The sequence below is a fragment of the Panicum hallii genome, chromosome 4 (assembly GCF_002211085.1).
Source record: "Panicum hallii strain FIL2 chromosome 4, PHallii_v3.1, whole genome shotgun sequence".
NCBI lineage: Eukaryota > Viridiplantae > Streptophyta > Magnoliopsida > Poales > Poaceae > Panicum > Panicum hallii.
In genome coordinates this window covers 49,266,925-49,332,283 of record NC_038045.1, presented here as the reverse complement: position 1 = coordinate 49,332,283, position 65,359 = coordinate 49,266,925, and the positions used below count along the sequence as shown (strand labels likewise).

At 49.6% G+C, this 65,359-nt stretch overlaps 14 protein-coding genes across 16 annotated transcripts in view; 4 read left to right on the top strand and 10 right to left on the bottom strand.

Annotated features, from left to right (window-relative positions):
- Window positions 1-2,030, top strand: part of LOC112891165 (pyrophosphate-energized vacuolar membrane proton pump) — a 4,772-nt gene extending 2,742 nt beyond the window's left edge. The window contains exons 3-8 of the mRNA XM_025958099.1: window positions 1-69; window positions 145-231; window positions 318-648; window positions 752-1,162; window positions 1,249-1,308; window positions 1,403-2,030. The exon at window positions 1-69 is cut by the window's left edge and continues 311 nt beyond it. Coding sequence (XP_025813884.1) covers window positions 1-69; window positions 145-231; window positions 318-648; window positions 752-1,162; window positions 1,249-1,308; window positions 1,403-1,609 — 1,165 coding nt within the window. The 3' untranslated portion in view covers window positions 1,610-2,030. The remainder of the gene's footprint in view (window positions 70-144; window positions 232-317; window positions 649-751; window positions 1,163-1,248; window positions 1,309-1,402) is intronic.
- A 376-nt stretch (window positions 2,031-2,406) lies between these two features.
- Window positions 2,407-5,601, bottom strand: LOC112891166 (heparanase-like protein 3). The gene is made up of 9 exons (XM_025958100.1): window positions 5,368-5,601; window positions 5,202-5,238; window positions 4,920-5,103; window positions 4,690-4,838; window positions 4,065-4,298; window positions 3,798-3,987; window positions 3,586-3,711; window positions 3,175-3,274; window positions 2,407-3,064 (listed from the first exon to the last, which is right to left on the bottom strand). The coding sequence occupies exons 1-9, from the start codon at window positions 5,599-5,601 to the stop codon at window positions 2,609-2,611; spliced, it is 1,710 nt and encodes a 569-aa protein (XP_025813885.1). The 3' UTR covers window positions 2,407-2,608.
- A 3,524-nt stretch (window positions 5,602-9,125) lies between these two features.
- Window positions 9,126-9,921, top strand: LOC112889935. Its single transcript, XM_025956739.1, has one exon. The coding sequence runs from the start codon at window positions 9,139-9,141 to the stop codon at window positions 9,862-9,864; it is 726 nt and encodes a 241-aa protein (XP_025812524.1). The 5' UTR covers window positions 9,126-9,138; the 3' UTR covers window positions 9,865-9,921.
- A 746-nt stretch (window positions 9,922-10,667) lies between these two features.
- On the bottom strand, window positions 10,668-13,960 carry LOC112889934 (protein NUCLEAR FUSION DEFECTIVE 4-like). The gene is made up of 3 exons (XM_025956738.1): window positions 13,411-13,960; window positions 11,974-12,827; window positions 10,668-11,452 (listed from the first exon to the last, which is right to left on the bottom strand). The coding sequence occupies exons 1-3, from the start codon at window positions 13,744-13,746 to the stop codon at window positions 10,972-10,974; spliced, it is 1,671 nt and encodes a 556-aa protein (XP_025812523.1). The 5' UTR covers window positions 13,747-13,960; the 3' UTR covers window positions 10,668-10,971.
- A 2,074-nt stretch (window positions 13,961-16,034) lies between these two features.
- LOC112890608 lies at window positions 16,035-17,229 on the bottom strand. Its single transcript, XM_025957471.1, has one exon. The coding sequence runs from the start codon at window positions 16,913-16,915 to the stop codon at window positions 16,262-16,264; it is 654 nt and encodes a 217-aa protein (XP_025813256.1). The 5' UTR covers window positions 16,916-17,229; the 3' UTR covers window positions 16,035-16,261.
- An 876-nt stretch (window positions 17,230-18,105) lies between these two features.
- On the bottom strand, window positions 18,106-20,386 carry LOC112889804 (putative UPF0481 protein At3g02645). The gene has a single exon (XM_025956574.1). The coding sequence runs from the start codon at window positions 20,089-20,091 to the stop codon at window positions 18,358-18,360; it is 1,734 nt and encodes a 577-aa protein (XP_025812359.1). The 5' UTR covers window positions 20,092-20,386; the 3' UTR covers window positions 18,106-18,357.
- A 3,002-nt stretch (window positions 20,387-23,388) lies between these two features.
- Window positions 23,389-25,954, bottom strand: LOC112890607. Its single transcript, XM_025957470.1, has 3 exons — window positions 25,424-25,954; window positions 24,335-24,650; window positions 23,389-23,448 (listed from the first exon to the last, which is right to left on the bottom strand). The coding sequence occupies exons 1-3, from the start codon at window positions 25,952-25,954 to the stop codon at window positions 23,402-23,404; spliced, it is 894 nt and encodes a 297-aa protein (XP_025813255.1). The 3' UTR covers window positions 23,389-23,401.
- A 3,027-nt stretch (window positions 25,955-28,981) lies between these two features.
- Window positions 28,982-31,710, bottom strand: LOC112889555 (THO complex subunit 4B-like). Of its 3 annotated transcripts, none has more exons than XM_025956261.1 (5): window positions 31,401-31,710; window positions 31,177-31,308; window positions 30,915-30,983; window positions 30,639-30,823; window positions 28,982-29,525 (listed from the first exon to the last, which is right to left on the bottom strand). In XM_025956261.1, exons 1-5 carry the CDS (start codon window positions 31,584-31,586, stop codon window positions 29,345-29,347), a joined length of 753 nt encoding a protein of 250 aa, XP_025812046.1. In that variant the 5' UTR covers window positions 31,587-31,710; the 3' UTR covers window positions 28,982-29,344. The 3 variants fall into 3 exon arrangements, with proteins under 3 accessions (XP_025812046.1, XP_025812047.1, XP_025812048.1); XM_025956262.1 differs by having other exon boundaries at window positions 28,982-29,522; XM_025956263.1 differs by having other exon boundaries at window positions 31,177-31,302.
- A 140-nt stretch (window positions 31,711-31,850) lies between these two features.
- LOC112889556 (autophagy-related protein 8D-like) lies at window positions 31,851-33,789 on the top strand. The gene is made up of 5 exons (XM_025956264.1): window positions 31,851-32,035; window positions 32,126-32,181; window positions 32,839-32,891; window positions 33,061-33,179; window positions 33,465-33,789. The coding sequence occupies exons 1-5, from the start codon at window positions 32,005-32,007 to the stop codon at window positions 33,566-33,568; spliced, it is 363 nt and encodes a 120-aa protein (XP_025812049.1). The 5' UTR covers window positions 31,851-32,004; the 3' UTR covers window positions 33,569-33,789.
- A 1,207-nt stretch (window positions 33,790-34,996) lies between these two features.
- On the top strand, window positions 34,997-37,069 carry LOC112889554 (putative UPF0481 protein At3g02645). Its single transcript, XM_025956260.1, has one exon. It carries the CDS (start codon window positions 35,074-35,076, stop codon window positions 36,841-36,843), a length of 1,770 nt encoding a protein of 589 aa, XP_025812045.1. The 5' UTR covers window positions 34,997-35,073; the 3' UTR covers window positions 36,844-37,069.
- A 2,278-nt stretch (window positions 37,070-39,347) lies between these two features.
- On the bottom strand, window positions 39,348-39,860 carry LOC112888494. The gene is made up of 2 exons (XM_025954714.1): window positions 39,652-39,860; window positions 39,348-39,573 (listed from the first exon to the last, which is right to left on the bottom strand). Exons 1-2 carry the CDS (start codon window positions 39,769-39,771, stop codon window positions 39,415-39,417), a joined length of 279 nt encoding a protein of 92 aa, XP_025810499.1. The 5' UTR covers window positions 39,772-39,860; the 3' UTR covers window positions 39,348-39,414.
- Window positions 39,861-40,601: 741 nt separating this feature from the next.
- On the bottom strand, window positions 40,602-44,722 carry LOC112889960 (probable protein phosphatase 2C 54). Its single transcript, XM_025956767.1, has 4 exons — window positions 44,238-44,722; window positions 42,649-42,849; window positions 42,311-42,522; window positions 40,602-41,394 (listed from the first exon to the last, which is right to left on the bottom strand). Exons 1-4 carry the CDS (start codon window positions 44,322-44,324, stop codon window positions 40,827-40,829), a joined length of 1,068 nt encoding a protein of 355 aa, XP_025812552.1. The 5' UTR covers window positions 44,325-44,722; the 3' UTR covers window positions 40,602-40,826.
- Window positions 44,723-50,653: 5,931 nt separating this feature from the next.
- On the bottom strand, window positions 50,654-53,244 carry LOC112891118 (putative glycerol-3-phosphate transporter 5). Its single transcript, XM_025958049.1, has 2 exons — window positions 52,074-53,244; window positions 50,654-51,344 (listed from the first exon to the last, which is right to left on the bottom strand). The coding sequence occupies exons 1-2, from the start codon at window positions 53,014-53,016 to the stop codon at window positions 50,827-50,829; spliced, it is 1,461 nt and encodes a 486-aa protein (XP_025813834.1). The 5' UTR covers window positions 53,017-53,244; the 3' UTR covers window positions 50,654-50,826.
- Window positions 53,245-53,371: 127 nt separating this feature from the next.
- Window positions 53,372-57,028, bottom strand: LOC112891119 (hydroxyproline O-arabinosyltransferase 1-like). Its single transcript, XM_025958050.1, has 8 exons — window positions 56,546-57,028; window positions 55,377-55,444; window positions 55,090-55,291; window positions 54,911-55,008; window positions 54,685-54,754; window positions 54,495-54,566; window positions 54,284-54,409; window positions 53,372-53,758 (listed from the first exon to the last, which is right to left on the bottom strand). Exons 1-8 carry the CDS (start codon window positions 56,945-56,947, stop codon window positions 53,687-53,689), a joined length of 1,110 nt encoding a protein of 369 aa, XP_025813835.1. The 5' UTR covers window positions 56,948-57,028; the 3' UTR covers window positions 53,372-53,686.
- Window positions 57,029-65,359: the final 8,331 nt, after the last annotated feature.

The following is a 65,359-nucleotide window of genomic DNA, read 5'->3' as shown; positions in this document are numbered from 1 at the left end:
CAGCTGGTTGGCCCTTCCAGCGAAGTTCACCATCTTCAACTTCGGCACCCAGAAGGAAGTATCCAACTGGTATGTTATTGTCAACCTTGCTGTTTGTTTGTGGAATGTTCTCTCTTCTGACTGAAGCGTCATGTGTCTTTGTAGGGGCTTGTTCTTCTGTGTTGCAATTGGTCTGTGGGCTGGTCTTATTATTGGTTTTGTCACAGAATACTACACTAGCAATGCATACAGGTAAGAATCCTGCCAGTCTTTAATTAGGTATTTGTTTCATCATTTCTGTGATACTGTTTGAAACTGATTATTTTTCTATATGGCAGTCCTGTGCAAGATGTTGCGGATTCCTGCAGAACTGGTGCTGCCACCAATGTCATTTTTGGTCTTGCTCTAGGATACAAGTCAGTTATCATCCCAATTTTCGCTATTGCCGTCAGCATCTATGTCAGTTTCTCTATTGCCGCAATGTACGGCATTGCCGTTGCTGCTCTTGGTATGCTAAGCACAATCGCAACTGGCCTTGCTATTGATGCTTATGGTCCCATTAGTGACAATGCTGGTGGCATTGCTGAGATGGCTGGAATGAGCCACAGAATCCGTGAGAGAACTGATGCTCTTGATGCTGCTGGTAACACAACTGCTGCTATTGGAAAGGTAAAGTTATTATATGTGTTGGACCAAATTAATTGTATTAGATGGTTAGCAAGGAAACTATTGTGCTGGTCTGGTAACTTATTTCATCTGTATCCTTCTGCAGGGATTTGCCATTGGATCAGCTGCTCTTGTCTCCCTGGCCCTTTTTGGTGCCTTCGTCAGCAGAGCTGGAGTGAAGGTGGTTGATGTCCTCTCCCCCAAGGTCTTCATTGGCTTGATTGTCGGAGCCATGCTTCCGTACTGGTTCTCTGCCATGACCATGAAGAGTGTTGGAAGTGCTGCTCTGAAGATGGTTGAGGAGGTCCGCAGGCAGTTCAACACCATTCCTGGGCTGATGGAGGGAACTGGCAAGCCTGACTATGCTACCTGTGTCAAGATCTCCACCGATGCTTCCATCAAGGAGATGATCCCCCCGGGTGCTCTGGTCATGCTCACTCCCCTCATTGTTGGAACCCTCTTTGGTGTGGAGACCCTCTCTGGCGTTCTTGCTGGTGCCCTGGTTTCTGGAGTGCAGGTGCGTGTGACTTCCTAATACTCTCTGTGTGTGTACTTCTGTGAGTTCACTGGTTCAATGGTTTCTGACATTAAAATCTCCGACAGATTGCCATCTCTGCTTCCAACACTGGTGGTGCATGGGACAATGCCAAGAAGTACATTGAGGTAAGCACTCTGATTAAGTCCTGGATGAACAGTATGAGTCAGTATCAAAGGTCAGTGAATAACTTTGTCCTCGACATTATCTTGTTTGTTTCAGGCTGGTGCCAGCGAGCACGCAAGGACCCTGGGCCCTAAGGGATCAGACTGCCACAAGGCTGCTGTGATCGGCGACACCATCGGTGACCCCCTGAAGGACACCTCTGGCCCATCCCTCAACATCCTCATCAAGCTCATGGCTGTGGAGTCTCTCGTGTTCGCCCCCTTCTTTGCCACCCACGGTGGCCTGCTCTTCAAGTACCTGTAAGAGCCACACCAAGCGCAGCAGAAGTATACAATCAATCGATCCATGGGCATCTTGAATAACTCCTGCCAGATCACCAGTTCGTGTGTCGCCCGCTGCATAGCGTCCGCTGTTTTTTTGGTCTCATTGTTTCAGGATTGCTGCTACTTTTGGTCTTTCTCCTTGGGCCTCCTGGAGGCATTACCGTTAGCCTTACTCTTACTGCTTGTAGCTCCACGTAGAAGAGAAGAGATGTCCTGCGTCTGGCAAATTTTCCCAGTCCCTTGATGATGGCGATGATGTTGAAATCTTTGAACAATGATACATGATTGTTGCAGTGTACTGGTAGTGAATCATATGGTCTGTTAGTGGTTACCTGCTATCCCATCATTCCAATGTTCATGCTAAGTGCTATCGCGTGTAGTGTAATGCAAGCAATTGATTCCTTGCTGTTTGCATGCACTGTTCAATTTCACTGCTGTTGCCAACAAATCTGGTCATAACAAACCGATTTGCTTACGGAACAGAATGAAGCATCTTCAGTTCTTTAGGAGCATCTTCAAGTACCTTTTTTTTCAAAATCAGTTTCTGATTCTTCAGTACACCACAATATCCTGGAATTTGGCTCGTTTGCTGCATATTAACTTATGATCTTCCACGAGATATAAAAAAATCCCTTATGATCTTACATTACACAATAAAACAAAATCTGTAAAGTACTTTCTTAGGAACTCTTAACAAATTTCTTAATACTACCCTTAAACTCATTTTTATTTTTCCCGCCCTTTTATAATTCTGCTTCATCCAAACAAGGAACTTGATGACACTGGAAAATAGCTTTTCCCCTTTTCCATTGTTGATCATCATAACTCCTTCAACCTTCTACAATTCTAAGAATAGAGATGCAAATAATTATACCCTTGCATCCCACTTCATCTTCCAGATGGAAAGCTTCGCTGTCCATCCATCATCACCAACCACCCCAAACCCCATTATTATGATCTAGCCCATCTACTCCTAGTCCTAACTACATGCCGGGGCATGGAAATGTGAAATCCGAACGAACACGATGGAGTAGGGCGCCACGGCAATGGGCTGCGCCGCGTCCACCTTCACCGGCTCCAGCCTGGGGATGCTCCCGTCCGCGCCGGTGGCCAGCGCCCTGCCGTTCAGCAGCATCACTTGGCTCCGCAGGTCGCCGCCCTTGGGCGTGAGGTGGTACTCGTCTCTCGTGGCGCCGTCGGCCGCCGCCGCGAAGCCGGGGGCGGGGGCGTGCCCGAACTTCCTGCCGTGCCTCCTCCCGCCGTGCTTGTGCTCACCGGCGGCGGCGGCTTGGTTTGTCACTGAGACTTGGGCCGTGGTGTAGCCCGTCCTTGCGCCGTGCTTGTGCGCACCTGCGGCGGGGGCGGCTTGAGCTGTCACCGAGACTTCGGTCTTGGTGTTGCCGCTGAGGTTGATCAGCAGTAGAGTGATTCCTGGCTGAACGATGAGCATGCAGGGGAGACAGTGAGCACGAATTCTCTAGGAGACGAAAGCTTTTATCTTTTTTTTTCGTGATGTTGCTGATGAAAAGGAGCCGAATTCCTTACCGAATCTCTAGCGCAGTGGGCGTAAGCGCGGATCTTGTTGGTACCATTGAATGTTGTTGCTAGAACTTTGGTTCCCATGAGGCGATGCCACAGTAAAGCACTGCAGGGAAAAAAAAACTCAGGAGAAAAAACATGGAAAAAAAATTTGTCATTGAAGTGCCAAACTGGCAATTTTGTTTGCTTTGCAATGCCAATTCTTAGCTTGGACGTGAAGTAGCTGTTGGGTTTTTGATCGGCTGGGATAGCTCTACGCATTTAGGACAAAAGGATTAGCTTGTTCGATGCATCCAATCTTGTTAGTATTCCAGCACAAGACAATTTCTTTTTGTCGGTATACAAGGCAAGTTTTTCTTCAAGTGCTTGAGCCGATTACTTATTATATAATCCTTGATGAACATGATGCATTTTTACCTGTAATAGTCAGGGTTCGGTTGAAATGTTGTGGTGTTCAGCAGGCCGTAGTTGCCGCCAATCAAACTCTGTCTGCAGTAGCTCTTTGTGTCATACTTTGCTGACATCCCAAGCTGATCCAAAAACCTTGAAAAATCACCCGAAAAGATCTCAATGAAAACATCTTCAAGAACAGCATCGTAATTCAACACCTGCAAACTTGTTTGCTTTACCAGAAGCTGAACACAAATGCGTCAGTGACAAGGTGGTGGCCACTGTTGTAAGCCCCTCCAGCTTCCCCTACCCATGCGACTGTCGATGTCCCTGTTGATTTCAGTATCCCCTGAAGATTGCTGAATATGCTTACCATTCCGTCGAGGACCGACGGATTGAGGATCTTTTCAATCAGATTTGTATCCCTTCCTGCGGTATCCACCACATTTTACTTTCAGTTTCTGTGTGCCTGAATCAAATTTATCCAGGAATAGCTGTGAGCATACCTGCTCCTAAGTTGTAGATGTGGTGGGTGATCACATTCAATAGATTTGGCTTGGTTTTGACGATAAGTTCAGTAAACCAGCCTGGGTCGAAAAATCCTCCAGGAGCAAGCACCAGTGGCTTTGATGGATTGCTTCGATATATGTCGTCGACTATTGTTTTTAGGGTGATCACATCTGCGGCATATTGGCCAGCTCTGATTCGGGTTCCAACTCCATTACCACTAAGTTCATTTCCTGCAAGGAGAGCACACGAGTTTCTGAATTCATGATTGAAATTGTATTTACTATTCAGAATTGCAGGCTCAAAGTGTTATTTATTTTGGTATAAAAGCTGTGGATAATTGGGAAATTGGAATTAGGCATCCTAACCACACATGCTACTGTCCTACAGATTGGACATGCCACATGTCGACATCAATGTTTTCTGAAATAATTTCAGAGAACTAGAGAACATTGAAAGATGTAAGGACAGCAACTGTAGCCCTTCTCTGAAAATAGGCGCATCAAAAAAGAGCTTTTCAAAAACAAGTTATGCATTAAATTCTTCCTCTTTCATGCGAAACAGTACCACCAAACGATGCATTTCGAAACAACTAGTACAAAAATGCACACTAGAACAACATACCAAGCTCCCATCCATGAATGTGGTAGCCCTTGTATGCAGTATACTGAATCAGCGATGCTGCATTGGTGTAATCCCATGGCCCTCCCATAGATCCATCCGGCAACAGGACCCGGCCATTCATGGCGTTCAGCCCGAACACAATCTTGGCACTGTAATTGTGCAAAATTCATAGAATTTTCAGCACTGATGTGACTCAAAAGGAAAAGAGTAGGCTGAATCGTTGAACTCACCCGGATTTGTGAAAAAATGCGTTGAGCTCGTCCCACCTGCGCAGAGGCAGGCATCCGTGAGTGAAGCCGAACATCTCCGATTCGTTCTTAACGAACGGCGTGCACGGCCGCCGGAGGACGGCGGTGCCGTACAGCACCTTGTCTTGCAGCGAGCCTCCCAGCCGGAGCTTCAGCGGCGAGAACGCTGAAACAAAATTCACCGCCGCATTGACAAAGGAAACGGGATATACTAATAGAGCTTCAACCTCAACGGAGCGGCGGCGGAAGCCGCCCGTCGCCTACCTCTGACGGCATTGAGCAAGACCTTGTTGGAGAGATCCTGCAGGAGAGGACGGAAACAAACTGCGTGTCAACACTTCGCCGCGTCCTTGGACCACCAAGAATTCCGGACAGGAATGGAGGAAGGAGGAGAGGTACCTCGGCGGCCGGTCCCCGGCTCGCCACTCACCAGATTGAGCAGGCCGGCGCGGCCCCAGGCGCAGGTGCCGTAGTCGCACTTGTCCGGCGGCCACCAGTCCAGTGTCGCGCACACGAAGTCCTCCCCCGTCGCCGCGATGGCGCGCCGGCCGTCCACAGCTGCCACCGCCGCCTGCCCGGCGGCCGCCGCTGCGGCGCCCAGCCGCAGCAGCAGCGCCGCGAAGAGCCACACGGCTCCAAGAAGCCGCAACCCCGCCGCGGCCATGCCTAAGCCTAGTCCCCCCGGTGGGGCAAGGAAGGAGGACAGAGCACGCGGGAGGAGGACGCTGCCGCCTGCCTGCCGCCCACCCGCACCCCCCGGCTAAATAGTAAATGCTAGCGGCCAAGAGGCCAAGGCATGGAGGCAGGCGGCAGAGGCATGCCAGGTCGGGCGATAGGGCGCGTCGGAGCCTGACAGCGCGGGGGGCACGGGCACCGCGCGACGCGGCCGCCACTCCGAGCTCTCGCTGGCTGGCTCCTGCCCCAGGCGCACGGCGCGTGACGCGGTAAGCCCGGCGGCCGGGCCGGCGGTTTCCGTTTTTCCGTTAGCGTTTAGCCTGGCTAGCGCGCGGTCAGACAGAAATCGCGACCCGCGAGCCAGGTCACAGGCTCACAGCTCAGGTTTTGACTGGGGATCGAGGCCACTGGGTGGTTCTCTGCGGCGAGCCGGAGCCACTGCTTGCTGCCGCGCTGGAACGCCGTGGCGCGGCGCGGCGGTGAGGGCAGGCGGCCGGAGTAATAAAAGATGCTGGCGGATTCATCCGCCGTGATGTCTTGTTGCTGCAGCGTGCAGGCGGCGCCGCACGGCATGGTTCCGTGTTTGGTTTCGTCCTGCCGCCGCCGGCCGACGCCAATCTGCGAGAGCTGTAGAGTTCTTTGGCGTACGAGGGGGAGTCGACAAGGGGGGGAGTTTGCCGCTTTGTTCGCATTCTTCTTGAGATGCGTGGCGTGTGACCTGCATCGCGAAACGGGCGTTTGGATTGTTCTTCAGATGAGATTAGAGTTTGGCATGATCTGCTATTGAAACACGTTTATTTCAAGCCCTTAATATGATGCGAGGTTAGAGCCTGTCTAATGATAGAGGTAACTTATTGCCATATCTACGTGACTACGTATAACCAATCTAGTAGCTAGCTCATACAAAGGTAATGAAACGCTGGCTCATAACTAGAGCTAATAAAAAAACTAACTAGTTAAAAACTGGCTCAAAACTAGAGCTAATAATAACTAAAATTGGCTCATAATTAGAGCTAATAAAAAGCTGAATAATTAAGATATACAGCTAATAAAAACCTGGCTCATAGCTAGGGCTAATAAAATGCTGAATAATTTAAATCTGGGAGCTAATAAATTGTTTAGACTTTTCTAAATATATTAGAAAAATCAAAATGATCTATAATTTCAAGCAGAGAGAGTATTATGGTGGCAGCTCATGAAGGTAATTGTCTATTAAATCCTCACTGTCACTCTAACTTTCTCGTAGCAAACTTAAATGGCATTGCTGCGTAATTTGGAGTTCATGCCTAGGGCATTCTAATCTTTGTGCAATCCAGTAGATAAAAATAGCTAAGTGTATCTTATCTAGCAAGCTGGATAGTTACTGTCTGAGAGCTTAGAAATAGCTGGATTTGTTTAGATCAACTAGAGCTAATATTAGCCGACTCCTAACTTGAGCAGATCCAAACATAGCAAGGCACACCAGTTTCAGTACGTGCTTGGATACAGGATACGGCTACTGCACAAAGCGCAATGGGCAAGCTTGGACAGAGAAAAGGGTGTTGAACAAGAGTCAATTCAGCCTGAGCCTGCGCTCTGCCACTGCCCTTCATCAAAGACAGGATTAAAAGAAAAAAGAAAGGAACTTGGACAGAGCTGGGGAAGGCTGCGTGTGGTGGTGCACCATTTCCACTGGTCCTCTGCTCTGCACATGCTACTTGCCATCTCCCTCCCCCAGTTGGGGTTGCCCATCCATCCCAGAGCGACCCTACACCGCGCGCGGATGGCCCGTCGCGGCTTCGGTTTCTTTGTGCGCGCGAGATGGCTAGTAACGGCCATGTGACAGCGGCTCGGCTGGTGTCTGCATGCATGGACTAAATCAGGACCACATGGATATTTAGATATTAATTAGGGAACTAAATATGAGTTGATTGTAAAAGTAACTGTATAAGCTAGGGCTAATTCACGAGATGAATCTATTAAGCCTAATTAATCTATCATTAGCACATGTTTACTGTAGCACAACATGATCAAATTATGGACTAATTAGGCTTAAAGATTCGTCTCGCGAATTAGCCTCCATTATGCAGTGGATTTTGTAATTAAGCTATATTTAATACTTCTAATTGGTGTTAAATATCCGATATTTAAATCTGAGGAACCAAACATGCCCTTTGGATGCGTCTAACGGTTCTTGGCTCGGAGAATATTTTGATGGAATCCCAAGATCTGGACGAGCATGATTTTCGCGCGAGTTGTGACCTGTAGGGCAGCCGCTTGATCCACTGTAAACTTGCTATTCCTGTGAAAATGTTTGACATGAAGGTATGCACATGTGTTGTCTATTCCCCTTATCGGTCAAGGCAATGGCAATCTCCCAAACAAACATGCAGGTTTTGGTCCGATGTGCATGGATCAGATTGGTGGAAGTACAGGAAAGATAGTGTTTTGCGTTGCCTGGCGGTCCTAGTTTCTATCGAGCAGTGGGCATGCTATCTGCAGTTACTGGAACGTAGCTTCCAAGAGGCAAGAGGAAACCAGCAGTGGCATGCAGTGCTAAGCTAGTACTTGCTAATTGATCGGTTCTACAGCTTTGTTTCAGTTCACAGGTTGGCAAAGTTTGGCCGTAGCTGGATATGGACAGCATTTTGTTGTACTCTACTTGTGGTCAAGTTCAGAAAGTCCCGCCTGGTTAGAAATGGGAAGGCCAAAAATGAACAGGCTGTTTCACTTTTTCCTCTCTTTTTTTCCCATTTCATTTGACTACATGTTCTTCACTTCTGAATACGTCCAGCAGTCCAACCAAAAAAAATCAAACAAAGTATTTGGATGACACTCTCTACGCGTAAAGCAATAGTATGTACAACCGTACAACACAACTGCAGACAATAGGCATTCCAAACTGCATATACAACATACAATTTTTTTACACACTAACGCGCATCTGTTATCCGTTGTCTTGTTTGATCCGGTGAAAGTGAAACGAAACACAACATTGCCCAGCATTTACGCGTACAAATGTGACATTCCGTTTCTGAAAACTAGCATCGCTACCATGCAAAATTCTCACAACATTTGTTTTTGTTTTTTTAGGGGTACCGCAAGAGTTTTCTCGCTTGTAAGGTTCCTGAGGGTTCAGGACTTCTTGTCGTGAGGACGGCGGGCCTGGGGGTCGAGCCCGTGGGCTGGGGCGAGACCCACCAGAATTTGGGCCGGCCCAAGGCCTCAATTCGCGGACGCGCAGTGCTGCTGACGCAACCCGGCGCTTGTGCCAGCGGCGCGCGCGCGCGCGCCCCGCAGCCCGCAGATCGGCTTGTTTGCCCACACACAAATCCGATCCGCCGTCAGATCCCCACGAAACGGTGGGCCACGCGCACGCCTCTTCCGTGGGTGGGCGGCCCACCAGTCCATCCACCAGACTCCAACAACAACCTCTCTCGCCCGCCCGTTTTAATGCCGCTCCCCGGCCCACGTGACGCCGCTCCACCGGATCGCGCGCCCGCTCGCCGCCGCTGCCTCGCCGCGCGCGCTCCGCCGAGCCGAGGGGATGGACTGGTACGCGTGGCTGTGCCGGGCGGGGCTGCACCCGGACGTGGCGCTCGACTACGCGCTCCTCTTCGCGCGCAACGAGCTCGGCGCCGACGACGTGCGCCACCTCGACCACGAGGTCCTCACCTCCATGGGCGTCGCCGTCGCCAAGCACCGCATCGAGATCCTCAAGCTCGCCAGGAAGGAGTCCTCCTCCCGCGCCGCCGTCACCGCCCTTCCGTGGCGCGCCACCCGGCTGCTCGCCGCGGCCGTGCGCCGCTCCGCGCGGTCCGCGCTTGGCCGGCTCCGCGCCTCCGTGTCGTCTGCGGCGTCCCGCGGCCTGGACCGAGCGCGGGGGAGCGGCAGGGACCGGGCCGCCGCTGCCGTCCACGCCCTCGCCACGCCGGGCCGGGCGCCGCTCCCCGCGCGGCACCGCGGCGGGAGGGCCGCGCGCGGCTGGGGCTGGGGCGCGATCGTCGCGTCGCCCGTGGCGGCGGCGCGCGGCGGGAAGCCGCCGCTGCCGCTGCCGATGGTGCTGGCGCAGGTCAGCAGGCCCGTCGTGCTCACCAGCAGCTGCGCGGCGACGGTCAAGGCGCTGCCCGCGCCGCCCGGCCCCGTCGCGTCCGTCGTCGCAGCCGACGACGGGCACGGCGAGGAGGAGTCCGACGGCGACGGGGAGGGGGAGATGGACGGCGGCGAGGAGATGCGGTGGGAGTCCATGTTCCAGGATCTCAAGCCCACTTAGTCGAGCCACGCGTGCCAAGTTCGCCCCGCACCTGTGTGAGTCTGCGACCCGCCTGTCGGCCGGTGACTCTACCTGCCGCCGTCCTGCCGTGTACGTGCAGCGAGCGACGACGACGAGGCGCCAATTCTCCGGTGCACGGTGGCCAGTGACAGCGTTCACTGGTTCACTACCCACCAATTCTCCGGTGCTCTGCTCTGTGTGTTGCAACCGTGTAAATGTCAGTGTGAAAAAGATCAAGAAAATCCATGTCCGCAGAATTTTCATCTCGGAATCGATCCATGTTCACGCACGCACGGGCGCTGTAGCATTTTGTTCCTTGCGCTGTTCGTTGATCGCCATGGTTGCGAGTACCTGCAGGATCTTGTATTTTTGTTCCTGCTGCCAGGTATTTTTAAGGGCAATCTGTCAGTCGTCGTCAGTGCAGCTTTGTAGAGCCGTGGCAACGGGACGGAATGGAGGCCAGGCACGCAACCCAAACAAAACAAGGGTGGCGCCAAAACGAGCCGGGGGTTTCGGATCTGAAGAGGCAGTGTGAGGCTGTACTGACAGGCAGTCCACTCGAGAGATTCAAACTGGGGACACGGCGTCTGGATGCACGGATATAGATCTGTCGTCTTCAGTTCAGCTGGCTGCTGGCCAACCCTGGTCAGATCTGAACTACTTCCAGTTCAAAAATTTCAGTGCTGATGTTGGCCAGGCCAACCACTGCCCTAAATCTAGGCCATGAGATGAGAGTAAGCCAAATGCTGCACACGGTTTGATTGAGACAGATTGTTCTCGAAACCATGAAATACGCCAAGATGTCGCATAAACATGTCATGTATAAGCATCATTATTCTGCATAAGCAGGAATTTCAATTATTATACACCCTAGGATTCTGGCCTCAGCGCGTTAACTTGGAACAGCAGCACGAGCATCTGGTACAAGAATCTGCACATAACCATCTCTCCTTCCTCATCTTACACCAAACTAGACCCAAAATTACAAGGCAGCGCAAATATAGGGTGTGTGCTCATGAATTACAATAGATCATTAATGAAGCTATTCAGAACTCATACTGGATTTAAGGTATATGCAGAAAACACTACAGCTCATATCGCCTTCGTTCAATGTCCAGAGTTCCTCGGCTGGCTAAAGGATCCACCTGCGTAGAGCATCTGGTACACTGGCCGGACCCTCACGGTAAGAACCGTGCTCAGCAATGTGCCCAAGCAAGCCGCGCCAGCGAGGACATAAAATGTGAGTCTGAAGCAATTAGGGCCATGGCACGCGATATCTGTGTCTACCATTCCAGCTTTCTGTCTCTCCACTTCGAGATCGTAGACATACCCTGTAAGGGTGTTGAACAGGAACGCACCAACTGGATTTGCCAGCGCGATGAAGTTGTATATCTTTCCAAAGTGCTTCAGTCCGAACAGTTCCGATGAGGTTGAGATTATCACGGAGAATTGGACACCGTAGCATATGCCGAGTAAGGCGATGGAGACGTAAAGGGTGGCAAGGTGACCCAGAGCGAAGAGCAGGTATGTGATTATCATTACTACTTGGGTGCATACAATCAGTACACTCCGTGGAAGTGTCCTTGCCCTGTGAAAAAAAAAGGTTGTAAGTAAACTAAGGAAGCACTGCCATAAGTTGGATCATCAAAGGTATAAGATATTAACTATATATGTCTGCATATGGGGTTCAGGATTTTCCCTACTGTTTCACTTCGGAAATGAAAATGTTGCTAATTTGTTACACTTTCCTGCTCTCTGTTCGTTGGGCTTTCTTGTTCTCTATTCACAAGCTACTGCATAACATGAGGGAGCATGTGCGAGTTTTGGAGAGACAGCATATGCAGTTCACGAAGACATAAAACAAGCATAAGGCTGCTTTGGAATTTTTCCTCAGGACAGAAATTCAAAACTTAAGACTGCAATATGGTCTTCTAAAAATTAAGAAAAAAAAGAAGACAATGGTGATGAATATGATAAAGAAACCTTGGCAGTGGAAGCTAAAGAAGTTGTGGAACTGACAGAGCTATTAAAGCCACAAAATGTTCATAATACGAAATCAAGCATTTCAAAGAATAAATTTAGCAGAGTAAATAAAGGATATTTTGTTACCTGACAAGATACTCAGAAACAGCACCACCTCCCAAACGTCCAAAAAAATTGCAGAAGCTGAAGACGGAGAGTAAGATGGTTGTGTCGACAGCACCTGCTGCAATTCCTATTTGTGCTAGATTATTAAGCACAGTGATTCCAGATCCAACACCAACAAAATATATTGCAAAGAGAAGCCAGAAATCTGCCTTCAGAATGGCTTCACGAAACCTGAAATCTTCTCCTCTTCTTGGTCTCCTTCTCTTCGGCTTTATAGCCCCTTCACCCTCAGCTAATAGAATGTCGATATCCATTGAATCTTCGTCTTCAAAATTAAGGTTTGATTCAGAGGAAGAAGGCAAAAGTGATTCTGTATGACCATTATCAGTTGCTGGATTTTTTCTCCTTGGGAATAATGTCATCTTCAATGGTATTGCCAGGGGAGCAAAAATGAGAAGAACCATAATGGCAAGCAGAGAATAGTTTATAACTTCATTGAGAGTAACCACATGATCCAATATTGTAGCCCCAACCAGATAAATCCCAAGAAGAACACTCGCCATTTGCACAAACATAAAATGGACTTGTTCTGCGTTGGTCTCTACCAGAGAGGGTTCGCAAGGACGAACGAAGTACATTGTCAGAAGGCATATAGCAGGAATTCCCAGAGTGAGAAAGAGCAAAAGGTTGTTGGGTGAATCACGAAGCACTCCTGTGTATATTTCAGTGTAGACAGCAGCACTTAAACCAGAGTACCCTTTAAGAATGCCAGCAACAGCACCTCTGCTGAGTGGGAAGTTTCTCATGTTGGTCACTAGAACAGCAGTCCCCAACCATGCACCACCGTTCGCAGCAAGAGCTAAGGCAAACCATATCTGGAAGAAATCCATTATTCAAATTACATTATGCCCCCAAATGAAAGATAGCAAAGTAAGGTTACCCTTACTTTTGAGAAGGAACGAAAAAAAAGTAAAGCTAATCACAGAGCACCAGCACCTATCACCATCAAGATCTGTCCTGTAAAAATCCTAAATACGTGCACATTGCTGGTAAACTAAGTCCAATGATGGCCTTTATTTACTGAAGCGCAATCAAAACTGTTCTAGTGTCTGCTTTCGGTGTTTCCAGTTGTTTGTGGAATCTCAGAAAGAGACATTTGTTTTTTCCAGAACAATTTCTACTCCAAATTTTACACCAGAAGACCTACGTTGCACAGCGCAAAAGCATGAAAGCAACAGGTTGGCGCAAACTATGAGTCTGACTTTCCTCTAAGCTTAGACGGCAGCACAGTGGAGAAACTCAACCCCCATTGCACAACCTAGAGTACAAAATTACCACAAATACTAATGCGTATGGAGTCGTAATAATTTTGAAGTAAAACACAAAGGGATCTCAGCACATCGATCCTAGAATTAGCTGATCGAGGAAGAAGGGCGAGGGGGAGAGACGGCGGTTCACCAGCCAGTACGGCAGCGCGGGCGCGGCGCCGGAGACGAGGAGCCAGGCGGCGCCGTACCCGAGCAGGCACGCGCCTGCACCGACGAGGAGCAGCAGCGCCGGGTGGAGGCGGTTGCAGAGCACCCCGGGGAGCAGGCCCAGGTTCTCGCCGACGTCGCAGGCGACCCCGAGCAGCGCGAGGCGGCGCTGGTCGGCGCCGAGCGCGACCTTGAGCGCGTGCGAGTAGAGCGCGAACGTGGAGCTGGCGCCGCCGGCCACCTGCAGCCACACCGCCGCCCCCAGGCCCAGCCACGGCGGCCGGCTCCCCGCCTTCACCGCCGCCGCGCCGCCCCGCATCTCGCTCGCCGAGGCGCGGAAGTGGAGCGGAGTGGGGAGGGGGTGGGGGCGACGGGTTTGTTTGGCGGTCCTCCTCGGGATCGCGGGCTGGTGCGGGGTTTTAACGGGGGTTTGGGCAGTACGGCCGGCCGGCCGGCCGGCCGCGGGTGCCGCGCCGGGGCGGTGGGCTGGCTGGTTGGCTTGGCTTGGCTTGGGGGGTGGCCGGTTTGGGGCCGTGTGCGCCGGGGACGCGTGGAGGTGGGAAGAAATGCGGGGAAAGTGGGTGTCAAAAGGGGAAGCGGATCGGCAATCGATTGCGATCCAGGTGGAGACGGCCGGGCAGGCGGCCGAGATCTCAGGGTAGCGGTGATTGGTGATGGGTCGCGGCAGATTCGCTGGGCCGGGCCGTTGCAGCGAATGGAGGCAGGCCACAATGGGCCGGGGTGTGGGCTGGAAAGTTCTCGTCTCGAATTTCAATACTGCAGGTGCTCTCCTTGTTCGTTCACGGGCAGGGAATTTCTTTTTCAAATAGCGCAATGATTTTCTGCAGAAAAAAAATACAATCCAGAGGATAAAACAACTTGCTACCCGGCACCACCCGTGCAGGGTCGGCGTAAACAAAATTCATATCACAAGACCTTGGGCCTCGACACGGGAGGACACTTCTATTCCAATCATCTAAATCGTGCACCGCGACATCGAAATATTTATGTATGCGATCGCAGTGCTACTGACTCCGTGATTGCCCGACACGAGAGTTATCCCGACAACTTACAGCTGGTGTGACGCAGTGCTACCTTATCAATTCAGGGAGCAATTCTGCAATTGGTAGTACAAATAAAAAAAAGATAAATCCGAGTAAAATCATCTGGTGACATCTTTCGATAAAATAAAGTAAATGTTTACTTCCTAACTAATTTACCTTGCACAAGTACATGTACATAATTATGTAAACGCCCCCAGGCCCCAGGCCTGCCACTCCACCTATTTGCGAGGCCTACGCCCTCTCTTGCTACTGCCCTGGTGCAATATGGTTCTTTCACTTGATATTTTTCCTAATGTCTTGATTTTTTTATGTATAGCCTTCTAGTCTTAGAATAATCGTGAATACAGTATCAATATGCGCGAAGTCACAGATAGGATGGCAGTGGGTACCCGAAACTCGATAGATATTTACTCCATTAGGGTACGGGTTTGGATCAACTTTTAGACCCGTGGGTTCGCTAATGAGTAAGAAGTTATACCCGTTGGGTTTATGGGCACTAGTTTGTTCCTATAGTATTCAAACCCGTAAATCTGTAGATTTTTTAAACCCGACGCAATCTAGTACATACTACCATTTTATTGTGAACTTATAACAAATTTGATATTAATTCTATTATTTTATTATGAACTTTTATAACAAAATTAATTCTAATACCACCATTTTACCATGAACTTATAATAAACTTGTTAATACCATTGCCACTTGAAGTACTAAACTTGTGTTACGTGTAATTTTATTCCCTCTAGTATCTTTATATAATACTTATTGCTCATTTTATATTTATGCAAACTATATAATTGTTGCTTAGATAAATGTATTGTCTCTCTTAGTTATTTAGATTGAACATAGTTGATAATAACGAGAATATGAATATGCACGTATTGATCATTGATAAGCTTCTATTATGGCAAAGATGCAACCAATGCGTAAAGAAATGTTCTTGGTCACAGATGACCGTAGGCGACCCGTGGATACCGTTAACACGACAGGTTTGGGTTTAGGCAAAATTTTATACCCATCATGGGTATGAATTTTTTAATAAGTTTAAATAATTTCGCGGACATGAATTTGGAATAGCAAAACCTAAGGAATTTATACCCGTTACGATCCCTAGTCACAAACCCTGTTGTTGGGCAGCACGAGAGCTGTGGAGACAGCTCACTGTAGGTGGTGCGACACATTGCTACCTTATCAACATAGGGTACAATTGACAAACAAAGTTAAAAAAAAAGTTCCATAAAATCCATCTGGTAACATCTTCCGATAGACTATACTCAAATTTGTATCTATTTGCACGATCAGAGGGTCGTGCACTTGTGAACTGAGCGTAGCTCGGCTAGTAGAACGTATGCACTTAGATTCGAGTTTTCGACTCGGTGCTGGTGCTTGTATTTTTCTAGATTTATTGTGCAATTTAACCGGTGTTATTCTTTCAGCAGTAGGCAATGTATCCGTCGATAGCGAGAGATCTACAGTGATTTGTTAATTTTTGAACGTCCGCATTTGTGTTTCGGAGGGTGGAGGAGGGCACTACTCTAGGTGGCGCGAGACTGTAGATCTCTATACGCGCCACCGCTATTTTCCAAAGATATTGCTAACTGGGCTTAGTCACCAACTTCCATACGAGCTTGCATTGCAGGCATTAAACTTTGTGCCTAAAACGTGACAGGAATTCGAGATTAACTACTCTAGGTACACACTTGTATTGTAACCATTTGCTCAAAGCAGCCTGCATACCTTCTGCCGAGCCATTGCATTCCAAAGGACAAATCAACTCGCTCGTCGACTCCACATCTGTAGCGTCGGCGTAAACCAGATTGGTATCACAAAGCCATCGTCGTCCTCGTCCCGATCCGCGGTGGACACCTTGATCTGCCGGCAGCTCCCGTCCCCCAAATCGTGCGCGACCACGTCGAAGTCCTCGTCCGGGTACCCGAACAGCGCGGCCGGCGTAACGTAAACGCAGTTGGGCTGGACAACCTGCCCCGGCGGTCCGCGGGTCACGGTCGCCCAGAGCGGCCAGTTGGCGCCGAGGAACAGGGCGCGGCCGCCAAGGCTGGTGACTCGGCGCCAGCGCCGCCCGTCACCGCCGGCAGCGTCGCCTACGTCCAGCTCGTGCAGGCGGACGCCGTCGCCGTGGAACCGGTTGACGGTTCTGGTGGAGACGTTGCGGCCGCGCTTCTCATGGTTGGCGTACCTGCCGTGCGTGCAGGCGAGGATGAGGCGGCGGCCGTCCGCCGATTCCGCCAGGTTCCACTGGTACATCGACTCGCCGTTGGACGTGGCTCCGGGCGCCGCCACGCGCTGCGGGTCCGGTCGCGAGCCGGCGGCGCGCGGCAGGTCCCAGGCGAACACGCTGCCCGCTACGTCGACGGCGAAGACCCTGCCCTTGTGCACGACGGCGTCGTCGTAGCCGGCCAGCATGTCACGGTGGTTCTTCAGCGTCGTCCAGCTCCGGTCGCCGCCTCGCGCGACGGCCAGGATCAGGGTCGTGACAATCGCGACTGCCAAGTAGGCTCCGGCGCCCGACGCCGACGGCGTGTCGCACACCACGATCTTGCGGAACGTGTACGTGTACGTGTCCTACCGCGTCACGTGACGGACCTTGCAGTGGTAGCCGCTGGGCTCGACGCCGGGGATGGTAGACACGGCCGGGAGGCCGACCCGGCCGCCGGTGTAGAGGTTGAGGAGCTTCGCGTTGCAGTCCTCGTCGACGGCGGCGAGCCAGGCGCCCCTGCCGCCGACCCAGAACCGGTCGCGGAAGGCTTCGATCACGGCGGGCGCCCGCGGCGCACAGGTCGAGCGAGTCGAAGGTGTAGTCGTTGTACTCGTCGTCGCTGTCGTTGTACTCGTGCGACGCCAGCAGGCACGGCCCCGAAGGGCAGGTAGGGCTTCGCGGCGCGCGGACGGCGGCGAGCCGCGCCGCGCTGAAGACGTCGAGCTCGAGGCGGTAGACCACGGCGTCCACCAGCTCCGTCGGGAGGTCCGCCCACGGCCGGGATCGTTTACCCGGCGGCATCCGCGTGGCCATGCTCATGGTCAGCTCGTTGTACTCGTCGTCTCTGTCAGGTAACTCCTTGTGTACGTTTTTAATATGTTTTGGAAAGTACTAACCAAACAATTTGATAGTGTCGATACTGAATTCTCATATCCCATGGGAGTTTTGAAGCCCACTTACAGAGTGGACCATCTGGTGAGAGCATCAGCTCGCCTCCAACATATATGCAATGTGGAGCATGCCGGAGCTATGTTTACTTCCTGTGGGCCAGAAGGTGATAGCTTTGCTGACACTTTTCTACGATCTTCATCAAATGTCCATGTCATCATGATGACCGTTAGCCGGCGAAGCAAACCTTATCCGACTGGGTGACACCGATTTGTTTTTGTACCATTATTAGGTGGTCATGACTTCGCTGTATCTACTGGTACCGGACATTTTGAAGCGTTGAACTAGGTTGAGGGCAGAGGGTATTTAGAAACTCAGCGTGCTTCACGCTGGCTTCAACACAATTAATACCTTTAATCACACTTGACATCTAAACTTTCCTTAGATTCCCTCAAGTCTAGGTCACTTTGATTAAATTAGACCGGTTGTTGATTAGACACTCTTCAAGTATAAAATCTAAGCGATGTTATTCATCTAACCACGTCCCATTGCAAAATCACCACAAATACAAATGTAAAATTCGATCTCCCTCTTCATTCACAACCAATTACTATGGACATCATATCGAAACAACAACGAATTGCCAACCCACACCACCCAAAACAAAACTGAATTACCACGTCGTCGACCCATACCAAACCCCCGTGCAAATCATGTCGCGCGTCCCGATCCAGAAAGTCTCCCGGCGAGACCAACGCGATCACCCGGCCTTGGCGATGGTGACGGCGCCGAACCACCGCGAGCAGGTGTAGACGGAGCAGAAGGCCTGGAGCGTGGTGAGGAGCAGCATCAAGACGGCGGCGAGGAAGGTGAGCACCTGCCACGAGCTGAACACGTACTTGCGCATGAACCGCTTCGCCTTCACGCGCCACCGCGAGTTGTAGTAGCGGTTCGCCTCCTCGACGGCCCTGTCCATGGGCGCCACCTTGGTGAGCCGCACCGACCGCGTCATCCCGTTCCACAGCTTGGCGGCCTCGCCGTCGCTCTTCATCCGGTTCAGCACCACCCCGCGCCGCCGCAGCAGGGCCACGTCCTCGTCCGTGTCGATGATGCCGTTCATCAGCTCCGTGTACCGCGCCAGCACCAGCGGGCCCGACGCCGCCGCCGCCTCGTAGGCGACCAGGTTCCGGAGCACCACCTCCGTGTTGCAGTCCAGGGTCACCACGGGCAGGCTGAAGGTCGCCGCCTTGGCGTCGAAGGCGACGGTCGACAGGTCGCCGGTGGTCGGTAGGAACTTGACGCCGGCGTTGACCAGCTCGGACACCGAGGGAATCATGATCTCCTCGATCAGCGGCGGCCGGGTCAGGTACCCCGCGGAGGAGCTCGGGTCGCGGGGGTTGGCGCTCCCGTCGCCAGCTGACATGAAGGACCCCACTCCCGGCACGACGGCGAGCATCTTCCACGGCGCCTTGATGGCGAACTCGATCGGCTTCGTCACGTAGCGCATGGGCCCGGCCTTGTTATTGAGCCCCGACACGATGCCCCACACGGCGAGGAAGAGCTGCTTCACGTACTCGCAGCCGCCGGCGGCCGGCTTCTGCTGCTCCTCCGCGCCCCCGCCGTCCGCGGCCTGCTCCTCGATGTCGTAGCCGTCGTCGTGGAAGTTGCCGTTTGCGTCGGCCTCCGCCGTGGAGTCATCGGCCGGCTTCGGCAGGAGTATGTGGTAGAGCACCTCCAGCAGGTGCGCGTGCTTGCCGACGTCGACCGCCGGGAAGCTGTCCATCATCTTGAACGGGCAGAGCTCCTTCATGAGCCCGGTGACCATCCGCGCGAGCAGCCCGGCGGCCTCGTCGGCCGACGCGCACTGCGGCTCGAGGATCTTGCGGAGCAGGAAGAGCGGGACCTGGTTCTCGAGCATGAGCATGTCGCGGAGGATGAGGTTGTGCGCCGACTTCCTCCCGGCGAAGTCGACGAGGTGCGCCATCCTCGAAGACACCCGCCGCAGCGCCCTGCCGTCTCCCTCGTCGGCGGCGTAGATCTGCAGGAACTCGAGCAGGAACGCGCCGTCGACGACCATGGTCCACGCCAGCGTCTCGCCGCTGAAGTCGAGGTACCGGTGGTAGTGGGCGCGGACCTTGCGCTCCAGCCGCGCGAACTGCTGGACGAGGCCCTCGAGCTTGAGCCCCGCGCAGAGCCGCCGCTGCGCGCGCCGCGCCGCGGCGAGCTTGTAGCGCTCCATCTCGTACAGCTCGGGGCGCCAGTGGTGGTAGGGGCCGAGCGCGATGAACTGAGGGGTGTAGGCCTCCGGCTTGTGCACCCGCAGCTGCTTGGGGACGTTGAACACGGACACCGGAATGCCGTTGTCGTCATCGTCGTCGCCGCCGGCGCCGTCCTCCTGGAGGGAGTGCCGGATCTGGACCACCCACCGGACCTCGTCGAACACCAGCGGCGTCGTGCCGTGCCGGCCGGCGTCTTGTTGATCGGACGCGGCCATTGTTAGCCCCTCCTGATTTCTGCTGCCTCTCACGGTCGGTCAGTGACAAGGAAAGTCACCCCAGCTAACCAGAAATGGTGGTCGTTGCTTGTTAATCTTACTATATTTCTTTTGTTATATATATAGGGAAAGTACTTGGTGCAAACCTAACCCTCTGTAAATAGGATACTTACTACATGTTCTTCTTTAAAAAAAATTCGAAAATGTAGATGGGGCGGCGACATTAATTGTACTTATTACTATATACTAATTTATAATGAGGAATGCTAAAATCTAGTGGGGGTGCTTACTTCCATCTCCAGTGATAAAAGCTTATGGAGAAGGCTGGCTATGCTATCCTTCAACGATGACACTGACAGTTGAGATGAGATTAGTTTCAAAAAAAGAAAAAAAACAGTTGAGATGATGAGAGGCGGGGACAGAGGCATGGACGTGAAGGCAATGGAGGAGAAGAAAGTAAATGGAGATCGATCAGAACCGTTGAAATTTGGTCCGATATAGCCGATAACTCGGCCCCTTTTACAATCCAGATTGTACGATTTTTTTTTTTGAAACGAGATTGTACGAATTGAATTGCTAAAGTTTAGTTGGTCGCAGATCCTTTCAATCTTGGAATGCCGAAAACTCCTCTTTCATATGTCTCGCTCGTAGTCGCGTGTCCTTCATCGTCACCATGTCCCAGCATTCATTTTCTTCTGCAGGGGGATGCCATCAGGGCTGCAGAGGCGGACCAGCTCTCCAGCTCGCCCTTTCACTTTGCTGTCTCTCCCTGTCCAGCCTCCAGCGTTCTGTAACTGTGGTACCTGCTCAAAGGAAATTTGGAAGAATCACGATGAACAGAGGCATAACTCACTGATTGGCTGGTTGCTGACATTCTGGCAACACCACGATTCCATGAACTGAGACACACTTCATTAATCATTATTGAGTAAACCCCCTCAAACTTTGCCGATCTCCAATGAAACTCGACCAAATTTAAAAACAAAAAAAGGCCCAGCTATATAAACAGAGTGGGAACAAGATGGAGGATCGAATGGTAAATGAACATCCGCATCCTGCCTGGAACACATGTACCAGACTGGAAAGAACAGTGGCCTACCGACCTGGGTCGTGGACCGACCGCAGCCACGGATGAGATGTCGAAGAATCCCTGCGGCGATCCGCAAGTTGATTTTACTTGTCCGCACGGACCCGGGTTGTGAATTACTCCCTCCAGACATATCTTCATTTTTTTTATTTGGGCCACGGTATAGGACGCTCTATCGGTATCAATACATGCTATTACGATGGTAGGAGAAAATGAAGTGTCATCTGGTTACAGGAGGGATCCACGTATTCATCAGGGCCAATCAGCACAAGAAATCCGTGAAACCATACGTTGCGAGCATGCGCAACAGACAAACACGCATGGGGTTCGGTGAATAATTATGGCACAATGATAACGTCTTGGCCTGCGGGTTAACAAATGGGTCCGGAGGGAGTATATAAAAAAAAAACGGACTCGTGAAACGTGATGGCAGCTGAGCGATGATGAAGATGAGCCGTCGTTTTCGCGTGCGGGAGAAGATCGCTGCTGAGATCTGCCAAGATTATGCAGACCGGGTCTGCATTGCTTGTTTCGTTTTCATTTCTGACGGTAGCTTGCGTGGACTTGCCAATTTGTATGGAAGCCCTAAGCTGAGGATTCCATGCAATGCAGCCCTCCGGAGCGCACCGGGCAGACATAGCCCGTTGCTGCTGACTTGGAATGGGCCTTAGCCGCGATACCATCTTGCGCCCCGGTCCATCATCGGCCCACGTACTCCTGCCCACTCTCTCCGGGACCCAAGACAATTTGAGCCCGTCGTAGCATTTGCACTCCCGAGGTGGCAAGGCCCACTAACCCAACCGAACTACATTGAGGACCGGTGCTCGGATGGGCTAGCTGCGCCAGTTGTGCGAGCAGCCCACCTGAACTCTCCCGCGTCAGCTTCTTTCGGTACTGCTGCTAGGCTACTGGCCAGGAAGAGTTCCAAGTCGGCGGCGCGGCGCAGGAGGAAGGCGCCGAGGACGCAGGGCGCGGCGTTACTCGCCTGCCCGTTCTGCGGCCACCCCGCCGGCGGTGTGGAATGCCGCATCGACCTCGACCTCGGGGTCGCCGAGGCATCGTGCGACGTCTGCGGGGACGGCTACGTCACCGGCGCCCGCCGACGTCTACGCCGCCTGGTCCGACGCGTGCCGGCGCGCCAGCGTGGGTGTCGCGGCCGCCCGTCCGCCTTGCCGGGGCTGCAGTTTCAGGCGCAGCTCAGCTCGGTCCAGCAAATCCAGCATCCGGCTAGACTGAGTTTTGTCAGAAGTCGGACGTCATTGAATGGTACCTAGACTAGACTAGAACTTTATCTTTCTACTGGAAGCCTGGAACCCGACCGGGAATTGCAGGGCAGGAAGGAACAGGAATGTTAATGTTTGATCATATCATACGAAGCTTTTGAGATGAATCCTAGTTTTTATGTTCCGCTGAAATTTGGTACAGGTTGATGTTTGCAGTGCAAATTTGGTAGCCTATGCGATTTAAGGTACTATACACTGTATTAAGTTTATCATCTTCATTTACAAAAATAAAGGCAGAAACAGTCTTGGAAATGGAACCAGAGACTGAGCTGAGCAACAGACTAGTACAACTCTGACAGAAAATCCGACAGCAGAAAGAACGGGCAGAAACAAACAGGTTCAGACGCAGCAGACCAAGCCAGACGCAAACACTGAAGCGGAGCAGACCTTTTACAAAGAAAGAGCCATTCATTTGATGGATATATCGAGAAACAGAGAGAAGGAAGTTCAGTGTGGAGCTTCAGCACACAAATGATACGTAACCATGACTTGAACTGAAAGCTAAATTCAACAAGCGTCGACTCTATTTTTTCATGTATCAGAAGCAAGGCACAAGCAAAACCAGAAACATCCATTATATTCTTGTTACCGCCCCTCTATTTTTTGATGTATCAGAAACAAGGTACAGGCAAAACCAACAACATCCATTCTTGTTATAACCCGACAGAGATGAATATGGTAACTACAACCAATGTTACTTTGCAAAATCGTTCACCATTACTTCCACATAATGCTTTCACCAGTTTGAAAGTTCTGAAACTAACCGGTCAGCGGAACGAGAAGAACCTAACTAATAGAAACAGTAAGATGCTGAGTTTTCTGAAGCCATCTGAACGAAAAGAAGACAAGCTGATTCTCAAGTCACTGTAGCCGAAGTACTTCTGATTTCTGAAGGGATGAATTGTGATGTTGTTGTCAGAAGTTCTGCTCCCGTATTCCTCTATGGTCCTTGTGCGTCAACATCTGGGTACACTAACCCCTCAGCATCTGAAATAGCAAGGGAATAAATAAAAAATGAGGTCACTTTCGTGAACAACGAAAGAGAGCAAACAATCAGTTACAAGATCAAAATTATTGGCTAACAAGTGGAACTAATGAGTTGCACTTTGATGAATAACGAAAGACAGCAAACAATCAGTTACAAGATCAAAATTATTGGCTAACAAGTGGAACTAATGAGTTGCATTCTTGTGAAAAACGAAAGAGAGCAAATAATCAGTTACATGATCAAAAATTTTAGCTAAAAAGTGGAACTACTGAACTTTCTGTAGTGAAAATCAGACTATTGGCAGTTTGGCACGATTGAATTTTTTAACTCAGGATCATGCTAAGAAATGAAAACCCAACAATTTCTAGAACCAGACCAAATTTAGGATCTGACAGAGGACTGCTAAATCCCACAAGGCACTCCCAATACTAGACCTGAGATTGCTTCCATTCAACTGCTTCTGCTTAATTTAACTTCGAAAACATGTTTCAGATTAGTCCAAATCAAAGAAAGTAAACAATTTTCTCAAGAACAAATCTGCGCGCTTGAGGAAAAAACCCAAGATGAAGATATACTACTACGTATAGCAACTATTTATAGAAGTGCAGAAATATTCTGAACATATCAGCTATCAACATTACTGTGTAAGTTAAATTCTTTGTTGTCATCAGTACTGATGTATTTTCATATCAAATTCAGAACTACAGAATTACTGTGAGCTACGACTTATGTTGCAAGTTACATTTCTATTCTCATCAGTACTGATCCCTTTAACATCGTCATCATAAGATCACTTTGAAAACTTTAAATATCTCACCTCCTGAAACGGCGACAAGCAGATAACAAGTGCTACACAAACTATTAAGAAAACTGCGAAGTCCTCACCTGGTGCCCCGTCGGTGAACATGACGATGTTCATGAGCTCGTCGCTGTGAGGCAGGTCGTTGACCAGAGGGGTCAGCCGCCCATACAAGCCGGCCTGCACGCACATTCTGGTGCTGAAGATGTTCCCTTGGTTCGCACGGATCCCCAGCTGGGTCCTCAGGTTGTACACGGAGCAGCCGTAGAAAGAAAAGAAGGGCACATCGGTGTGGCCGAAGTTCAGCGGCTCGTCCGAACGCAGGTGCCGGATTACCCGCCGCCGATCCTCCTCAGGCTCAGCGTGCTGCAGGAACAGGAAGCCAGTGCGGCCTCCAGGTTTCTGTTGCAACGGAATTGGTTTAGGAAAACCAAACAGCAGTGACTGAATGAACAAGCTAGCTAGTCTGAAGAAACACTGTAATGAGAAGGAAATGTTCAGATCAGAGCAAGATAACCAGTAGTACTCATTTTGATCTGGCAAGAAACGATCCAAGACCGACGACAATGAAAGATTGCTCAGATTTTCCAAGTACACGTCAAATTCTACTGGTGACTCGCATATGGCAGTCGAGAACAGCAGGCAGATTACCAACTAAGAACGAAGTGCTTTCATCACGTCTTACTCAATGCAGAATTGCAGATAACACATAACAGACATTTTCATAAAGCAAGCATAATCTACAATAGAGAACAACTTTGGGGAATGGGAAGGCGAACAGGATTAATTTGATCATTAATATCACTGCCCCCTAAAGCGAACCAAGTATTGCAGAGGAGCTACAACCCGTGGGCTTCGGGGCTAGAACTTTTTAATTGACAGAAGAGGTAATCATGGGGGAAAAAAGTGCAACGAACTCGATCACCATGAACCAATCAGGAAGAATTCAGTTATTAACTGCTTCAGTAAATGCAGACTTTGGCATGAACAAACGCAACAATCAGATTAAGCGGTAGTTGTGAGAATCGACGCAACAAGACAGAAACATCCGGGATTGGTGTTCCCAGCAGACAGTAACCCGTTCACGGCATCCATTGGTTTCACGAATCCCGCTCCGCCCAAATCAACGCTCGAGTGCCTAGCTAGCTAGGAGAAAGGAAGGATGGCGAACTCACCCGTGTTGGGTGCGGGAGGTCTGGCGCCCCCTGAGGCCTGGGCGGGACGACCTCGACCGTCCAATGCCTCATCGTGCTCCGGGTGCCGAAGTAGTAGTCGAGGCTGACGCCGGAGTTGTTCCAGAAGCAGAACCTGCCGTTGGCGCGGAGGTTGCCATTGTAGACGTGGCGCAGGAGGACGTACCCGCCGCCGTCCGCCACCGGGACGGCCCTCCACATGACGGCGTCCAGCTCCGGGTGGTCGAAGCCGCGCTGGACGACGCGGCTGCCGACGCACCCCTGCGGGGGCGGGGCGGCCTCGTCGGTCGAGAGCGCGAGGTAGAGGCCGTAGGCGGCGCCGTGGAGGAGGACGTAGTGGATGCCGTCGCGCAGGACCCGGTGCACCCGCCACACCCCGGTGGCGCTCGGGACCTCCCCGCCGCCGCCGCGCGGGCGCAGGGAGACCCCCACCCCGTCCTCATCGGCGTGGAGGTACGTGCCGTGCACGCGGCTGCGGAGCCGCACGTGGATCCCGTCCGGGAAGAGCTCCATCCCCGCAAGGCGCCCCGCGGTCTTCTCCGGGTGGCGGCGCGGCGGCGGGAGGCGGCGAGCGCGTGGGGGCTCTCTCGGGTTCTCGAGCGGGGGCGGCTGCTTCGGGCGGAGGACGGGGTGGTGGGGGGGGAGGGAGGCGAGAGCCGAGCAGGTGTTCTTTGCGGGGCGGTTACGTTTGGGCGCCGCGCTAGAGGGCGGGGGGCACCATTTGAAGGGGATGGTAGGTCGGTGGACGGTGGCGGCGCGGCACCTTTCGCTGACATGTGGGGCCGCCGCCAGGGCCAGTCTCGCGGCGGCCGGCCGAGCGTTCCAGCTGGTGTCATGTGGGCCCGTGTCGAGCGCCAGGTCGGCACCAGGGTGGCAGGTTACCGAGGGGCGAGGCCACGTGCTGGACCACCCCTGCACTGCGTGAGGCGAGCAGCGCCGACGCGGTGGCGAAAGGGCGACGGAGCCCGCCGAGGCCCTGCGTAGTGCGTACGAGCGGATCGACGAGGCATGCGACGGCGAGGTCACCAACTCACCATGGCTGGTGCGTGATCGTGTGAGGTCACGTTTTTTCTTCTCTTGTTTTTGATTGAAACGAACTGCGGTACTTCAGGCGGTTTCCGTGTATCGAGTATCGACTCCGGCTCGATGTCTGTTTCCGCGTGCTGTTCTGCCAAAGGAAACCCCAGATTGTTGCCCTGCCGGTCGGGACCGCAGAGCACAAGGAGAGGGGCAATTTTGCTTCTGGACACTTTACAATGTTGTTTTTTGCCGCAGGACACTACTCAATCTTTCCTTTGCTGCTGGACACCTTTTAAGTGTGCATATTTGCCAATGGACACCACAGCGATTATAATATTAATTTTCTGGTTGGAAGGATGTAATCTGACCAAAATACCCTTGCAACCGTAGCGTCTAATTAATTTTGCTCCTACCCACTCTTTCAAGCATGCGGCGTCACGACATGCGCGCGGGGGGCGGCGCTGCTTGCTTCGCGCCTCGGCTTGCTTGCTTCGCCGCCGGGCGGGGGGGGGGGGGGGGTGGCGGCCGCCCTGCTTGCCTCGCCGGCGGGGGGCGCTTGCTTCCGCGCGGGGGGGGGGGGGGGCGCCGCGAAGCAAGCCCGCCCGCCCTGCTTCTAGCTTCGGCCGGCCGCCCTACTTGCGTCGCCCGCGGGGGGGGGAGGGGGGAGGGGGGGAGGGGGTGTGGCGCCGCCCGCCCTGCTTGCCTCGCCCGGGGGGGGGGGGCGCCCTGCTTGCCTCGCCGGCGGGGGGCCGCCGCCCCTGCTTGCTTCCGCGCGCGCGGGGGGGGGGGGGGGGGGGGCGCCGGCCGCCCTGCTTGTGTCGCCCGGCGCGGGGGGGGGGGTGTGGCGCCGCCCGCCCTGCTTGCCTCGCCCCGGGGGGGGGGGGGGCTGCTTCGCGCGCGGGGGGCCGCGGCGCCCCTGCCTTGCTTCGCCGCGGGACGGGGGGGGGGGCGGCGGCTGGAAAGCGCCTGGGGAGGGGGCACGGGGGACGGGAGTAATCTGGGTATTTAGAAATTTTTCAGCCTCCATTTTTCTCAAAATGAGTATTATAGTCACTACGGTGTCTATTGGCAAATATGCACATTTAAAAGATGTCCAGCAGCAAAGGCAAGATTGAGTAGTGTCCCGTGGCAAAGAACGACATTGTAGAGTGTCCAGGAGCAAAATTGCCCCAAGGAGAGAGGTGCAATCGTTTGGGTCACTGAGCAGTGGTCGATGAAGCTTCTTATCCGTTTTTTGGGCCAACCCAACAATCTTGCCATCTTGCTGACACGTGTGGTTTTTCAGTTTCAGCGAAAAGGTTGAACTTAGCGCTGCAATCGGGTGCGTCTGTGTTTAGGATAGCGCCCCCCCACCCCTCGTCTTGCTGCTGCCCACGGTCGGCGGTTGCCGCCGTCTCGCCCTTCCCACCGGATATCCTCCGCTATCTGATCGGTGGCGCCGCGTGGTCTTGTCTCAGCCTCCCATAATCCGTCCCTGCCATTGCGCTGACGACCGGCCCTGGTCATCCCTGTGAGCCTGGCGAGGTAGCAGCCCCGGGTGCCCCATCCCCGAACTCTAAACTCCTAAACCCTAGCGGTGGACGAAGTTGGTAGAGGAAGCCGACGCATGAAGAAAGAAAAACAATGGAGGGAAATGGATAAAGATGGGACCCACATACTGGAGAGACAAGGGGAATGGGAGGACCATAGTATTTCTGGTGATTTCGGTGACGTTAGTTGAGAAAATCGTTTCACAACAATAAAAACGAAGTACTTGGCTACTCCCTCCGTTTCCTCCGTTTTTATTTACATATCTTATTATTAGATTTGTCCTAAGTTAAATTTAACTAACTTTGATCAAATTTATAAAAAAATAATAATATTTACACCACTAAATTTGTTTCATATAATCCACAATGAATTATATGCTGATGGTGAATATGTTGGGTAGTACAGTTGTTGCTATATTTTTCTATAGATATGGTCAAACTTATCTAAATTTAACTTAGGACAAATCTAATAGGATATGTAAATAAAAACGGAGGTAATACTCAGTGATGTTGGTCGAGAAAAACGTTTCACACCTGCAGAAGGAAGTACCCTTGCTATACGTATAAAGAAATTGACAATAGCCGTTTTCATTCCTCAGCTATCGGCCGACGTCCTTTTGCGTTTAATTTGTTTTTGTTGATCGATTCGTTCCGTTTAGTTTGTTCTTGTTGGTCGATTCAGCAAAGGTCCTTCTCGTCCCTGACCGGTTGGCCGTTGGCCAACATGAATGTCCTTTCCCCCGTAGTGCCACAGGGCAGGAGGCTCACATCATCGACCTCAAGTCCTCCATAACTAACCGGCAACCTCACTGACTGGTGCATAACATGCTTAGTCTGGTGCGTACAGAGTCTGGTCCTTTCCTAAAAGCCTAAACTCATCAAGCAACAAAAACACAAAACCACAAATACTGGATGCAGACACAGAACACGCACACCCTCAGATAAGCTAATGCCACACCCAAACTGAATAGTGCCCAGACAAGCAAAGATATGATGACCTCCAGGCTCCACCTCCAACTGCAAATGTAATAAAACCTTAAAACGTCTCGTCTCTATTCTATCCCCTTCCACAAGCTTCTAAACTACAATTAAGAAGCTGACAAAAATACAATGGGACAAGAGAGTCCCCATTTGGTCACAGGCAACACCTTGTCTCCCAAATAATCAGCCCCCCGCCCACCATCATCTCATCACCCAACATGCTCAGTGAAACAAAAAAAGAAAGCTTCTTACAGCTTAGCCTTTAGCGCTCTCCGCTCATGAACCAATACATGTCTGCATCAGCATTCCAACAAAAGGAGACAGAGGAAGGCCTATTGCCTGTGTTGAATCAGTGCCACAGTGCCAGAATCATTTAGCTGGTCTCCATTGCTGCTGCGTGGTACTTTGCCAAGTCCGCATCCAGATCTTCAGCAGAAACTTTCTCACTGCCACGCCCTCCCCTCCCGCGTCCACGGCTCCCTTGCCCTCGTCCACGCCCACCGAATCCACCTCTACCCCTAGGCCATCCTCCATCACCACCTCTTCCGGGCCTGCTGCAAAGTTTCAGTACCGATTTCTTATTCCAGATATTAAAAAAATAAACTAAGGTGCAATAAAGCATAGTCAAAATTGTTCATTCACATGACAATGCAATCTTAAATTTAGCTAGGGTGCAATAAAGCATAGTCGAAATTGTTCATTCATATGACAATGCAATCTTAAAATTAGCTAGGGTGCAATAAAGCATGGTCGAAATTGTTCATTCACATGACAACGCAATCTCAAGATTAGCAACCAGTAAGGGCAAGTACATTGGTCTAGTCTAATAGGTGGTCTCATGCATTGCCACGTCATCTTGAGACGAATGTAACAGACAATACATACAATGGGTTGCCTTATAAACTGTCTCATATTAAATAGATAATTCCATAATTTGTGCATAAAATAAAGAAATATTGTGAGTTGCATGGCAACAACAACTCGTACAATGGTGAGAAAGTGGTCTAATAGTCCTAAATTTTAGCCTATAAGGCAGTTGTCTCGCGAAACAACCATCTTGTTCTCTCTCCTCCCTCTCTCTTCGCCACCTAATAAAAAATCCTACGTGGACTAATCCTACGTGGACTTGCATGAGACGACCTATGAGACTACTGACGTGTAGCAATGTACTTGCCTAACTAAGACTCAGCTCCACTTTCATCTCATGCTTGACAGATTTGTCACACTACATAAGTATCGTGTTGAAGCAACATTGATGAGCTCTAATTTCCATGTGATTCTAAAATGTCAAGAAAAGCTTGATATGCGAAACAAGTCGGTCATATATATACTTCTGTCACTAATCTGACTTCTATGCATTTCCTCCCCACAGGACAGAAAATATATCCTTTTTTTTTTTGGTTCCCACGGAAGTTTCAATATGAGTGTACCCAAACGTCACATAATCCCTGTTGTGCTTGTAGTACCAGCACACTTGACAAACTATAGAAACCATGCTGCAGAATTGAAACTCTTAACAGGCATGAATGCCTACTGCCTTATTTATGGAGATGCTAATTAAGCAAAAGGGTAATGGGTGGAACGAAGCGCCATAGTTTTGGAAAGCAATGTTCTGCGGGTGATATTTCATCAAGACAGGCATAATGGCCAAGAATGATGCTACTAACCTTTTAAAAGGCACATTGAAGTTTCCAGATGGTGGGTTGAAGGAGAAGGTAGCCGTTGGTGGTGCCTCAATATTTGTCCCAATGATCTCAATTTTCATAGGTTTGCCATCAAGCTGGACATTGTTGTACCTCTTAACAGCAGCTAGAGCATCAGACCTTCTTGAGAAGACAACCTCTGCGGTTCCCTGTCAAAATTTAAGAATAAATTTATATGCACTTGAACCAAGGAAAGAAAAGGAAAGGGCAGATGGGAAGAGTGTGGGCATCAGAAGGAACCTTTGATCTTCCACTCCTGTCATAGTTGATGGAGTAACGCTGGATATCGCCGACATCAGAAAATAGGTCCTGAGCAGAGGAGGATGAGCATTGTGTTTGGGTGGGTAGAATGGTGCAGCAACGCGAATTAAAGAAAAGATGGAATTCCGTTCGTTCCGTTGCAGTAATAAGCCGCGCTAGCGCTCAATCGATGAATCAGATGTAAGCAGAGAGGCAGGGAAAGGCATGACCTAGCACTAGGTTTAGGGCGGGAGAAAGATACCTTGATGTCGTCGTTGGAGACGCCATAGTCGAGGTTGGAGATGTAGAGCTTGGTGGGCGCGTCCATCGGCGGCTGGGGCTGGGCGGCTCCGTATCCGTATCCAGCATAAGCCATGGGCCGCCGCGCCTGCGCCTGCGATTCGGTTAGTAGCAGTAGCAGCAGCAGCAGCAGAGGGGGAGGGGGTGTTAGTAATCTCGATTTGGGGAGGACAGGAGATCCCTTACCTGGAAAGGGAAAGTGGTGCCGCGGGAGTACGGGGCTGCGGCGGCGCGGGCGTTGAAGCGGCGGCGCGGTGCCGTGGGTGCGGGGCCTCCGCCTCCGGAGGTCGGGCCTCGGCCGCTGGGGCGCGGGTGGGTTTTCTTGTTCTTCGAGATGAGATCGTCGAGGGACATGTCGAGGGCACCGGCCATCCTCTCTATTCTCTCTCCCTCTATCGCGGCGGAGGCAGCAGGGGCACGGACCCGGAGCGGCGGCGGCGGCGAGGGTTCAGGGGAGGAGGAGGAAGAGGAGGCAGGCGACGCGACGACAAGCAACACGACAGGCAACTAGTTTTCGGTGGGCTGCAGTTTTGGTGGGTATAGTTGTCGGATGTTGGGCCCCCATGACCTCAATTGGGCTGGTCTGGGTTTCTCCTAATACTATCCCGAACCAGGCAGCCCAGCCCAACTACCAGCTTGCCGTTTGCCCTCCGTCTTCCTCCACTAATCCTCTTTCTTCTCCACTTCTCCTTCCTGCGGCGGCGGCCGATTGGGCGGCAATTCACTATAGCAGATTTCAACGAAGGGAAGGAAGCAACCGGCGATCCGATCCGATCCGATCCGATTCGCCATGAAGCCCTTCAAGAAGGAATTCACCTTCGGTAAGTAGCTCTCGATAGTCGGTACACATCTACCTCTGTATTTCACTCAATTGAACGAATTCCTGATGCGTGCTGGGTGTCGTTGTGCAGATGAGAGGCTCCAGGAATCCGCCGCCATGATCGCCAACTACCCCGCCAGGGTCCCCGTATGTGAACCCTCTCTATTGAATTTCCTTTTCCCTCTTCCTGCCCAAACCCTAGGCAGGAAGGGCCTGCCCCTTCTTCTCTTCGAGTTCACATCGCTAGCCCGCCGATTAGTGGTTGATCATACTGCTCTCTGTCAGTTCCATCGAGTGCTGCTTATTTTTTTTTCCACTTCCGCCATCCTCCTCTTCCAGATATCAATCATGTAATCACATATTTGGATGTGAACGGGACCAAACGGCATAACGGATTTTTGGATTCAGTTCAGAATTCCTTCGTTGCTTACACAATCTGTTGGCTTCCGGAACTTTTAAAAAAATTACTAGCATCTCTCATGCTGGGGCCCTGGGGTTTCATTCAGGGTTCTATCTTATTTTGTTTATGCTGCGCCGATTGAATCAGTTCCTTTTCTTTCAAGTTATGCCCACCATGCTCCCGCAAATCAAATTTCTGATGCTCAAGTGTTCTTACATGGATGCTTGAGGATCTAGAAAGTAGAAATGTTGCAAATTCTAGCCTAAACCAATATTACTACTGAAACTGAACAAATTCTAGCCTACATTTTATTCTGCGTTCCCCTTTTGCCCCTAATCTGTGATAGTTTTGCATCTCTTGCTTGACGAACATGGACCTTCTGAATTGTTAGCTTGTATTTGCAGGTCATCGTCGAAAGGTTTTCAAGGAGTAATTTACCAGAAATGGAGAAGAGGAAGTAAGTTACTACACTCTTGTGCCTATTACATTGCTAGAGAGTAGAGATGGATAGGTTGTTTGATTGTCATTGATTCCACGCTGCACCATGATTGATATGTTATAGTAATTTCATTGATCATCTATTTTGAAGACTGAAATGTAGCAATGCAACTTTATATATGGTGCAGGTACCTGGTCCCCTGTGACATGCCGGTTGGGCAGTTCATTTTTATACTACGGTCCAGGTTACACCTATCTCCAGGAACGGCGCTGTTTGTGTTTGTAAACAACACTTTACCTCAAACAGGTGAGACCGCCTTTGGTCATATAATCTGTTTGTTACTCCGATCCCTGCCGAGGCCTTAGGCATTTTGTTCCTCAGTTGGGTTGTGGCCTGCTGTGCTATGTTAGGATCAAGCAATGTTGTAGCAAGCACTAGGTTCTAGACTTCAAAGCAGCCGAAGGTCAAAACTAGACATTTCGTGAAATTAGAAAGGGGTGTTGTTTTTCTTGAATTGGTAGTTTCTTCTCTCTGTCTCTTCTTTGAAAAAAAAACTTGAATTGATAGTGATGATGCAATTTTTATCCACAGCTAGCCTGATGGGAAGTGTATACGACTCGTACAAGGACAAGGACGGCTTCCTTTACATGTGCTACAGCAGCGAGAAGACATTTGGCTGCCCTGCCCTGGCCTGACCTGACGTAGAAATTTGATTGCTTTGGAGCCAGGTAGCCCATGCATATGATCAGCTCTGTACATACAACATCGTGGTACTCCGTCTGTTATGTGATCAACTCCGTACATATGTATATGTTATGTGATCAATGTCGTGGTAGCCCGTCCGTATGTTACCGTGATACACGTGAAGAACTGATTTACTATTTGTCTAGCTGTAAATAAAGTAACATTCTAGCACTGTGTGTGGGTGATTCAGTTCAGCCAAAAAAAAACGTGGCCTGCTGACAAATGGACGGGCTTTCCAAAAAAAATAAAAATAAAAACCTGACAAATGGACGCGCACGTGTACGTCATATCTGTATGAATCCCTTCAAGATATTGAGAGGCCGACAGATGCTGAGATTGGCGAAGTCTTCCAAAGAAATTGGCTAGCATCCATACTTGGTCCAAGACACAAACCAGTTCCTCTTGGTTAACTCGAGAGGAAAAAAATTTTGGCGGCCACTTGAACATCCATTAACAGGAACTGGTGGTTGGGCGATGAGGCCCCGCGCGCGCATGTTTAACCATCATTTATATGCGACTTGTATGCATCTGTTCCGGATCACTCATCGCAGCTAAAGATGGAAGGAAGCAGCAGTCAGGTGGCAGGGATTTATTTTATTCGGCTTCAGCAGCCATGGACGGCACTGTTCTTCTTTCCAGTCTGGAGTGTGCAGGGTTTCTTGGATGGCATATTGGCGTTCCTGTTGGATCGTGCTGTGTTGATCCGGCCAGTATTTTGTATACGTGCCGTTTGATCACTGCGGCTGCAAGATCGTGCTGTTGCCTACTTGCCCTTGACGATCATACCGGATTTTTTTTCCCTTTTCACACATCAATCATGTTTGGATTTTATTTTCAATCTATTACCCATAAATGGATTCATGCAGCGACAACTCCTAATCTCCTTCTTAGGAACTGATAAACTTGAGACTGCTTATATACACCGTTCAAACTAAAAGTCTTTTTTTTAAAGAAAAACTCGAAACTAAAATAGATGCCACAAGCACTATACGAACTGCTGCATGCCAACCTCTTTTGCAGGCTGTTCATACATGTAGTCTGTAGAGTGCTAGCAGCTCGGAAGCATGCTCGAGTGGGAGGTTCGAAAGACGAAAGCCATACCCGATCGAGACATCTGCAGATCATGGAGAACGTGTGGAAAATGGAAAGGATGAGACATGGCGATGGTGCCTAGCTATCAACGAGAAACATGCATGTGAAAAATGAAACCCCCCAAATTTCAAAACCAAAAGCGTTACGCCACCAACTTAAACTTTATTCCTTCATTTCTTTCAACGAAATTGATCCGAGTAACCATATGAAATCATCGCTGCACGGTACTCGGTATAAATTGCCACGGGTTATCCAATCGCCAAGCAACAGCCAGCGGCCAGCTCGCTTCTCTCGCAAGTGAGCGTGTCAGTGCACTCGATCGTGAGAGCTAGCGAGGCGGCAGCACGTACACAGTAGACCAGCAATGGCGGCCTCCGAATCCGATCAGCAAGGCGCGGGCAGGCACGGGGCGCCGCCGCCGGCGTTCGACGAGGTCCGTTGGGTGGTCCAGATCCGGCAGTCCCTGGAGGAGGGCGCCCCCGGGGGCGGCGACGACGACGACACCGGCATCCCGGTGTCCGTCTTCAACGTGCCCAAGGCGCTGCGGGCGCACAAGCCGGAGGCCTACACGCCCCAGCTCATCGCGCTCGGGCCCTACCACCACTGGCGCCCCGAGCTGTACGAGATGGAACGCTACAAGCTCGCCGCGGCGCGCCGCGCGCAGAGGCTGCTCCGGCCGGGGGCCGTCAGGCTCGACGGCCTCGTCGACCAGTTCAGGGGGCTCGAGCGCAGGGTCCGCGCCCACTACCACCGGTACCTCGACTTCGGCGGCGAGACGCTCGCGTGGATGATGCTCGTCGACGGCGCGTTCCTGCTCGAGTTCCTGCAGGTCTACGCCGCCGCCGCGGCCAACGAGGGGGAGGTCGCCAGCGACGGCGGAAAGGCGCTGCGGAGGGTGTCGTCGAGGATGCAGCACCTCGTCGACTTCGCCGGGAGGAAGTCGGCGCACAACCTCATCCTCCGCGACATGCTCATGCTCGAGAACCAGGTCCCGCTCTTCCTGCTCCGCAGGATCCTCGAGCCGCAGTGCGCGTCGGCCGACGAGGCTGCCGGGCTGCTCGCGCGGATGGTCACCGGGCTCGTGAAGGAGCTCTGCCCGTTCAAGATGATGGAGAACTTCCCGGCGGTCGACGTCGGCAAGCACGCGCACGTGCTCGAGGCGCTCTACTACCTGCTCGTGCCGAAGCCGGCCGAGGAACACGCCGCGGAGGCCGACGACAACGGCAACCACCACGACGAGGGGTACGACATCGAGGAGCAGCTGGTGGACGGCGCCGGCGGCGAGGAGGAGCAGAAACCAGCCGCCGGCTGGGAATACGTCAAGCAGCTGCTCCTCACCATGGGGGGAATGGCATCGAGCGGCCGGATGCGCTACGTGACGAAGCCGATCGCGTTCGTTATCAAGGCGCCGTGGAAGATGCTCACCGTCGTACCGGGCATCTCGGCGATGAAGCAACCCGTCGAGGCATTCTTCATGTCCGGCGGCGACGGGAGTACCGGCCCCCGCGACCCGAACGGCGCGGGGTACCTGACCCGGCCCCCACTGATCGAGGAGATCATGGTCCCCTCGGTGTCCGAGCTGGTCAACGTCGGCATCCAGTTCTCCCCGACCGCCGGCGACCTATCCACCATCGCCTTCGACCTCAAGACGGTGACCTTCCACCTCCCCGTGGTGACCCTGGACTCCAACACGGAGGTGGTGCTCCGGAACCTGGTCGCCTACGAGGCGGCGTCGGCGTCGGGCCCGCTGGTGCTGGCCCGGTACACGGAGCTGATGAACGGCATCATCGACACCGACGAAGACGTAGCGCTCCTGCGGCGGCGCGGGGTGGTGCTGAACCGGATGAAGAGCGACGGCGAGGTCGCCAAGCTGTGGAACGGGATGTCGCGGTCGGTGCGGCTCACCAAGGTGGCGTTCGTGGACAGGGCCGTCGAGGAGGTGAACCGCTACTACAACTCGCGGTGGCGCGTGAAGACGAAGCGGTTCATGCGCAAGTACGTGTTCAGCTCGTGGCAGGTCCTCACCTTCCTCGCCGCCATCATGATGCTGCTGCTCACCACGCTGCAAGCTTTCTGCTCCGTCTACACCTGCTCGCGGTGGTTCGGCGCCGTCACCGTCGCGACGGCGGAGTGATTACCGATCAGATTTTTGGGCGACTTTCTTGATCTGGATACGCGACATGATTTGCATGGGTTTGGTTTGGCTGGAAATGGCACCGGTATACAGTTGTTGGATAATGTGGTTGGGCATTTTTCTTTTTCCTTTGGTTGTTGTTCTGAAGTGTAAAGTACTAAGGTGATTGGTTGTGATTTGTGATACTAATAAAACTTGCACATTTAGCGCCATTGGTTTGACACTATAATCACCTATGATCATCCGAGTTACTGGTAACATCTTCCATGTAAACCATGATAAGGACACCCTTTCAAATATCTTATAAGATGATACTTTGTAAATTTTCATCCATACCATCAAACCAACCTTTGTAACTTAAACATTAAAGATATATTATGAGGCTTTATGCCACAAATTAATTTTTCAAAATGAACATGATACTTAGGGCTATAGTCTGCCTTTTATGAAATCTAACACTTGTAACTCCGAACCAAATGTCCAATCAGAAACAAAAAAAAAGCCAATCCAACAATAGGAATCAAATTAGTCTCATCTAGTTAATTTGATAACGGCCGTGATTTGAAATTAACAATTCAAGATGCTTCCCTAGCTAGTACTCCTCCATCATGACGTAACATTTTGATTAGAGAAAATTGCTCCAGATCGAGCTATGCCCTTGTGTCCCCACAGGAAGTGATGAGCACTAAACCTCACATGATTTCAGTATGCTCCACACATTTGCATATTGTTAAGACTTCAGAGGTGAGATGATGGCCCTCACTGAGTTGTCCACTCTGTAAAGTAGCAACAGGGAAGTTTTCTAATTACTACTCAATCTTTTTATGGAACTTAACATTAATGTTAATTAGGAATCCTAGCATTTTTATTTGCATCATATAACCTCATGCTTTCAATATATAAGAATGCGCAAACGGGAACAAAGTGTAAGAACAACTCATGATGCTTGCTGCAGAAGAAAATGTCGCATGAAAAAAGGGAACTCGACATTGTTTGAACAAGGTAGCAGATGCTGCTCCGGCCTCCCACTTGCAACAAGAATGTTAAGATAGATAGTCTACTTTCCAATTATCTTCCGCTACCACTCAATGAATCCTTGAGCAAGAATTGGGCCATCTAATCTAGCCTTAATAAGCGATCGTAATGGAAGATAGTGCTTGGGCTGGTTGGGGTTGAAAGGAGGCGAAGAGAAGTGATAGCCCTCTTAGAAGGAGGTTGAGGCCATCTAATCTCCGAGCTCCTCCTGCACTGAAAGGCGCTACAGTATCAGGTGGTTGCCTGGTTGGTAGCAAGTCTGCAAAGTATGGACTTGGTGACTGCAAAGATGATTTTACTCATCACTCTGTTGGTGATGTGCAAAGTACTACTACCTCCGTTCTAAATTATAATTCATTTTACCATTTCTAGATGTATAATTTTTGCTATGCATATAGATATATACTGTGTCTAGATACATAGCAAATCTATGCACCTAGAAATGCCAAAACGAATTATAATTTGGAACCGAGGGAGTATCTTCGTTCTGTTTTGTTTGATGTTGGTTAGTTTAAATTAGTATTATGGGATGGTTTGAAAATGGTATAGAATCCTAAACAAGCATGCACAGACGTTGGATGATCGTGTTCGTGTATGTAGCGAGTTTGGTTGGCTACCACAATTTGCAAAATTTTTGGCACACTTTTTTTGGCAGTTGTTTGGCTCACGCCACAGTTATGGCACGCCTAGTTTTGACGCTTGTCTTATACTCAATATTTATTAGACAATTTTTTACTAAGGTGCGGCTTATAAATTGCTAGCCACGCACCTTAGTTAAGATTTGACAAGTAGCGCGGCAAAGTGTGGATGAGAACCAAGCATGCTCATTTTGCTTGTGAAAATCACATGGTCCACGTCAACCAATTTTATTGTGCATCCAATTGACACAAAGCATCGACTAATCAAAGAGCTAATGACTAAAGGTTAGTTACTTAGAAAAGTATGTGTACCATCTTTAACGCATAAAGAGTGTACTTTGGCGTGGAACACTGCAGCATATCCGGCAATGCTCAGTCATACATGACACCGACACCTGAAGCCGCGCATACAGTGTTGGTCTGTTGGAGTAGCTACACGAGAACCACGCTGCACTTCGGCAGCCCCGTTACGCCGGCGACATTAGTGAACAATTATCATTTTCCTTTTTTTTCTTCCCAAATGCGCTGTATTTTGCGTACCTTTGCATTCAGAAAACTGCTAAAGAAACTCAGTGAATCACACGCCCTGGTGAACTTGGAACTTAGTATCGCCGCAGTTGGAACTTGGAACCCAGGTGCAATTTCTCGAGTAATCTTGGAATTTGCAGTTTCTTGATTGATTTTTCTTCAAGAAGTTAGTACATCAGTGGTGTTTCTTCCCTCTTCAACAGAGGGGCGAAATGAAAGAGAGGGGAAAACAAATGAATTACATCTTGGCTGTTGCTATATCTACTGTAGTATAGGCTCGTCATCAAGTGATGTGCAGTTCAAGCAGGTTTCGTCTAGAGAAGGAGAAGAAAAATAAATAAATAATGGAAAAGATCAAGAAATATTTTGCTCAGTGGTGTCTAGACGTATGGCCCCTCGGACCAAAGTAATCCACATGGATCTCTGGCAGCCTGTGGCCAACCTTATCTTTCTCTTCGGAAATGGTTTCCTCCATGCTTTCACCTGATGGCTCATCGCCAGTGTTCTTCACTGCCGTCTCCCCAGATTTCTGAAAGAATGCACATCAGTTAGCACCTGAAGAACGAAGGACTGCACAAAGATGCGCATGGGAATTGAAGCTACTTACATGAGCCATCTGGTTTCTGAATGCCTCATGGCTCTCTGCATCCAGCCGGATACCCTCTACCCTTGCCATCACCAGCAGGAGGACAATGGCAGCAGCAACCAACGGCAGGGAGGTCTTCATCTGATCTCTCTGCAAGGATCTTGGAACAGTTCGTGTTTCGGTAGTGAAGCTTAGATGGAGTAGTGAGGACTGAAGAGCTGTGGTCTTTGTTGCTTGGACTTGAGCCATTTGACCCTGAGGCCTGAGATGATATATATAGCACATCTTTGCTCTGGAACACGGCTCTGACCCCACCCAGTGATGGGTGTCCTCATGTCTGCCGTGGAGGGGTTACCTGAAGTACCAATGCAAGATGTGGCCGTAGTTTGTGTTATCTTTGCCAGCCTTTGCAGAGGTATGTCTGCCCAAATTATGGGCCTTGGTTAGGCCATTGGCCCCTGGATTAGGTGCTAATGTCACACTTGAAAGTACCAAAGCGAATTAAGAATTTTGGTAAGTACACTGGCTGGTCTCAGCTACAACATACATCTGCCCCTAGAAACTTGTGTGCGTGTCTGTAAAGAAATGTACACGAGTGCGTATATGTGTTCGTGCATTCCTCCAGTAAGTACAAACATGCTTGTTAATTCGGTTATTTTACTGGCTTAACGAAAAGGCACTATTTTGACATTGTTGCAAGCAGACAACACTAGTCAGACTAAAAGGATCAGTGTTTGTGCAATCTAACCTTTTTTATAACACTATTCTGAACTGTGTTCAGCTCCATATTTTTTCTATTCTGAGACCACACAAGTGAAAAATAATGTGAGGAGAAACACTGAAAATGTGACCAAATTTTGACATATTTCAGTCAGTCAGATGAAACGTTTGTTACATGGTGAAAGGTCAATTGCATGGCTAGGCAGCGGCATTTTTATTTACAAGGAAAAAAAAGGGGGGGCGGGGGAGCATGAGAGCTGACAACTTCTTTCCAAGGTTTAGTTTCATCTACTTAAAATTCGTTACAAGTTGGAGCTCAAATTTGTTGGTCCAATTACCAACAAGAATAGTAGCAAGTTTGTTGGTTCAATTACCAACAAGAATAATAACCCGTGCAACGGGTAGCAACTAACAACAATGAGGCGCCGAGATGACTACATACAGTTACAACTCGGCTATGCAACGAAGCACCTAGGTTATTGCCTTCCCAGGAGTATCCTGAGGCTATTGAGCCCGTCAGCTGATATGCTCCGTGCCACCCTACCGGGACGGTCCACTTTGATCTGGGGAGGGGCCTCCACGTGGAATGAAACCAACACTGCAGTTAAGTTGTCACTGGCCCCTCGCCTTATTGCCTCCTCAACAATTTCCTTGCAGCATACTTTCACATCGTTGTGCTCTTGGAGGCGCCTCCGTGCAAAGTCCACAGAGTTTTGGTTTGAGAAGACGTCCCAGATTCCATCACTGCCAATTATCAAGAACTCGTCGTCCTTTGTCAATGTGATCATCTTGAGCTCTGGTTCAGCACTCAGGGGACCTCCTGGCTCGCCAACTTCTTTCATACCCTCAAGATGCCAGTCACCAAGAGCTCTGGTGACTCCTAACAAACCATTCAGATAGCCATCATCAACATAGCCACCAAGCGATTCTATGCGCAATTTTTCAGTGAGGCTACAAGGCCTGTGGTCCATGGACATTTCAATTGCAGTGCCACACCGGGAAAGAACTGCCCTACAATCACCAGCATTAGCGACCAGAAGTGACCTGCACGAGCCATGCAAATTTTTAGAATTGGCCACAGAGGCTCAACAGATAGCAAGTAAAACAAAATTTAAATGTATAAATATAGTAGGAAGTTAGAGAGCAAGACATCACATATGGAGTATGCCTTGGACTTCTCTTCTAAAACTGTATTACAAATTTGAAAAAGAAGGAAATAAATATTGGGTAGCTGCAAATCTGTACCAGCCTACAAGGATCCCTTGATGGTTTAAACCATGGCCCTCTAAGCTTCTGAGTCCCAAATTCTCATTAAAGGGAAGAACGCTACAAGGTTGTCAAAGAGAACAGACCGTGATCTGTATTGAGGACAATCAGTTCAATTTCTATATGGACAGGCAGCTATGGGTATCTAATAAGCAATTTCACCTTTTCTGGTTGACAAAGATTAACCTCACCTAATATTAACTACTTTGCTTAAATATTTGCAAACTTTCTCTAAAAGAGTAAGCACATCCCGTCCCAGGTTGGAGAATTTTACAACTTGATTTAGAATTGTGTCACTAGGACAAATACAAGATAATATCCAATTCTTGTGGTAAAGATTAAAATGTGTCAAAGACTAGACCTAGTACAGCCATGATACTAGCTCCATCCAACTTTCAAAAGCAAACCTTTGTTTTTATAAAGGAAAACATAAAATAAGATGAAAAATGTACAAACATGATTGAACACTGTAGCATCAGTTCTACAAGATACTGGGTATATTTTCATCAGATCTCCATTAAAATATTTCTTGTGTAAATTTCCATCTGGTAGATGTTGAACAATAAGGCTTTCTGAGAAAACCAATTATACTACAGAAGTACAGATACAGGCATACATTTCATGGTACTGATGAAAAAATCATAAATATACTATCTAAAGCTGGTCATCATCATTCCGTGTGACAGTAAAGTACCTTCCAAAAATCATTGCTGTAAGTGCAGTTGTGCCAGAGGATTGTGCTCTATGGTGAGAGCATGTCTCAGCAAACTGGCAATCAATGTGAATAAAAGACCTCCTGACAACCTTTTCAAGCTGAAGAGGGAAATCTGAATCTTCCACAATTACCCTTGGTAAATTATCGCGCACGAAATGGGCAGCATCTTTTCCACCATGACCATCAAATACCTGATTATTGAAATGGAGAAAGTACATAAGTTGCGTAACTGCTCGTAGATTTGCATGTGTGGCAATACAATTTGTTTGTCAAACTAGTTAATGGTAAAATGGACTGGACAAGATGGCAGTAATTACCCCATAGAAGGAAACAACTTCATTATTTAATGATGGGAAACCGAAGTTCTTAGATAGGTCCGGAATGCACACATGGGCATCTTCCATGTATTGCCGACCTCCGATATCAGACCAATCTCCTGATCGGATCACTGGAACAAAATTGCTTAACTTATTCTGCCTGAAATCAGCAGAAGTTGTGTTTTCACAAACTCTCTCCATCTGCGTGTAAAAAGAAAGGTTCAGTGCACAAGGATGCAATATAGGAAGCACCAAATGTGAATCTATAGATAAGCTAGCTAATATTAATCACATGCGATCACAAAGTCAAGTTAGCAGCATTGCCACATTTATATTGAACATACTAATATAAACAAAGTATGATACTTTAATTATAAGCTTGTATCTAAAATGCCTATCAAGTCTACTTTAGTGTCAAACAAATTCAAAAATTACTGTCAGATAGGAGCGTATTAAGTTATATCAAATACAAACTAATCTATTTTAACAAATAAATTTGCAGCTTAGTTGGAACAGTAAGAAATTTTAGAAATGATTCTCTTTCTTATGCAGAGCATTATAGTGGCATGTGTTGTAAAACAACCAGAACCAATATAGACAATAAGTTCATAAGTTGGTAAAAGTCATCTTTACAATCTTCATCACTATTCGCTTATTCCATAGCACAAATTAATGCTGGAAACCAACATTAGCAGTCTAAAAAAATTATGGAATTAGAAGCTTCAACACTACTTACCTATTCCGTGGCACAATTTAATGCTGGTAACCGACATTATCTGTCTAAAAGGACAATTCACCCATGACAATAACACCTAAAAATCAAACTACAGTACCTCATAAGCCATGGGCTACAATAATCTAGCAGTTCAGTTCACCAATGTGGGTATAAAGCCGATGAAAAGTCAGTAATCACATGGATCACTTCAGGAAAGTGATGTCCTTCGCAGGTACCAGCCCGAAAAACACACGTTTGTTTCATTTTATTTCAGTCTGGGAGGCAAATCAAGTACTTGTGGACTTGGCAAATAGTTAGATTTCTGAAGAAATTTCTGACTTTTCCTGCTTGCTAGGTACAATGCTAAGAAATTATTAGTACCTCTCTGCCACAGCACATCTTACATGAACAAGCAATGATTGGACAGTTTGACAAGTTCAGCATTCAGTACAAATTGACGCGCTGAGGTACAATGAAAAGCATGGGCAAGCTGCCAAGCTGCAAACAACTAGCTGCCACCGTTCATCAGAAAACACCTACCGACACTATACAGCTACAATGCAAGGGACCTTTTTTAGTTGTACAATGCAAGAAATTTTAACTGCCTTGTTGAACACCTTCATTAGCATCAATAAAACACAAATAACCCACCTAGATTCTTGCAGATTCAAGAACAATATAAAATGGGTACCCAGCGGCGTGTACACAAAGCAAAGACAATAATTGCTTTGCAGTAACTCCATCCTTCACGCCATGATGAATCACTCAAATGAACCGACAGTAAAGGCGTACCAGATTCGCAGATACATCGAACGGTTCATCTACCCCAAAGAATCGAATCTTTATATTTTGCACAGAGCAGTGGGCAACCCACCTGACCCAGGGGGAATTCGGCAGCCTCCTCGACCCCTTCCTCTCCAAAACCGAGCCTTTCCGTGTCCTCCGGCTCCTCCGCGCACATGACGCCGGCGGCCGGACAGCCTCACCTCCGGCGTTCTTCTTGAGTTCTTGGCACGAGGGCACGAGGCACAAACGCGCAGCTGGTGCTCCGCTGGTAGGAGGAAGAAACACGAGGGGGCGAGAGGAGAGGACAGGGAGAAAAGAGAAGCAAAGCAAGTCAGTAGGGAGACGAATAATTGGAGCGTGAGGGGGAGCCTGGGAGGAGCGGAGGAGGGGAAGAGGATCCGAGGAGGAGAGCAACACGGAAGATTCTTTGGGAATATCTGTGGGGAAAGAAAGAAATCCTCCGGTGAAAGGGAGATGGTGTGTGGGGGTAGGCGAGAGGGATGGAGAATGGAGATTGAGGCGGTGGTTGTTTGGTGGAGCTCGGATTTTTTTTTTTATGGGGGCAGTGGGGGTGGGGACTGTGGCTTTGGCTCGTGGCTTGTCACTTGTGGGTTCAGGACAGGTAAACGGAGAGGAGGAAGAAAGGCACGTGGTGAGCAGGCGTCAGATGTGACGTGTCTAGGGAACTTGATGTACGCTGTTGGTCCTGCAATTTGTTCAATTGTTCGGTTAACGGAAATGTCCTATTTCTACTCTTGGGATGCGATCTTCTCTTCCGGAACATGTGAAAGTTAAAACCGGTGAAGTTAAAAAATAGCTTTATCCAACTTCTAATTTATTTTTTTAATACCTCAGTTTGCGCAAAATAGGTGAATTTGAAACTGATAAAAGTTCTCCTAAACGAGTTCTAAATGTAACAATGATATTGTGCATAATTGCATGTCATACATTCTCGCTAAAATGGCAGTATCACTTGAATTTCCTTCGGTACTTGTATTTTGATTCCTGCTAAAAGACATTTTTAGTGCTACTTCTAGTATGCTAAATTCTGAACTTGCCACTTTCTACTCATAAGTTAATAAGTTATGATACATGTCTGTTTGTAGGTGTTTCCTAGTGAATGGAGAGTCTAAGTGATTATTTAATTTTATATTTTTTTAAAAAAATGTAAAAACATGTTATGGACTGACGTATAAGGCACTTAAAATTATTAAGAACATTGTTATTTTTTGCTATCCAAAACCAACAATGTAGACCTTCGATTATCATGTTGTCAAACAGCTTAAGGGCTTATTTTAGCTAAAGTATTATTTTCGGGACTATGTGCCACTAAAAAAGAACATCGTAGAAGTGGTCCAAACAAACAATGTGAAACTAAAAAAAGAACAGCGTAGTGAAAAGTGGCTCAAACGCTACTAAAATGGAACAACGTGGTGAAAGTGGTCAACAAGCTCGCTCAATATCCTAAAAGAGGTTGTTTTATGGTTCAAAGTGATAGAAAAGATTACTCAGTATATTTGAGGAGGGCCAATCGCTGTTTCCAATTAAGGTGGAGCTGGGCCGGTCCAACAAGTTGGGTTGCTCAATGGGCTAGTCGTCTCGCGCGACGTTTGGGCGTTGGGCCGCCGTTGGGCCGTGTCGTCCGCGCGGCCTGCCGCTTAGGCCTATCAACATCAAGCCCAATAGCAATTTAACCAGCGACGAAATCTGCGAGATTCCTATTTTTTCAGTTCAAGATTCCAAATTTTTACTACTTTCCGTCCAAGATTTTCCGAAATCTCGGCCCGTCAAATTTTGACGCCCACCCCTCGTTTTAGACGCGAAGCTCGAGGATTGTGTTTGTATATATACGGAGTATAAAGTATCGTCTTAGGTTTCCACCTCTGCGGACGAGTAGCCATCCGACGGGAACGCTCGCGGTCGCCATCTCCGCCGCCGGCGAGGCGCCGGCGTCGGGGACGGGGAGATCGCGTTCCGAGCCTAACAAGGAACACGGGTCCTGCTCCTGCCCATGGTAAGATTGTTCGGCGACAGGATCTATAAGGTGCGAAGTTACTTGTTACTTCGAGGACCGAATCATCTTTGCTTAATTTCTATCTGCTCTTGTAGTTGCGAGAGATGGTCCATTCGAGCCCAAGCTTGTCTGGGCTGGCGCTGCCAGGCGGACGGGTAGGCTGCGCGGCCAGGCAGTACGGAGGCCGTCGGTAGTCCAGCGGCCGGGGACGCCGCCGCCATATGAGGAGCGGACCGCGTCCCGGGCGAGCCCGTCGCCGGAGCCGGCGGAGGAAGAACCCGCTGCTCCTACGTCGTCGCGCGCGGAGCGATGCCGCGACGGAGGGCGGGAGCGGGAGAAAGCACTTTACCTTATCGTGCAGGAGCAAGGCCACCGCCACGGAGTTGTCTCCGGCTACGCCGTGCACCGCGTCGGCCTGGCGCGGTCCCGGCACGGCATCTCCGTCTACGGCGAAGAGCTCGAAGAGCCACCCGTCGCTCGGTTCAGGGCGGCTCCGGGCATGGCCTTCTTCAAGGCGGGGTCGAAGAAGATCGTGGGCGTCACTGGCAAGGAAGCCGGCGTCGTGGAAGCCGAGAGCGTCGTCATCGACGCCGGCACGTGGGAGGTGTTCCCGCCGCCGTCGTCCACCGAGTACGGCCTCGTCGAAGTCTCCGGCAAGATCTACGCCGCCGACATGCTCACCGAGGATCCGCGGTGCGAGGTTCTTTGCTCGGCGAGCGACGCGTCCGCCGGCTGGTCACCCCTGCCGCGGCCACCGTTCCGCGATCGCATCCTCACGCTCGCCGCGTACCCGCCGCGCCGCGGCCTCCTGGTCTCGACGGACAAGGGCGAGACCTACCTCTTAGACCGCCGCCGCCGTGGCCGATCAGCCTGGGTTGCTCTGCCTGGCTCGGCGCCGCTGCCGTTGGAAGGTCGCGCCGTGTACGCCAAGGACCACGGTCTGTGGTTCGAGGTGTCGCCCACCGACGGCCGCCTCCGCGCGCACGACCTCGACGTCGTGACGGGCGCGGGTGCTCCCAAACTGAAGCACACCTCGGTCAGGGTGTCGGACCCCATACCGGTGATCACACCGAGCTCGAGCGGCGCGACGCCGCGGAGCGCGAGGCTAGTGTATCTCGGGAGCGGCAACTTCTGCGTCGTGCAAGCCGCCGCCGAGCGTGACGGCGGCTGCCCTGTCACCGTGACGATGTTCAGGGTGATCGACTCCGAGACGCCGGGGACGACGCTGGCGGAGAGGAGGCGGCGGCACCGGGAGCGCGAGATGAACGCGAGATGGGTGGCCGCCGAGCTGGAGCGCGTGTGCGCGGACAAGGCCTCCGCGTCGGTACTTTTTACAATTTGGTTTTTCTTTTAAAGGAAAATTTACATTTAGACTTCTGAACGAAGTAAACTCAACTTTGCACCTTAGAGTTGGCGCCATGACTCACGGCATCGAGCTAACACAGCTCGACGCCATAGATCATAGCGCCGAACTATTTTAAATTACGTTTCGTGGCGGATCGCCGCTGATATGAACAATACCTCGGTGCCTAGCTCCATGGTGCCGAGCTCAGCACAATGGATCTCAGAAGCCTAGAACGATAAAACTTGCAGTTACTACGTTCTAGTTGGTGAAGACGCTTTGCTCTAGCCTAAGCGGTTCCAGGTTCCAACCCTAGTATAAGCAGTTTTTTTACATTTTTTAGTTTTTATCTGCAGCGCTCGGCTCTAGTTAAACTAATATTGCCTAATAATAAAATGTAGATCCATAGAACATGATAGTTTTATAGACAAAACGTTGGTCAATATTTTTTATAGACAAAATATAGATCCACGGAGCACTAATAAAAATATTAGCCAATATTTTTATAGATAAATCGAAAATGATGCAAAAACACATCCAGTGCTAGGGTTCCAACCCAGCCCTCTTGGCCAAAAGCCAAGTACCTGGTTATCACTATAGAAATGTTGTTCCACCAAACTCGGAACAATATTGTTGTATCTTATGCCAAAATCTGTAGGACAACAGTTCAGTGCCGAGACCTACGGAACCGACCTCGGCGTCGTGATAAATGGCGCCGAGGTATTGGTCCATGTCAGCGCCATGTCATCGCCACGTCCGATGCAACGCAAATAGCTCGGCGCCGTGAGTCATGGTGCCGACCCTAGGGTCCAAAGTTGAGTTTACTTCACCCAGAGGTCCAAACGTGAATATTTTTTTAAAAAAGCCAAAATGCAAAAACTCGACCTCCGCGTCTGATTGGGGGCGGCGGAAGCTGTGTCGGCTGAACCTGTGGAGCCGCAGGTACATTGCGCGCGGTGTCGCCGGCCACGGTCCATCTCTTGCTGGGGTGGTTTGGATGTGAAGCTGAGTTGAAGTTGTTGTTTGGATCATGAACTTCATTTTTAGGTTTTGTGTTAGCGTACTTTTGGAATGAAAAATGTGAAATATATATTTTTAGGCACTTGAGTTGTGGAAGAATTTATATATTTTCTGAACTGAAAAGAGATTCGTACGTATTTCAAGTTTTGTTCATATGTATAGATGTCCAGAAGCGCGCTTCTTTCCTCGCGCAAGCACCCGTCGCAGACCGCAAAGCAGAGGCACGCGAGAACCCAACACCAGCAGCTCCAGGGGCTTCCCATGGCCCCTCCAGCTCCCACTATGCTCTAGGAAAACTTGTGCCTGGGTGCTCCCACTATGCTCCAGAATCTGATGGAGACTCAGGAGCTAGGAGCTGTGCCAAACGGACCCTGAGTAGCAGATTACAGCACTACTGTAGAGGAAGGGTTTGCTGCCGTCTCTTTCCGTCGGAACACACTATCGAAATTCGCCGAAACGAAGACTGGATGGTAGTGGCCTAGTGTCAAACAGAGAGTGACACGGAGAGGAGAAACATTCAACTAGGAACCCAATTTCAAGCTGCCCGGCCGCAGTCGTCGGTGTTGGTCAATATATGCTCCAGCATCAGCATAAATAGTAAACGGCATTTGCGTTGCCTCACCTTGCCTCGCATCAGGGGATGATGGGTCTGACCATGCTTGATACGGACATCAACCAGCGCGCCGGCCCCCCCTGATTCCCGCGCTGTTCATGTCGGTGCCGGTGCCGGCGGCGGCGGCTGTGCCGCTGTGGTGCGCCCACAAGGCCACAAGTGCCGCTTCTTCCTCGACGAGCCCCGCATGTGAAGCCCGGTATGCCTATGAGGCCATGACGTAGAAATGAACAATTACCATAGTCGAATAAGCAATGCCCTTGCAGAAAAAGGAAGTACAATGAGCAAGATCTCTCGAAGGAGCAGTGTTCTTGAAGAAAAAGAAATTATAAGGAGCAGGATCTCTTGGGTGAGGAACAATTCTTACCGAAGGGTCGATGGGTCTGACTATTATTGGTACGGACAAGCTAGCCTGGCTACTTGTGATGGAGAGAGGTGGGTTCGGCAGCTTCGATGGGCAACTAGCGCATAGACTCCCGCGCACTTGTTCATACTTGCGCCGCCGCCGGCGGCGGCGTCGAGGCCGCGGCTGTGGTGATGCAGGCGTGCTGCAGTAGTGCAGTGCGCCTAAGGCTGGATAACGAGGTGGCTCGGTCCGGCTCGCTAAGATAACGAGCTGACTCGGCTCGGCTCGTTATCCTAACGAGCATAAAAGTCTACTCGGCTCGGCTCGGTCCGGCTCGTGAGCTGGCTCGGGCAGCTTGCGAGCCAAACACTAACATACTCTCCTAAGTGATATATATCTATACAGATTAAATAAAAAATATTAAAATAATATATGGTTCTATTTTCATACTTTCAGAACCCTATATAATTTCATTGGCGATATTTTCATGATTCATCAAACATACACATTCCATCAATAACATATATCCATAAACTAGGCTATTATATAAGCAAAGAGGTTACAAAATACTAAGTCTTGCTCTCTCTGGTACATAAATTGATCGGTCCATTCAATGAATATTGGACAAGCACAAAAGCACAAAAGAAATACTAATTTTTGGCTTTTAGACGGTCCGTAACGTAGGTGGAAATCATTTTGTACACGTAGCTCGTTCGGCTCGCGAGCAGCTCGCGAGCCGGCTCGAACTCGCTCGTTGTACTGATGACCACAAAGTTATGCTTAGCTCGTTAGGAATTAGACCGAGCCGAGCCGAGCCGGCTATGAGTCCAGCGAGCTAATGACTCCCGAGCAATTTTTCCGGCCCTAAATGCGCCTACCTGCAGCTTTTTTTCTTTCTTGATTCTACGATGCGAAGCCCAGTATGCCTAGACGGTCTGGCCCATGTACGGGCCCAGTATGAAAAGTCCCAAGCAAAAAATAATATTGAGAATAGTTATTGTGATCAACTTAATTTTTTCACAGGCATCCAGTTAATATTCTTTGTTCTAAAAAGAATCCAAAGTGAAAATTTTGAATGCTTTTGATTCTACCCACTAACAGTCGTTTCAACGAAATATCTAATCTTCAGTCAATAGAAAAAAGAATTATTTTCCAACTCCTTTTCGTGCTGCAATCACAGCCTCACGGGCAAAATTTTATTCCTCTTTCTGGGGGTGTAGTTTCACAAGTGTATGACAACAAACAACCAATCTAAATACATGAGGCAAGAAATGGCCTAACTAAGCTAAGTATCTACAGCCTGAACTCTGAAGCAACACCAATTCGCCATGTATACTACTCTTTAACTTCTTGTGCTAAGCTTGGTTACTATCTCATCCTTTGCCAGCCGTATCAAAAACAAGATGGCAAGTGATATGGAAACAATCAGCATGAAAAATACACTATTCCATCCTCTAGTTGAAATGTACCCTGTAAGCAAGGGTCCCAGAGCTGCACCAACAGAACCAGTACCGTCGATTATGGCGGAGACTGTCGCCAGTGCTCGCGAGTTCCCTTTGATCGCATCTTGGGTGCCAAGATCAGTTGCCACAGCCGTGGTGATGAGGGAGTATGGACCGTTCACGAAGTAGCCGGAGAGGAACATGAGACCAATGTTGTGGTGCATGGATAAGCTTCCATATGTCCGGTACACGATGAGTGCAGGGATTGAGAGGAAGAGGAACAGAACTGATGTTACTGCACGGGCACCTATGGCATCGGAGAGGAAACCAGCTGAAATGCCTCCTAAAACCCCTCCTATGTCAAATACAATTGATAAAATTCCTGAAGCCTTGTGTGACAAGAACTGGCCTGCTACGGCTGCAAATAAAAAGATAGGTAGGTATCAAGAAAAATTGAGAATGATTGATACTCCATGAATGAAAATTCTATAGAAAATGCTCCCAAGAAGTAAAGCAATCCTCCATTTTCTGAACTCTACTTTTCATGGATTTACCTCACCATGGAAAGAGAGGTAGTTTACGCTCATGAGCTAGATTATTGAGTTACTTGTGTTAAACCCTACAATCTAAACCAAGAAAATTAGGTAGGAAAAGTAACAGATGTAAATTGGTACAATTCAATTGACATGTCAATCAACAATTAAAACAGTTCAACATGTGAGCAAAAGAATATTATAAAAAAATTGGTAGGCACCTTATCATAAAGTTGAGAGCAAGCTAGAGCTGGTGTATTACCAACCGAATTGGTATGTTCCATTGCATCAACTATCACACTGTGTAGAACAAGGTTTCACAGAACTAAATTTTTCAGACTGTTTGGTGCTGTTATCTACTGATTTAGAAGACACTATGAAGCAACCAACTATTTAGCCTGAAATGTAAAATTAAGGATTACTGGACTGGACAAACTTCTGAGTGACATTTTAACAACCAAATTAGAGTTCACGTCGCAAAAGTTAAAATTAACCTTGGACATACTTGTAGATTTACTCACTGGGAAAATTATGTACAGGTAACAAGCTCGAACTGACCATTGTCAATGTGAGATTAAATAAATAGTATAATGTATAAGCAATTGACTGCATACCATTGTTCCTGATATAGAATGGCAACCAGTAGAGGAAGGTATAAGCAACAAGCTTGGAGAAAAAGAGGCAGAACGCAAATGGCGCAACGCCAGGCAGCCTCCAAGCCTCCAAGAACCCAATCGCCCTTGGTAACTGTGATCCCATCTCCAGCTCCAGCTCCAACCCGTCATGCTCATTCGCTTGGGCCTCTTTCTTATCCTCCCCAAGCAGCTCCACCTCCTCCCCACCATCGCCATTCATCTCAATCTCCATGGCCTGCACCTCCAACCCGGCCTCACTCGGGTGCGCGACCAAGAACACCAGCACGACGACCCCAAGCGCGGCGATGACGAACGCCGGCACCAAGAACGACCACCCCCACCCGAACTCGAGCACGGCGGCGGCGAGGACGGAGCCGGCGATGTTCCCCACCGAGGTGTGCGAGTTCCACACCCCCATGATGGTGCCGCGCTTCGAGGCGTGTCCGAACCAGTTCCCCATGACGGCGACGACGCAGGGCCAGCCGGCGGACTGGACGACGCCGCTGGCGACCTGCGCGGCCGCGAAGAAGGCGAGCGCGTGGACGTCGAAGAAGTAGGCGGCGCCGAGCGCGGCGCACGCGGCCCCGGACGCGAGCATGGCGGCGCCGAGGAGGCGGCGGAGGTCGGCGCGGTCGGCGAGGTGGCCCGCGGCGAACATGGCGAGCGCGTAGGCGGAGAGGAAGGCGACGTCGAGCTCGCCGAGGCGGTGCGGGCCCCTGGCGCCCGAGAAGGGCGCCCACTCCGTGGAGAGCGCCGCCTTGACGATGCTGGGCGGCTTGCGGGAGGCGTGGAACGCAGCGTAGGACGCGAAGGTGAGCGCCAGCACCGCGTACTCGTGCCGCCCGAGGCCCCGCGCCGGCGCGCCCCGGGCGGCGGCGCGAGGGCCCCCGTGGGGCGGCGGCGCGGCCGCCGCGGCTTCCATCGGAGTGGGGGGGCGGAGCGGATGCTAGAGAGGAGCGAGGTCTGAGGGCATGGGAGGCGAGGGGAAGGTGAGATCTGGCATCGGGGGGAGGAGGAGACGACGACCCGGAGACAGGAGGACTGGGACTGACAGGAGGGGAAGTTTGGCTCCGTTTGCACTTCTTCTTTTTTCAAACCTGAATTCTTTTTCCCTACTATTTCTTTTTTCAGAGAAAGCAAGCTGAAGCCTGAAGAACAGGTTGTTCAGAGTTCAGACTTCAGAGTGCGCCTGAAACCTGACAAGAGCATTGTTTCTGCAGCTGGACTCGGATCAGACGAACTCTTCAGAGAATACTAGATCAGTGCGGACGTTGTTGTTTATGCCAACCAAATACTAGACAAATACTCAACAGTCAACAAATAACCGTCTCACAGATCAGAGCGTGTGTTTGACATAGTATGCAGTGTCATCGTGCGTGTGTTTGACAGAACAAACGAACCAGCGGTTCTGCGCCAGACATCCTCAGGAAAATTCAGGCAGAAAGGTCAGGAGCCGGTAGCCTGGTAAACCTGTATATCATTGCATCCCACGGTTGTCAGCCACCCACCTTCCATGTTTGGCAATGATCATGTACCACTACCACCATGGACACACTTGGCAAACTGAATTGACTAGCCAGATCTGTAAAAGCTCAACCAGCTGCATAAGAGTCCCAGTTTGGTATGCTGGCTGTTGCTTCATTGACCATTTTCACAAGTGTAACCTGTGCGCAACAAAAAAAAAATCCATCACATGTAAGAAGGATACAAGAAGAATAAGGACTGGGAAGAAGCAAAGAATCATAGCCATGTGTGTCTATGTATTATGTAAATATCTCAACAACAGAAGAAAACTGTTCGCATTTCTAATGCTTCTTTTTTATATATGGTGGCATTTCTAATGCTGATACTTCAAGAAAGTAACAAGTCTTATGGATGAACAACTTTTTATCATAAGGAAGCCTTATATAATCGGTGACGAAACAGACAAAATGCATATGACATTTTACTGAATTATCTCATGGTGGCCTTAACTGCTTCAATGATGCTTCTAAGTGCAACATGATAGCCATAAACATATACTCATGCACATTTTTTTTATTTTTATCTTATGTACTATAATGTACTAATGCAATTGTTCCACTACTCGAAAGACTAGATTACCAAGTAAACATTGTTTAACATCCAACTGAAATGGTACAAAAACATTGAAACAATGCTACATATTTGCAAACAGTGCATAACCATACCACACTCTGAGGTATACGGTTAGGTAGACCATCTGGAGGTAATGGTAAATTTCTAGGTGGAGGTTTGTCCGTGTACTGTCTCTTGTCAAACCTCCATGCTCCAATTTTAGCATAAGTCAGTTTACCCTAACGCAAAAAGAAGAGAATGGTTATTAGCACAAATCTGGAGTCAGATTTTCTGAAATTCCACATCAAAAGATGAATCATGTACCTCCTTGTCATAATCACACCCATAAGTATAATGTATGATAAAAGCATCACTAACTTCCAAGTCCCAAGGTGGCTGAAAAACAGAATCAAACTATCATCTATGAAAATAACTGCACGAGCTGCCTAATATGGATGGTTACACGATAGGTTTTTTCGATGATGGTGACATGATAGTTAACCAAACTGTAAACCTGAATCATAAAGTCCTTGCGTAGGATGTTGCCCACTCCATGGATAGCAGATGCTACAGCATAGCCATACCTGTTCCCCAAAAATACATATAACAAATAATTAGATACCCACTTAAAACCTGAACAGAATAGCATATAATTTGATAGTAATCTTGGAATACACAATAAATCGAGATTAAAGATTAGACAGATTGAGGAAATAAGAAATTATTTGCCAGGACGTTACATTTCAAGAACCCAGCCAAAAGTTTTATCTGCTTCAGGATCTTTTTTCATCGCAATTGAAACATTCATCCATGTAGGTGCGATCCTTGCAAGAGATTCCTAGTAAATCAGGGAGAGAGTAATTGAATTAGTTACGGTAATCTGAGTAGATGCTTAAAAGAAAAGAAAAGAAAAGCCTACCTTCTCAATTATCACAGGAGAATTTCCTATAGGATCAATCTTAGTGATTGGTCCCTTGTCTTCAGGGAAGAACTTACGCAACACTTTCTCATTTTTCTCTGGCTCAATATAGAAGAAAGGGAAAGCTGCTGCGCGACCATCCCTTGACAAATTTGGGATAGGCTTGACAATAATGTGATCAGGCTCTGCCATCAAGATATACCTGCACATAGATAGTATGAGATTAATTAATCTACTGAGTCTGGAGAATGATCGCTGCCTATCAACTAAACTTACTGTAAACTTACTCTTCCTTTATGTCTGCCTTCTGGAGCCACTGAACAAATGCCCACGGTCTATTCAGAACAATGTATCCCTGAGATGTTACGATGAACAATGTTAGGACAAAATATACAAGCAGCATCTAGTTTCCAGTAATAATTGTCGGTCATGAACTCCTTAAAGCATTTGAACTGTTAAATCTCTTGAGCAATACTTGAAGATTAAAACCATCATTATACGATTGCAACAACAAAAATAAGCAATCGATAGGATGCAGACAAGCAGCAACAGTTGCATCTCACAATAGGATGTTCTATGAAGACAACAAGCCTGCAGCCCACCCCACAGGATTATTAGCAACTTGCAGCCTGCACTAGTGGTTTCAACTTGCTTCAGACGCAATATGATGAAAAGGCTGCAATCAGCAGATCCCTTTTCACCACGTGGGGTCCTTGCAGCCAATCTGTTTTTTCCTATCAACGTGGCCCTCATTACTCCCTCATTTCCATTGTACCACGTGATTGTACAAGCCAATGCAGCACAGCTGTTATTTGCCCAGAGGTTTTATGATGTCACAATTTTCGCCTTAATTTTTCGCCGCATGAAATCGTAACTGCCAATCTGTTTTTCTGTATCAACTTGGCCTTCACTACTTCCTAGCGTCCCTTGTCCCACATGCTTGTACAAGCCAAGTAGCACGACATATTTGTCCAGAGGTTTTACGCTCTCATGAATTTTCACCTATTTTTTCCAGTTAAGGAGGAGCAGTGCAGGACGGCAGGATTTTGCTAAGACCTTAGATTTGTACGTGCTAATTTCTAGTGAGTGGTGATATGAAGCTCAAGCAGTGCAAACCACTGGTTGCTAGATGCTCCAAGAACTACTGTGACTTTGAGGTTCCTGTTTCTCTGGTACCCAGATATCACTGAGCACTGATCAGCTGAAACCAAATAAATACTGAAATGTTTCACAGGTGCATTTTAGAACATTAACCAGCAATTCACATGACTCCACCTGTCCACCATCGCTCCTTGATAAGCACACAGATTTATCTGCTTCACTCAGCGTTCATACGCATTTCTACAGAATTCCAACTAACCGGCAGCAACTAAAAAGAGAACCAGCGGAAAAGCATCGAGCAACCTGGCGAAATTGATTGCTGTTTCGTCAAGCGAAAGCAACAACGCGCAGTTACCTGGTCCCCTCCGGCGAGCGGGTCGGCGACGAAGGTGGGGATCTCGCCGACGAACTCGTCGGGCTTCCCGGAGTGCAGGATCCTGGTGAACCCGCCCATCTCATCGCCGCCCGGCGCCCGGCGCGCCGCCTTGAACCAGTGATACATGACGCGGCACTGCCACGTGTTGTACGCGGACCCCGACGCGGTCACCGCGGTGTGGAACGGCCTCGGCCGCCCGGCGGACCCCGCGGCGCCGAAGCGGCGGGAGGAGGAGGAGGCGGCGGTGGCGGTGGGGAAGGAGGTGGAGGTGAGGGGCAGGAGGCCGGAGCGGGAGGAGAGGAGCGCGTTGTAGGTGAGGAGCGCCGCGGCGATCGCCACAAGGACCAGCGGCAGCGCGCCGCGGCCGCACGGCGCGGCCATGGCGTGGCGGTGGCGCGGCGGGTGCTGCCGCGAGCTCGGGGAGTGGTGCGAGTGGGATACCGGGAGACCGGCCAGGCGTGGCGCGTGTGTGCCTTGAATCGGGGGACTGGCGAAGCGAGGCTGGCGTCCTGGTGAAGACTCGCTTCCGGATCGAAGCACGTGTTCTAGAAGGGCATTCTGCTTCTTCAGAATTTTTTTTATATTTTGGTCCAAATTTGTACTGGATGCCAAGGAATACAGCTTCCAAATATTTTTTTATAATTTGGATTTGGTCCAAATTTTGTACTGAATAAGGAATACAGTTTCCAAATTTTTTTATAATTTGGTCTAAATTTGTATTGAATGTCGAGGAAGTGGTTGCTTAGTGCTGCTAGGGGACCATGGAGAGGAGGTGGGGATTACTCCCTCCACCCCAAAATATAGCTATGGTTAGATTTTTTTTAAATTAAATATTTTCAGTTTTAACTACAAGTAATAAAATAATCATAAGCCTAATAATATAATATTAGGGAAAGTCTATATTTCAACCTCTAACTATCACGTTCGTCCGATTTTCATCCTCGGATTGCAAAACTAGATATCTTGCACCCTCAACTGTTCAAAACCGGACAAAATACACCCTCGACCCCAACCACCCTAGTTTTGATCCGACATGGCAGACGGTTTTGACAAATCATCCGGTACAGTAGGGCCCACATGTCAAACTTATCTTCTCCACCTTCTCCACCGTGCTGGCGATGCGTCCTGCTCCGTCCCAGCACCACCTCCGACACCTCCTGCACGGATTGCCGGTGCCTGGCCACCAGCGATGAAGCCCGGCGGGGGCGGGGGCGGGTGGTGTCCCGATGGGCAGCGCGGCTTGAAGAATACCGGACCTGGTTGCGACGAGCAAACCGGCTCCTGGAACGGGCACGAAGGTCGACCATCACTTGCCGTTGGCCCAATCGCTAGCAGTGCCGGCGGCAGGAGCGAGGACCCCGCGCCTTGGTCCAACCGTCCGCATCGACAGCCGGCTCGGGATTGGCCTCACGCCGGATGATGACGGAACGGGGCGGGGATGGGACCGGTCCGACGGCCTCAGAGGGAGACCATGGAGCAACTGTGGCTGGCCGCGACACCCTCCCTGGTGGCAGCCAGCGCGTCCGGCCTCCTCCTTGCGTCGGCGTGGCTATCCAGCATGGGGACCCAGGCAGTCGTGGACCGAGATAGGGTGCGGGACGTCGTCCGCAGCCAACTCGGCAACAACGGCCACACGCATGGGGAAGGGGAGCGCAGGAGCACGTCGCGGTATGAGAGCGGGGAGGCCTCACCGTCGGAAGGGTAGCATCCTTCCAATGCAGCTGCATGCCACCATCGCCGGAGGGGTAGAAGGGCGTGGCCACCGGGGAGAGGGAGGAGCGGGCGGGGGTCGTGGTCGCCGGACGCGGGTGCGATTCCGGCGAGAGGGGGCCATGAGGGCCAGGGAAGGAGGGGGCGGAGGGGCGCGACCATCCCGGGTCGGTCACCGGCGAGCGGCGGCTGCCAGTCGACTCAGCGAGGAGCGCCGCATGGATAGGTGACATGGACCAAAACCAGGAAGGATTTGGATCGAATGTGTATATTGTCCGGTTTTGAATAGTTGAGGGTGCAGGATGTCTAGTTTTGCAGTTCAAAAATGAAAATCATAGGAACATGATAGTTGGAGGTTGAAATATGAAATTTTCCCTAAATATTATGTTAGTAGATTTGTGGTGAAACTAACTATTATAACATGTAACTTTTTATTTGAAATAATTTATTTTTAGAAATATTGTTGGTTAAAGTTAAAATGTTTGACTTTGAAAAAATCTAAATATAGCTATATTCTGAACGGAGAGCGGGGCGGAGCCAGCTATATTATTCCCGGTATTCCTAGGAATACCCAACAAATATGTCTATGTCTTATGTATATATCAATTACACACATGTATATATATTTTGTACTAGAAAAAAAATATTTTCGAAGTAAATCAGCAAGCCTCTCATCCTAACGCCAACACACTCTCCTTTTTTAGTCTCATCCTAACGCCAACACACTCTTTCTTTTGTAGGAGAACAGGTTTAGGTGCTCGCGATAGTCAGCATATTGGTTAGCTAGTTACCTATTCTACTGGCTCAAATCATGTACTCCATTACCTAAATCGTGACTGGATGTTGCTCACGATAATTCGGCTTTAGATGAATACAACTGCACGTTAGCATGGTTTTTCAATCCCTCCTTTCGCTGCTTTTCCTTTATCGATCATAGCGCCGCAATCTTCCTCTTCCAGCTCTAGATCTTCCACGCACACAGTGCCAAATCTGTCACTACGGTCGACATCAGTGCTCGTATCAGTGTCACTCTTTATTAGGTATGGATGAATCCAACTTTTATCAATAGTGTATATTCTTCGGATTTAATTTCAAATTTATTTGCTTCGAAAGTGAGAATACCTAACTCTAAAATTCTGGCTCCGCGGGCGATGGAGGGAGTAGTTAGAAGCAAAGATGGAGAGGGCTCTTGATCTAATCGCTTCCTAATCTGAACACTTGAAATTTACTAACTAACTATTTGCATTTTTGTTTCTTATGACAATAGGTAAAATACACGTACAAGCAAAAAAAAAGGTAAAATACACATGAAATGAATAAGCAAGAAGCTAGCACTTTCAATTTTATTTACTTGCTGTATACGAAAAGGACGATTAATTGCATTTTTACACAGCTAGAGGTACAGAGGTACAGTAAGGGATGTACATCAAGACTACAAACCACACACGTGACACGTTGGTACGCACGAGCGACGAGCAGCTCCAGCAGTGACAGGGAAGCATATGCCGCGGCTCCAGATCATAAGCGGCCAGGCCACACAGAAGGGAAGCAGCAGCGAGCAGCCACCAACTCGGTGTCACGTCCACGGCGGTGGGGGCACGGGCATGGTCGTCGGCCTGTTCCACAGCGGCGCCGGCGGCGACGACGGCGACCTGAAGCCCAACGACCGCCTGTTCCAGGCCTCCCTCCCGCCACCGGAGGCCCCGCCGCCGCCGCTGCCGGCCGCCGCGACGGCACCGGCCGCGACCCACGCCTGATCGTCGTCCCTCGCATCCCCGTCACTCGCTGCTGCATTGCATACGTTAGTGAGCGCCGCCCAGATCGAAATCCCAAAGCAAAATCATCACGCGAGCTAGCCGTCGATTATACCGAGAGGGCGCAAGGAGCAGACTGCCGGGGCGGCGCGAGAACACACGAGGAAGACGACCACGAGCAGCCAAGCTAAGAGCCTGCTCCGATCCATGGCGGCCATGGTCGTGAAACGACGACTGAGCCTGCCTGACGTCTGAGATCAACGACGAACACGGGCGATTGGAACCCGGGATAATCAAGCGTCCCAATGCCGCCAGCCTTGCCAGCTCGTGTTGTTTATGTACCCGCTGATCGGATCGGTGATGTGACGAGGGTGCCGAGCTCGAGCGAACTGCCGAGAAGCCGATCTGGAGCTAATCAGGCTGGCTGGCTAGTAGGTGGTGGCCGGTAGTATATACTAGTAGAGAATATAGTAGTATACTACTCCTGCTTGCTTGACATCTGTGGCTGGTGCAGCGTATTGCCACAATAATTGCAGCTCGTGCGCGCGCGGTTTTCAGATTGGGGTTCGCTGATGGTGTTAGATTCATCAGTTGACCTGAGGGATTTAGTTTAATTTGTATCAACCGGCATCTCGGCTGCGGGGAGGGATTAAATACGAGATAGACGACGCAGGAAGTTCAGGAACTGACAGTGTAAAGGACAGGTTTGGGACAAAGAAATTTCATGGAAATTTTAGGATGAGTATCAACTGCCTCGGTATTATGTGGCCTGTCTTCATGTGCAGGATGACGATTGCCGAACAATAAATATCAAAATAATTTGCTTTTCTATAGAATTTCATTCCATTGAAACTCATATGATGGGTTGTTAATCGAATCAGACCTTCTACTTCTACTTCTTGAGTAAGGGTTCATCTATTTTTAAAGGGCTAGTTTTTTAATCTCAACTCCAGCACTTACCTCTAAATCTAGGCCCGTCGATGGCCATGAGCAAGGTGGGCGACCGCTCCGGGCCCAAAAAAAGGAAGGGCCCCCAAAATTTAACAGTCCATGGTCTATTAATCCATCCATCGCGCTCATTTGGTTATCCGTACATTACGGCAACTGAATCGTCGCAGCGAGCGTCGTCCGCATCAAGTACTGTGTCCCTTTCTCATTCGGCGTCGTCGTCGGCCGTCGCGAACTTGCAAGTCGAGATCATCGATTGTCAATCGCGTAGGCCGTTGCCGCTGCCTATGACGAGTCCCCTCCCATCCAGGCATCCAGCCCCTGGCCCCCTGCCTTGACGCAGCCCATGCAGCTATGTAGGTGCTAGGTGATCTACTGATCTTTGATCTCAGATCTCAGCATTTTATGGACTCACGGACACAATTTGCAAGGGCAGCGGCAGTCAACAACACTTCAAGAGACTCAACGTAAATATGTGAGGTACTAAGGTGAGTTCAAAAATATGATTCGAGCTTAATTTTGACCATACCTAGCTCTAAACAGCATAGCTAATTTTTGTACATATACATGTGCTATTCGAATTGATTCAAAATACTCTTATTTGGTTTATGAGATTAATTATGAAGACCGCTAGTTCTTTAATTAATTGAGTTATATAATTGTGCGAAAGTATGTCTTAGTTGTATTAAGCATGGCCCCCATATTTCATTTCGCACTGGGCCCCGAATTACTGGAGACGGCCCTGTCTAAATCTCATCCTCTTCTTCTAATCTAAAGGGTAGGATCTATTTGTTAGTGGATAGGGGGCTCCTTAGAGACCCTCCAGGAATATAGGGTGGAGGAAGAGATCTTGATGCCTCCTCAAAATGGAGGCTTTAGTAGAGTGTCTGCTGGAGTGTGATTTTTTTATTCCACCCTCCAAATTTAAAATAGGAGTTTATTTAGAGGGTCTGTTGAATGTCTTATCATATACATATCATATACAGATGATGTGCCTTGGCTCCCTATGCAAAATCATAGCCGGTAATATACCGTGTCCGCTGCCGTTGTGAAAGTGGATGAATAGTTTGTAGCATGTCAATTTTAGCTTTCTTCTACTTTTTCTTCCTCTTCTTCTTCTCTATTGACTTCATTAATATTATTCGGGGTATTCCGCTCCTATTCCGCTGCTCCAACTCAGGGCAAATCTGGTGGGAGATCCAGCACAAGATTGGTTTCCAGGACATTACACCTCACGCGAGCATGTCGCTTCCGGACTGGCGGATGCACCTCCGCAAACGGCTCTAGAAGGACAAGTGGAAAGATTTCGACTCCCTCTTCGCCCTGGTCGCATGGCAGCTTTGAGAAAAGCGTAATGCACAGACCTTCTATGGCGACGCCATGCAGCCATCCAATCCATGGTCCTTCGGCTCATCCAGTTAGAGGGAGAGAACTGGATTGCGGCAGGAGCCAAGAACCCTAGTTGTTTTTTTTTTGCGAGGAGTAGCCTATCGTTTCTCTCTTTTCCCACCTTCTCTAGGTTGCTTTGTGGTGTAAATTAGCACTTAGGGTTGGTTTCGGCGTCCTGGAACATCGTCAAGCATGGCTTTTGCTATGCGAGATTGTAATTCTCACTCTTTTTTCTTAGTACAATTATGCTCAACTCTTCTACGTATCTGAGGAAAAAATATTATATGCTTTGAATAGTGGGCTCTCTTTCTTTTTTTTTGGGGGGGGGGGGGGTTGGGGGGGGGCGCTGAGATGGCACTTGAGAGTAGTATCTAGTATCGATCGGTGTGGAATGGCCGTACATTATACATCACATACCGCGACAAATTCATAGAAAGCTACGTAGCTTCGGTTGTCTGTTCATAACGCACGTACGTACGCAGACAAGTGCACGTTATTTTTATAAGACGAGTGGTAAGTCATAGTAGTGTGTGTATGGTCAACGTTGGACTTTTTGCTAGCTGGATGATGATCATGCACTGCTAATGTCGGTTCGTGTGGTGTCTCCTAATACTACTACCTCAACTGCAATCAGGCTGGCCGGAGCAGTTCAATTCTCAAGAGAACTGAGAAAATTGACGAGTTTCAAATGAAGGCTAAACAAACAAAAAGTATAGGACTTGGTGCAACTTGAGGGGGAGCTGCGTTAACTTTAGGTGAATTGACCGTCGTTTCTCATTGGTGTAGACTTTTAGTATTAATTATTCATACACTCAACTCAAAAAAAAATAAACGGAAACACTGGCAACATTATCACGATGGTGACAGTCGCATACGCACCAACCAGCAGCAACCTTTGCCATGTGCATGTATGCAGAGCAGAGCGTGCACGCCCAGGCAGTGGCAGTTGGTAAGGCACGGGGGCGAGAAGAAAGCAGCAGAAAGGTTGGTATCTATCTATCAATCAATCAGATGATCGGCGGTGGGGGCGCGGGCATCGCCGTGGCCCTCATCTTGTTCGGCAGCGGCGGGGGCGGCAGCGACGTCGTCCTCGTCCCCAACAACCGCCTGTTGTGGCTAGGGTTCCTCCTGCCGGGAACCCTGCGGCGGCTCACCGTCGCAAAGCCGGCGGCAGCTGCTGGTAGCCCCCTCGCGTCACCGGCCGCCGCAGCATCTGCATCCAACGCGTTAGTTAGCCGCGCGCGCCCGTCGATCGGAACGAAAAAAAATTATTCAGGCTAGTCGAGGCTCGATCGAACGGACGTACCGAGAGGGCGCGAGGAGGCGCAGGCTGGGGCGGCGCAACAACACGCGAGGAAGACGACGACGACGAGCAGGCAAACAACGAACCTGCCATTCATGGCGGCCAGATTGCCTGCCACTCAATTGGCAGTCTGAACACTGAACTGAAGAATGACTCGAGGAGGAGGACGAAGAGGGCCGGGGGAATGGAGTCTAGAGCTTGGAATTAGCGCGAGTCAAAGCCTCTCGTCAGCCCGTGCTGTTTATAGACATGCCGCGATGGTGTCACCGCACGAAACCGACGATGCCAGTCTGTGATCTCGCAGGCCGTTAGGTCCTGTAGTACTATATATTAGCACTATACTGATCCTGAGATGCCCGTGGGGCTAGGACCTTGTGATGAGTGATTGAACAACACAGTGTGCGTGTGACGTTTCTCTTGGTTGGTGTCGTTGCAGGTGATAGGTGGAGACTGAACATGCGGCGACGTGTGAAGAATGAAGATATGATGCCACGCCGATGGACTGAGAGCGGTGAAGGGTGGATCAAGACTTGCGTTCGAGGGATTTGAGATCGTGCGGTGTATGTCTACTGTACCTGACGACACAGCGAGAGAACGTTGGTGGACGGTTTCTTGGTTAAGCCACAAAACCAAGATCCCGGACGTTCGTTGCGGCGGACGTGGCCGAAGACGGGGACAATTGTCGATCGCGAGAAGATTCCGGATCATCGTGCGGCGAGATCACGGGACGCCATGGTGCTAGATGGAAGGATCGCGGACATCGAGATTGTTTGCCGTGGAGGATGATATTGCGTAATACGCGCCGATTACGTTAATTTAATTTACGTAATGGCAAATTTGTAATTTACGTAGTGCCATCCTATGGGTTATAAATATGTGGCACCTAGGATTGAGGGGTATGCGTTTTTAGGGTTTCTGGGTGTTTGCTACAGTAGCCGCCGTGAACAGTTCCGCCGTGAACAGTTCCGCGCAACAGTAGCCGCCTCCCTGAAGCTCTTCTTGCGTGCACTCCTCTCTCCAGTCTAGCCTAGGGTTTAATTCCTAGTGAGGGATTTTCGTTGATCTCTCTAATCAAGAGAGGGAGGACGATCGGGCGGAGGCTAGATGCAATTTTGTAAGAACAATTACTTGGTTTAATCATTAAGTATTGTTTCTCGTTTCATTGCATCGTGCTTATTTGTTTTTCGTCAGGTTTATCGTCGGTTTCAATCTAGGTTTTCTTGATCCGTATTTTATACTTGATTGTCTTGCATAATATTTTGGGAATAGCTTTCTAGTGATCTTGTGAACCTATGTTTCGAGTTTCCTCGCATTTGGATCTAATTTGCTAAAGTTCTTGAAATTTGGGAGTTTGATCTGTTTGCTTCCGTGCGAAATTATTTTGAGTTGCTCCCATTCACCCCCCTCTGGTCGTATTTTCCGGTCCTACAATTGGTATCAGAGCCAGTTAAGATTTTCTCATACCTAATCTGTTGTGAAATCCACTTGTGGCGATCATGACTTCGTCTTCACATCCACCTGCTTTTGATGGAACCGATTACCCATACTGGAAGGCTCGCATGAGTGCCTTTCTCAAGGGGAAAGGGATTGCGATTTGGAATATTATAATTGATACGACTTATGTGATTCCAGCTGATCCCTCAAATGCAGCTCACGCTACAAAATATGAAAACAATAACAAAGCTGTAG

Bases quoted from the DNA above. Each gene is read 5' to 3' on its own strand.
- LOC112889554 (XM_025956260.1), top strand. From the start codon at position 35,074: ATGGCGGCCTCCGAATCCGATCAGCAAGGCGCGGGCAGGCACGGGGCG.
- LOC112890607 (XM_025957470.1), bottom strand. From the start codon at position 25,954: ATGGAGCTCTTCCCGGACGGGATCCACGTGCGGCTCCGCAGCCGCGTG. The intron at 24,651-25,423 runs GTGAGTTCGCCA...CCGTTGCAACAG, and splicing joins ACCTCCCGCACCCAACACGG to AAACCTGGAGGCCGCACTGG. The intron at 23,449-24,334 runs GTGAGGACTTCG...TTGCTATTTCAG, and splicing joins GTTCACCGACGGGGCACCAG to ATGCTGAGGGGTTAGTGTAC.
- LOC112891119 (XM_025958050.1), bottom strand. From the start codon at position 56,947: ATGGCCGCGCCGTGCGGCCGCGGCGCGCTGCCGCTGGTCCTTGTGGCG. The intron at 55,292-55,376 runs GTAAGTTTACAG...ATCTATGTGCAG, and splicing joins AAGGCAGACATAAAGGAAGA to GTATATCTTGATGGCAGAGC. The intron at 54,410-54,494 runs GTACATGATTCA...TTTTTGCGTTAG, and splicing joins GGTGTGATTATGACAAGGAG to GGTAAACTGACTTATGCTAA.
- LOC112890608 (XM_025957471.1), bottom strand. From the start codon at position 16,915: ATGCTGGCCGGCTACGACGACGCCGTCGTGCACAAGGGCAGGGTCTTC.
- LOC112888494 (XM_025954714.1), bottom strand. From the start codon at position 39,771: ATGAAGACCTCCCTGCCGTTGGTTGCTGCTGCCATTGTCCTCCTGCTG. The intron at 39,574-39,651 runs GTAAGTAGCTTC...GCATTCTTTCAG, and splicing joins TCAGAAACCAGATGGCTCAT to AAATCTGGGGAGACGGCAGT.
- LOC112889555 (XM_025956261.1), bottom strand. From the start codon at position 31,586: ATGGCCGGTGCCCTCGACATGTCCCTCGACGATCTCATCTCGAAGAAC. The intron at 30,984-31,176 runs GTATCTTTCTCC...TCCTCTGCTCAG, and splicing joins TCTCCAACGACGACATCAAG to GACCTATTTTCTGATGTCGG. The intron at 30,824-30,914 runs GTTCCTTCTGAT...AAATTTTGACAG, and splicing joins ACAGGAGTGGAAGATCAAAG to GGAACCGCAGAGGTTGTCTT.
- LOC112889960 (XM_025956767.1), bottom strand. From the start codon at position 44,324: ATGTGCGCGGAGGAGCCGGAGGACACGGAAAGGCTCGGTTTTGGAGAG. The intron at 42,850-44,237 runs GTGGGTTGCCCA...TTTTACACGCAG, and splicing joins CCGAATTCCCCCTGGGTCAG to ATGGAGAGAGTTTGTGAAAA. The intron at 42,523-42,648 runs GTAATTACTGCC...TTCAATAATCAG, and splicing joins AAGTTGTTTCCTTCTATGGG to GTATTTGATGGTCATGGTGG.
- LOC112889804 (XM_025956574.1), bottom strand. From the start codon at position 20,091: ATGGCCGCGTCCGATCAACAAGACGCCGGCCGGCACGGCACGACGCCG.
- LOC112889556 (XM_025956264.1), top strand. From the start codon at position 32,005: ATGAAGCCCTTCAAGAAGGAATTCACCTTCG. The intron at 32,182-32,838 runs GTATGTGAACCC...TTGTATTTGCAG, and splicing joins ACTACCCCGCCAGGGTCCCC to GTCATCGTCGAAAGGTTTTC. The intron at 32,892-33,060 runs GTAAGTTACTAC...TATATGGTGCAG, and splicing joins CCAGAAATGGAGAAGAGGAA to GTACCTGGTCCCCTGTGACA.
- LOC112891118 (XM_025958049.1), bottom strand. From the start codon at position 53,016: ATGGAAGCCGCGGCGGCCGCGCCGCCGCCCCACGGGGGCCCTCGCGCC. The intron at 51,345-52,073 runs GTATGCAGTCAA...TTTTATTTGCAG, and splicing joins ATTCTATATCAGGAACAATG to CCGTAGCAGGCCAGTTCTTG.
- LOC112891166 (XM_025958100.1), bottom strand. From the start codon at position 5,601: ATGGCCGCGGCGGGGTTGCGGCTTCTTGGAGCCGTGTGGCTCTTCGCG. The intron at 3,988-4,064 runs GTATGCTCACAG...TGGATACCGCAG, and splicing joins CATCTACAACTTAGGAGCAG to GAAGGGATACAAATCTGATT. The intron at 3,712-3,797 runs GTAAAGCAAACA...TGATTTTTCAAG, and splicing joins GCATTTGTGTTCAGCTTCTG to GTTTTTGGATCAGCTTGGGA.
- LOC112889934 (XM_025956738.1), bottom strand. From the start codon at position 13,746: ATGCGGGGCGGCGCGGCGGCGGTGAAGGCGGGGAGCCGGCCGCCGTGG. The intron at 12,828-13,410 runs GTGAACCGCCGT...GATTTCTTCCAG, and splicing joins CCGCGCTGCCGTACTGGCTG to ATATGGTTTGCCTTAGCTCT. The intron at 11,453-11,973 runs GTAACAAAATAT...TTTTTTTCACAG, and splicing joins GTTTCTGAGTATCTTGTCAG to GGCAAGGACACTTCCACGGA.
- LOC112889935 (XM_025956739.1), top strand. From the start codon at position 9,139: ATGGACTGGTACGCGTGGCTGTGCCGGGCGGGGCTGCACCCGGACGTG.